The sequence below is a fragment of the Alosa sapidissima genome, chromosome 5 (genome assembly GCF_018492685.1).
Source record: "Alosa sapidissima isolate fAloSap1 chromosome 5, fAloSap1.pri, whole genome shotgun sequence".
NCBI classification, from domain to species: domain Eukaryota; kingdom Metazoa; phylum Chordata; class Actinopteri; order Clupeiformes; family Clupeidae; genus Alosa; species Alosa sapidissima.
The window spans coordinates 15,508,401-15,580,489 of record NC_055961.1 but is presented as its reverse complement, the minus strand read 5'-3'; the positions used below and the strand labels follow the sequence as shown (position 1 = coordinate 15,580,489).

Below are 72,089 nucleotides of genomic sequence, written 5' to 3'. Positions count from 1 at the left end.
ACACAGGGTGCCTCAGTTTAATTGGTACTTCTGCCTTTTATCAAAGTACAGCTACAGAAAACTAAGGGCATCAGACTTGTCACCTGATTTACTTGATTTGTGATGGTCTCTGCATCTAGGAAAACAGTGTCCTCAGTTTGAAAACTCAATCTCAGCCATCTCAACTCTTAATCTCAGTCATAGTTCTATTACACACACACACACACACACACACACACACACACACACACACAAATCTCCCCTTCAATGGACATTTGTGATGATTCTGCCACTCACAGCCACTGGAGATTGTGAAGGTCACTGAATATGCCGGCCTTGAGTGTGGAGATCTGGTTCCAACTCAGATACCTAGGAAGCAACAAGACACCAAATCAAAGAGAGAGAGAGAGAGAGAGAGAGAGAGAGAGAGAGAGAGAGAGAGAGAGAGAGAGAGAGAGAGAGAGAAATTGAGAGAGCACAGAGAGGAAGGAGGGAGTGAGAGAAAGAAAAAGAGGGGGATCAACGCAGGGTAGATATCATTTTTTAAATTACTGTCTATATTACTGTGTGAGCGAGTAGATGTGTGAACAGGGCTGTTTATGCATATCTATGGGACAGGAGGGATTAGCGCTGCCAGGATGGGATAAGTGGAAGTGGCAGGACTGTGACAGGCAGTTGCCTGGACAACAATATTTTGCCAGGAAGGCCACAAAGGTGCAAAGAAGTCAAAGACTGGAAGTGACAAGTACAAAACAAAGATCAGCATCATAAATAGTACATAAGTCAAGTCAAGTCAAGTTTATTTATATAGCGCATTTCATTCACAGAGGTCATTCAATGTGCTTTACATAAACAAAACAAAACAATAATAACAAATAAAAAGCATAAAAAGGCAATATAGTCAAAGAATAGTTAAAAGGTAAAGATCATAATAAAAAGAAAACATAAAACACAAGGTAAAATAATTTAAAAATAAAGGATAATTAGTAAGCAAAAAACAAAGGCAAAAGTAGTAAAAAAAAGTAATAAAAGATAAAGTAGAATAATTATCAAGGCAGATTCAGAATTTGTAACTCGGCACAGTTAGCAGAAAGCACCTGAGAACAGTTTGGTCTTAAGTCTAGATTTAAAACTGGTTACAGTTGGGGCTTTTTTGATGTCATCCGAAAGTTGATTCCACAGCTGAGCCGCATAGCAGCTAAAAGCTGCTTCACCATGTTTAGTTCTAACAGTAGGTTTTACTAGCAGGTTTTTCACCTGGGACCTGAGAGGACGTGAAGGTGTGTACTGCTGAAGCATGTCTGACAGGTATTTAGGTCCTGCTCCATTTACTGATTTATAAACAAGCAATAGAGCTTTAAAGTCAATTCTGTGACTTACTGGAAGCCAGTGCAAGGACTTAAGAATTGGAGTAATGTGGTCAGTTCTTTTAGTTTTTGTTAGAATCCTAGCTGCTGCATTTTGTATCATCTGAAGCTGTTTAATAGTCTTTTTAGGAAGGCCTGTGAACAGTACATTGCAGTAATCAACCCTGCTGGAGATAAATGCATGAATGAGTTTTTCTAAGCCATATTTTGACATCAGCCCTCTGAGTCTGGCAATATTTTTGAGGTGGTAAAAAGCTGATTTAGTTGTCGCTTTCATGTGGCTGTTGAAATTTAGATCACTGTCAATTAATACACCAAGATTTTTAACTGTATCCTTTGCCTTCAACCCTTTTGTGTCAAGGAGACTGGCAACCCTAAGTCTTTCCTCCTTTTTACCAAATATAATTACTTCAGTTTTTTCTTTGTTCAGCTGAAGAAAATTTTGAGACATCCAGGTGTTGATTTGTTCTATACACTGACACATAGATTCAAGAGGACCATAGTCGTTTGGTGACAGAGCTAAGTAAATGTGTGTGTCATCTGCATAGCTATGATATGAAATCAAGTTATTTTGGATGATTTGTCCAAGTGGGAGCATATAGAGGTTGAATAATAGTGGCCCTAAGATCGACCCCTGGGGAACACCACAGGTCAAGGACGTTGGTGTTGAGGTACAGTTTCCAATGGCAACAAAGAAGCTCCTTTCTTGTAGATATGATTTTAGCCAGCTGATAACTATGCCTGTAAATCCAACCCAGTGTTCTAGTCTGTGTAGTAAAATATTGTGATCAACAGTGTCAAATGCTGCACTAAGGTCCAGTAGCACTAGGACTGATGTTTTACTTGAATCTGTGTTTAGGCATATGTCATTGGAAACTTTAATGAGAGCTGTTTCAGTGCTGTGATTTGCCCGAAAACCAGACTGAAAGTAATCAAAATACCCATTTGATGTTAGGAAGGTGGTTAATTGATTAAAGACTACTTTTTTAATAATTTTGCCAATAAAAGGTAGATTGGATATGGGCCTGTAATTGTTTAGCATGGAGGCATCCAGGTTATTCTTCTTGAGAAGTGGCTTTACAACAGCTGTTTTCAGTGACTTAGGAAAAGTGCCAGACAGCAGTGATACATTTACAATTTGAAGGACATCCGCCGCTATGAGATGAAAAACAGTTTTGAAGAAATTGGTAGGCAGAGTGTCTAAGACACATGTGGAAGAGCTGAGATTCTGTACCGTTTTTTTAAGTGTTTCGTAGTCTATCAAGCTGAACTCTGACATTAAGTTTAGTTTCCCTCTGTTTGTTGCTGGAAGTTCAGGTTGTTGAATTTGTAATTGAGCAGATATGTTGAGTCTGATTTTGTCAATTTTACCTTTAAAAAAAGATGAAAACTCATTGCATTTATTAGTTGAGAGAAGTTCAGGTGCTAATTTAGAGGGGGATTTGTTAATTTATCAACAGTTGAAAATAGAATATGAGTGTTATTTGAACTTCTATTGATAATGTTAGAAAAAAAGGACTGTCTTGCTTTGCATATTTCAGAGTTATATGTGCGGAGCATCTCTTTATGGATTTCATAGTGGATCTGAAGTTTGTATTTACGCCATTTTCTTTCAGTCTTCCTACACTCTCTTTTTAGAAGTTTAACTGCTGGATTTAGCCTCCATGGTGCTTTCTGTTTGTCCTTAACTTTCTTGAATTGTAATGGAGCAATGTCATCCATAATGTTTGCCATTTTTGCATTAAAGTGATCAAATAAGTCTTCTACAGAGTCTGACAGTTGACTTGACTTTAGTGAAAGTGCTTGCTCAAAGAGAGCACTTGTCTGATCATTTATGATTCTCCTTTTTACAATCATAGCTGTGTTTTGAGTGTGTGGGGACATAGACACATCAAAGAACACGCAGAAATGATCAGATAAGGCCAGGTCTTTAACAGCTGTAGAGACATCGAGACCCTTTGTGATAACAAGGTCGAGGGTATGGCCGAGAGAGTGTGTTGGCCCCTGTACATGCTGTGTTAGGGAGAAAGTATCGATTAGTGCAATGAATTCCTTGGCGTAATTGTTTTCAGGGTTATCCACATGCAAGTTTAGATCCCCTGATATAATAAGACAGTCAAACTCTATGCAAACGACTGATAGCAGTTCACCTAGCTCTTCAAGAAATATTTTTGCTGAATGTTTTGGAGGCCTGTAAATTGTCAGTAGTAAAATCTGAGGAGAAGACTTAATGCATGCACACAGATATTCAAATGAAGTAAAGTCACCGAATGACGACTGATTGCACTGAAAAGACGTCTTAAAAATTGTGGCTATCCCCCCACCTTTTTTATTTGCTCTGGTAGCACACAAAAAACTGAAATTTGGGGGAGCTGATTCAATGAGAGTAGCAGCACTGTTTGCTTGATCTAACCATGTCTCAGTTAAAAGTAAAAAATCAAGGTTGTGTGTGCAAATTAGATCATTAATTAAGAATGATTTGTTTGAAAGAGATCTGATATTCAGGAGTGCTAGTTTTGCTGTAAGTGGGGAAAAATGGTCCATGGGGGAAATCTGAGGTTGAATTGGTACGGGTAGGACTGGTTTACCCTATAAGCTCGATGCTTACAGGCAGCACGACTGTATGTGAACCAGTGTCACACACCCACAGACACACAATGCAGTAACCTCTCACACCCACACATACACTCACACACACACACACACACACACACACACACACACACACAGCAGAAAGACTGTAAGAAGCAGTGTCAGTGGTGTGGTGCATTTAGAGTTCTGACTGCCCAAGGGTAGAAGCTGTTCTTCAGTCTGTTCGCTTTGCCTCTGAGGGATCTGAACCTTTTCCCTGAGGGCAGCATGTTAAACAAGTGATGGTTGGGGTGATGGTGGTCTGTTATGATCGCCCTGGCTCTGTTGAGACACCCGGAGCTGGCGATGGAGTCCAGGGAGGGGAGTGGACAGCCAATCATCTTCTCAGCAGTTCTGGTGACCCTCTGTAATCTTCTCTGATCGGCCACAGACCAGCCAGCGTACCACACAGTGATAGTGTGCACCAGCACACTCTCAATTGCGGCTCGATAGAAGGAGATCAGCAGGTCGTTCTGCAGCCTATTTTTGGTGTTGAGTGTGAGGTTGTTGCTGACCACCAGTCGCCGGACCTCGTCTCTGTAGGTTGTATCATCATCCTTGGTGATGAGCCCTATGACAGTGGTGTCGTCTGCAAATTTAATCCTGCCAGACTGTGGGCGGTCGGTGAGGAAGTCTTTGATCCAAGCGCACGTGGCGGGGGGGGGGGGGAAGTCCAAGCTTGGTTATGAGGGTGTCCGGAATTATGGTATTGAAGGCCGAGCTGAAGTCGATGAAGGGCATCCTTACTAATGTCCCAGGATTCTCCAGGTGGTGCAGGGCAGTGTGAAGGGCAGTGGAGATGGCATCCCCTGTAGACCTGTTTGCCTTGTAGGCAAACTGGTGGGGGGCGAAGCTGGAGGGGAGGCAGTCCTTGATGGGTTTTAGGACCAGCTTCTCAAAGCATTTTGCCACCACAGGTGTTAGAGCAATGGGTCTGTAGTCTGTATGAGGAGAGAAACCTTCCTCCTGTTCCAGGAGAAAAGAGGTGGGATCTGCTAGAAATGTTAATATCTCTCACTTTCTCTCTCTCTCTGTCTCTCTCTCTCTCTCACACACACACACACACACACACACACATACACAAAGGCATACCCCTCCTCTGCCACACACACACACACACACACACTGTACAATACAAATCAAATTAGCATAGGAAAGAGCATGTGCAGTTACTCTGTAATGATGGAAATAAAACGTGCACACACACACACACACACACACACAAAACTGATTGCAACTGCAAGATCAGTCAGCCAAATACACCATCACATGCACAAACCGTACACATACGGTCACAATCTGAGATAGTGTATAGTATGACTGATTTTTAGAAAGTCTCTCTCTTACTCTGACACACACACACACACACACACACACCTGCAATGACTAACACTAGGTGAGCAAGGTTTATCTGATGGTGAAGGTTTATCTGATGGTGATGCCCTTTAAGGAACAGTGATGCAGGAGTCATGCAAAACATCTCAAGGAAGAGTACAGAATAAGACAGATCTCCTGCACAGATTATGCTGCTCGCTTTTCACCAGTGACTGAGAGAAGGAGGGTGGGTGTGTGTTTGAGTTCTCGTCTGTCGATGTGCATGCTCTTTGTAGCAAAAACTATCAGTCTATCACTCAACTATCATTTCATTGTTTTTATTTTAAAAAACAAGTGTCTGTGGAATATTGGAACTCTAATTCATTACATTTACAGTTTTGTAAACTGTTTACACATCCAATACAACAATCTTTACATGTCAGACAACATCTGAAACTGCCACTCACTGCAACTCGCAACCTTGCAACTAGCCTGGCTGAACCCAGACAAATATGAAATCTTTAATTTGCTCTACAGGTCTGTCTGGAGACCTACGAATCTTGGGGCCCTATCGTGCACCCGGTGCAAGGTGGCGCTCCACTGTTATTACTGTAAACCATGCGCCCAGGGGTGTGGCAATTAACGACATAAGGTGTGGTCTGGCGCGTGATCCAAAAATCGCTATCTTACACCCTCTAAAAATCATTACGCCACTGACCAAGAAAAATCTGGTCTATATGGACGCACTGTCACGAGATGTAAGCAGCAACTCCTCTGCATGACCCTTAGGATTTTTATTCAGTCATTCGAACATTATCATTTACTATTATTTGTCAGTCAATAGTGAAAGTAATTAACTGTGTGGAGCTGTTTTGTCGTTGATTATGAGACCACAGTGAAGTAAGATTCACTTTGCTTATGAAAGCAAATAATAGGCGAGTGCAGATGCATGTAGGCTATACTCTGCTAGTCACAAACAATACTGATGTGCTGTTTGAAGTTGCGCTGCTTGCTGTCAAAGGGAATGACAGATGTCATGCCCATGACTGATTAAGAAACATAAGAACAACCATTTTGCGTCCAGCACCCAATGATTGATCACAAAATCACACCATTAAATTAGTGATTGTGGACTGGCCACGCATTTAATGTCTATACACTTTGACCTTTGACCATCCATTTCAAAATATGGCCTTTGGCGTCTTACAGTTTTTCTCGATCGCTTTAATGCTTGCGTCAACTCTGACATTATGTTTTCAAAACAATTAACACACAGGTCTAAACAGCGCTCTGGCCTAAATACCACATTTTACTTACTTGACTCTAACACTCTCAAACATGCAGCAAAAGGTTAATTTTGCCTTCCAACAACACATCTTGTAGTCAAATCACTGTGTGATTTCAATCAATCATCACACACTGGACAACAAAATGCAAAACTAGTTCTCCAAATAAGGAGTGTCAGTCTTCATCTTAGTGTGACAGGGCCCTCAGGTTTATCCAACTAAATGGATGAGGACAGAGGCAGTAGTATAGACCCTTTCAACAAGGTAAACAAAAACAATGCTTGAACGTTCTATTTGGGCCCCAATCTACTTCCTCTGCATTAAGATAACATATGGAATGTTAAAAAGGAAGTCTTGTGGGGCCAACTATGATGCTGATAATGGAACTCTCTTGAAAGGGTCCATAAACAATGTTGTATTTATTATTTATTTTCTTTGTTTAAAACAGATGGCAGGTAGCCTGGCTAGCGCCACCACTTCTCAATGAGACGTGGTCTGGGAACCAAACGTTCATTTTCTCGTATTTGAAAAAAAAATGCCCAGATCCGTTTATTGGGTGCCACGGATGTCTATCAAATGCATCTGTGCATAGCTCATCATCGTCTTGCTTTCCCCCCTGTTCTGTGATTGGTTCCCTATCTCAGGCAAAAATTTGCTCCATGGTCTCCAGGCTGCCTTAGCAGCGTGAATCAAATCGCGCGCAAGGCAGCATGGGAACACCCAGGCTAGATGGCAGGGGTGTACAGTAGGTAAATCAGATAGAAACAAAATCACAATACACAACACGAAATAATCAAAGAAAACAAAATGTAATACACATAACCATAAATTAAATGCCCAGTGGATTGGTGGCTGCTACACGGCCTGAATTAACACAGGTACAGTAACCCTCGAATGGCTGCCCTATTCAGCGCCAGTGGAGTGCTACCGATACAGCTACAATGAATAGCAGAAGCTGTAATGAACTAATACTACCTGGGACATAGACCCCTATGGCCCAAGAGTAACAGTCTACTGTGTGGAGAAACTAGGTTGGGAGTCACAAAGAACTCAATATGAACTAATACCACCTGGGGCATAGATAGACCCCTATGCCCCAGGAGTAACAGTCTCCCATGTGGATAAGCTAAGTCAGGGGTTACAAGAACCCATTAAGAACTAATACTGCCGGGGGGAGGGATAAGTCTCAATAGCCTCGGAGTAACAGTCTACCGTATGAAATCGCTAACTGGCTGCTAATATGAGCTCAGGGATGGCAACAGCACTACACCTTGTCGAGTAACAGACTCTAGCAAACAGTGTAAATGCACCAGTGTATCACACTCAGACAAGCATACAAAACAAAGAAAATAAGCCAACACAAACAAGCATACCGTACATCCAACTTTGACTTTGAAGTGCTGTTAGTTTAACACTGACTAATACCAAAAGAAACTCTAATGGGGGAAAACAGTGGTCAAACTGTGATAGACAGCCAGCTGTGATCTCCGCCTTTTCCACAATGCGAGCTAGCCCAGGGGAACAGGAGCAGAGGAGGGAAGTGTGTCAGCTCCACGTTCAGCATTCGCATTGGTAGTCACAGGGAAACAGGAGTAGGAAGGAGACGACAGTCCAGACCACAGCGAGGGAGTTGTTCGCAACCAAAACCCAGCATGAAGTGCACGGTTTGTACCGACCAGCGACGAGCAACTTGCGTACCAAACAATTTGGGAGAGCTTCTTTTGTGTTTGTCGGGAAGGAAGTTACGTACCCGTGACCCCCAGCCCGCACACCCAGGTGATTGCAATTAGTCGTGATCCTGACCTGATCACATAAGCTATGTCTGTGCCATAGTGCCACAAAACTATAAAAAGACTAAGGGCCCTATCATGACATTCTAAAGTGCATCGTCACTCGTCAAAAGTCTATTCAAATTTAGTAGGATGTCCAGTTCACAGTGGGAGGGGTTTCGTTATCAAACGTCTGTCATTCCCTTTAACGGCGCAACGCGCGATATGTCAAATAAATGCATCGGTATTTTGGCATTCAAAGGCGCATTTGAAGGAGGCTGCTTGCGAGACCGTATGGAATAGTCATTCTTAAACCATGCTTTACTAAAACCTAGCATAGCCTTCACGCATTTGCACTCGTCTATTATTTGAACTCATTGGTAAAGTGAAACTAACTTCACCAAGGAGTCAGTCAACGACAAGACAGTTATATGCATTTACTTTCACTATTGACTGACAAATCTAAAATGGGGTGGTCTCTCTGAAGTAGCTACATTAATCATGGGTGTGGTTTGGGCGTAACGTGCAATAAACCAATCAGGGCGTCATCTCACATTCGCTTTAACAACAGGCACGCACGCTTGTTCCATAGCTGATTGCTATTATGGTGGCGTATTTGCAAGGCGCAGCCAGGAGCGTTCACAGCGTCACACATAATCACGAGATTATGAATGCATGGTAATATTTTTGCTATGTACAATGTAATCTAACATTACCTCTCTATAGACAATGCATATCTTCTGTCAGTTAATCTCTTCTCTCCCGTGCTGCCGCTGGGGCATTTGGGTTAAATAGCATCAGCATGCAATTCAACATCAAGTCTCCTTAAGTCATCTAATATTTCCTAATTTATGTCATCAATACATCCGTGATTCGTGAAAATGTGTACACTAGATTTATGCCTATTTTTTCACATCTTAATGGACACCACACTGATTTCCCTCAAGTGGTAATATTTTTCTTTGAAATTATGTATGGTTTACCGAAATGGGAACTACGTTGTATAGATGAGTGGAGCAAAGTGTGCGTTGCGCAGCACAGGCGGCCTGTGAGAACCCGTTTCCAAGTTGACCTAACTTTCAACTCTGCACAGTATATCCCATTAACTGCACGACAGTAGGCTATTTACGATATTTTCTGTTAAGTAGAGTTTGTAAACACTTTATCATCAACTTAATGCACGCACAACATTCGTTTGAGCAGGAGAGAGAATGAATGGGTGCAGCAACTACAGAAATTGTAGCCATACTTGCTGCTTTCTTGCAGCTCATAAAAGCTGATTTAAGCTAATTCACTAACTCAAGACTTTAAGGCCATCATGGATATAAAACGTTTTTTGAAAATAACGAAAGGATGGAGGGAACATAACAAAGCTTGGAGTTATTTCAGATGGGCTACAACAAGGTAGGCAAAATTGTGGTGCTTAAAACCTTGAATAACCTGGAATAATGCTTAGGCTGATGTTAAAGCGCACGCGATGTTTAAAGCCATACACAACGGTAAATTGGTAGGGCTGTATAAAGTTGTCCAAATTAATAGGTCATAATTAGGCGTCGTTGTAAATATATTGCATGTAGATGTTGTAGGCTACTATTTTTTTAGGTCACCAATGCATGGACAAATATTATCAAGGCTTTGAATGTTTCCGTCTGTGCACGGGGGTGTCTGTAGATTGGTGTGCAAGGCATTCATTCATGCAGGCCCCTTAAAATAGCATCTGCATTTGCGCCACAGACTTTAGACCAGGGAGTTCCTGGGGGGTAGGCTATTCCATCAACCTCGCTAATAAAGGCTGCGCTTAACAGAGAAATAGCCTGGCTTGAGCTTGGTGCACTGTCGGAAAAACATTTCTATAGGCCAAGGCTACTTCTATTTTTTAAGTTGTAGGCTACAGGTGAGGAGAGCACAGGTTGACGGAACCATCTTTTTGGACTCTTTTTCCGACAGATTGTTTTTTTTTTTGCAACACAGCTTAATTTAGCTTGAAAGTTAACCTGCTACGGAGCAGGTTAGTTCTGTGGCATAAATTCCCATGGTTACCAAGCTGGGATTCACGTTAACCTCGTTAATGGAACGGAATTCTCACTAAAATTAGCGAGACTTATCTAAATAAGCCAGGTTTGGCCCCCTGGGTATTCCATCAACCTCGCTAATGAAGGCGGCGCTTAACAGAAATAGCCTGGCTTGAACTAGCGTAGACTTTCACTTGGGGCTGAAGCCGTTCCATTAACTCAAGTTAGCGGCATCTTGGCCTCGTTTATTCAAGCGAGGTTTAGTTCAGCTTCATCTCTGCTCGTGCACGAGGTAGAAAAGTAGACCAAAACAGTAGATTGACGAAAAGACGATATATGTCGTAAAATTAAGACAATACTAGATGATTTCTGTTCGATAGGCAAGCGCTATCTACAGGATTTTCATCAAAAGTCATCAAATTTAACATCGAGAGAAAAAAATAGATTGCCTACAGAAATTGGAGAATAATGAAAGCATACATTTAAAACAACAATGCTAATGGTTTGAAATCAATTGCGAGTTTGATTGGCTTCACTCTTGAACACATAGTAGCTATAGCCTACAGTCTATGCTTGAACAAAACGAGTGAATGAATAAATGGTATAAACTCAGAAACAACTTTGCCATATATTCATAACTATCTATAGACTACGTTCTTATATTAAAAGAGTTCACTCCAAATTATTGTCTAGGTGTAGGTGGTCATAAAATAAATTAGTATCGACATAATAGCCTATTGTCTTCCATAAGTCCCAAAGTGTTTGAAATAAAATTATCTGAAATGCAATGGCTTTCAATTCAATTTATGCCTAGTTTTTGATCTGTGTAGCACACAGTTGATTTGACATTCATGAACAATCGTCGACACATGAAGCAGTTTTAATTATTAGCTGCCTAGGCTACAGAATAATTGTCCTTTGGCTTGCATCAGATATAATATAGCCCACTGGCAAAGCTGTCACTGAACAGCCTACCAAATGTGCATGACCCTTTATCAGCAGTAGACATATGTCTTTCATCAAAAATTATAACTAAATATAGCTGCAAGCATCAATGAGGGGGCCAAGCAGAATAGGCCGGAGTAGCCACGGCGACAAGATAGAACTCAGCAGACACTCGCGATCAACACTTTCAACAAGTGTCACATCAAACATAACTGATTTTGTAGGGCTGAAACAGGGCTGAGTATTGCCACCGCCTCCGCCAGCCAGCCCCCCCTAATCACCCCTGCCCGTCCCACCCCGTCCCGCCCCGCCCTACCACGCAGGCATTAGAATGAACTGGATGGAACATGTTGTCATCAGTTTCACATCCAAAAATAAAAGCTCGATAAAACACATCGCAACTACAGATCAAAATGCAATATTGCTAATTGCAGCACCCCCTACAGGTCAAAGGTCAACACATTTTTTGAGCGTCCTCATAATGGGGTCCTGAACCTATGTAGTAAGTTTGGTTATGATACATGGCAGGGTTGCTGAGATATGAGCTCACTTCCTGTTTGGCGGCTTCGCCGCAAGTTTCGATTGACTTCCAAAGACGAAAAGTGATAACCTTTGTGAGGTTTGGTCTGAAGATGATCTGTGTAAAATCTGGTGGGAATCAGAGAAAGTATGTGACCCCTGATACATTTTAAGTGTTTTTGATGAAATCCAAAATGGCGGAAAATCCATCATGGCATCATTGTTTAAAAAATAAACTTTGCGCGGGTGGAAAACGAGTTTTACGCCATGCGCCAGTGTGCAAAATACAGCCCATAGTCTCCATTCGGGCACCACTGCTCTATTGGGCTTGTCTGAAGCTCCATTCAGGTTCATTTACAGTACGCTCTAACTCGGGACTATATGGCTGTATTTGGGAATTTCGTGACCTAAAGGAATATATAGTATGTGTGCGCACACAATAATGGCTACTTTCAAGAATCTCCATTTTTAAAAAGTGATGCTGTTCACTGGGTGTTTGACTAAGGATCAATTTTAAATTTGTTTTTCAATTATTCAGCCTTGCACCTTCTATGTTTTTTAATGATTCTATTTCATGTATTTTGCTTTTTCAACTATTTTGAACTATTGCCCTTCATTTACTATTATTCTTGGCTTTTGTTTATGTAAAGCACATTGAATTACCCTGTGTATGAAATGCGCTATAAATAAAATTGCCTTGCCACTGAAGCTTCACCACATGAAACACTTTTTGCAAAATAAAGTCATGATGATCAGACCTTGACCATTTGTGTTTCTTTTTCAGGCACTGTCTTTCAAATGCAAAATTGGACAAGTCTTTGACCATATGAATAGTTGTGTTTACCTTTGTTTACCTTTAGTTTGTTTTATTTGAAACAAGAATTAGGTTTTGATTAGGGATTATTCAGTGTTTTACTTTATAGCTTATTGTGAAGACTTGCTTTTTGTCTGTGCAGTTCTGTAAATTGTGTGAAGTGTTTATGTGTAAGCAGTTGAAAAAAACATGACATTTCCCATGTCTGCCACTTGAAAAATGTCTTGACTTGGTTAATCATTAATCTATGCCATATCGGTGACTTTTATTATGTATAAAACATCACAGATAATTCCCTGTCAACTCAACAACTGATTGATGCAACTGGTGATGTTTTTACAATGAGAATGCATGGGTTTTGTGACTGAATCCCACACTTTGTAGTTATTTTGCTGTCTTAGTGGGGGAGTATTTCCAAAATCCCTCACAATAAGATTATATCAAGAAAACCAACTTTTGAGATATTTCCCATAGGTTTTCATATACTTTAATGGCACAACAGAACAAATACTTCTTTGAAATACAAGACTATTAGGCAAAAAAGTTAATTTAATATATTTTCAAGGGGGCCATCATTTCAGACCCTGTTGTCAGCAAAGAGCTCTTTCTGCTTGTGCATATGAGTTATGAGAGTGATCCGATTCATATTTTATTAGCTGCCAAAATAAGGTCCAGCCAAGAAGAGGAAAATATACTTGTTTTAATAAAGTAAATTGGGCAGGGGAACACTAAAAGGAAACTCCTGTCTTTCAGCGTATGATGTTCAGTCCTGTCTTTCAGCATATGATGTTTAGGAGGCCCATTTGTCCTTCCAAATTACATCAACTCAGGGGAGCTGTGGCGTAAGAGGCAGCATCTCTACAATGTATGGCCCCAAGTGCGCACAGGGACCCAGGTTGGACTATAACCCACTATCATTCTCTCTCTCTTTCTCTCTCTCTTTTTCTCTCTCTCAAAAACCCCCAAAATAAACTAAGATAGAACAGACTAACAATGTAAACGATGATTATGTGTCTCAAATATTTCCATTGTGCATCATCCATTTTGCATCAAGTCAGAATAGAAATAGAAGCATCATAAATTATTAAATGCTGCGGAACACCTGTACTTTCAAGGCTTTTTTGATGACCCATGATATCCCCACTGGAAAACCTCACTGAAACTGAGTACTGTGCTTATAATACACGTGAACTGCTGAACTACTGCAGATCACAGCCTGCACAGCTGTGAGGGGAAAGCTCAAACAAGCCAGGAGAGTCTGAGCACTCTACGTCAAAGACGATTACCTTACCATCGCAAGACTGTTTACACAAATCAGAGGTGTTTGACCAGGGAAATGAAGGCTGTGCACCACTTCAAAGCATGTTTGCCACAGCCAACAGCTAACAGTCCTGACACCAAAGCAACGGTACAGGTGCATTCAACATACAAAGAATAAAGGTTAGCTATACCTAAGGCATTAGTCAATAATGTAGCAGTGACCTTGGGAGCAAGATACCAAGCAGACATAAAGGTTACCAGTGACCTGGTAGCATACACAGATATGCATGTGCTGTCTCTCCTGTCACTATGGGCAACATGGTGCAGTATAATTCCAGTCTGTGAGTTACAGTCATTCCATTACAAGCAAATTATTATTTTCACACATTTAGAAATTATGAAATACAGTTAAATGACCTATCCAGTGCCACCTATCTCAGTTTGAACCAACTCAATGAAAAACACAAAATCAAACTTGTGTTTTTGTCCAGCATGTTCCTAAAAGCTACCTGACTATTTGAGGTGACATTGACATGATGAATTACTAAGTACATTCAGCAGATTAAAAATAACTGCCAGAAAACTACACCTCAGCATGGTCTATAAATGTGTCTTGCTTCTTTAAGACTGCATCTCTCTTTCTCTCACACTCTCTCTCTCTCTCACACACACACACACACACACACACACACACACACACACACACGCAAGCACAGACACACACAAACACATACCCGCACACATACCCTCTATCTCTGTCTCTCTCTCTCTCTCTCTCTCATCCCCCAATTCTCACCCTCGGTCTCACTCTCAGCTGGTGACCCCATGCTCCATACTGACATATGTGAAGAGGCATTGGTGAGGGTTTGGGGAGAAAGGGTCAGAGTCGTGGCCTCTACTCACAGTTGGCGTAGTGAGAACAAGCCAGAGAACGCTCTTCTGGAGATGACCTCAATACTGTTGTTCTGCATGTGCCTGTGAGAGACAAAATTCAATGGGAGACAACTGACGGCTCAGGAAAAAAAAGCACCACTGACCTATAAACACATCCATTTTCATAAATGAGAGAGAGAGAGAGAGATGCAAAGTGGGAGACACAGAAAAAGTGAAGGTGTTGACAATATGGATGCTGGATGGGTAATGAACTGATGTGGATGGGGATCACAAATCTCTGATAATTCATCCAACTACGGCTGTTAAGCCTCAACAACTAACAATGCCATTTCCCTCTTCCATCCAATCCTGAGGCCGGCGGGATACCACTGAATTTGCTATCGGCAAACACAGCTGGGTGGCACATTTGCTCAAACAAATTAAGTGGATTCTGAAAGCTCAAACTCTTCATCAACATCACTCTAGCATATCAATTCTTCTTCCTGCCTTATAATTCTCTCCTTCTCTTCTCCCCAATCCCAGAGCACAGCTGAGCTGCTTCTGAGGTGTCGTCAGTCCCCTCTACCATCAAAAGTACCCCAAAAACGTCATCAGAGATTCAGTTCCTGTGTAACCGCCAAGGGAATGATTATTGCCTTTTTATTCAAAGGTTTTTCTGAAATGAAAGGGGAGCCATTTTCTTGTTTTTGTTGAGGGAACAGAGTTTGGGAGAGGAAATAAAAAACAACTAGATGTACCACAGAGCGGTACAAAATATGACCGCCGCCCAGTCCAGCACATGTTTTCCACAAAAATAAGTCACGCTGAAAGGCATATATGATTCTAACTGTCTCACTGAATTGCATTATGCACACTCAATTCTCACTGGTATCTGCTAGACAACAAGTACCAAAACATGATTAGTTCATATATTTCACATGTAATATACATTTTATACAACCCCACCCCCATCTTGCCTGTTTATAATTCTGAGAAATTCTTGAATTGTGTGCATGTGTGCGTGTACATGTTTATGTTTATGTGTGTGTGGGTGTGTGTGTGTGCGTGCATGTGTGTGTTTGCCTGTTTATGTGCCTGTGTGTGTGCATGTGTATGCATGCGTATATGTCTACTGTGTGAGTATGTGTCATACGTAGGATTACTGTGAATGTATGTGTGTGCGTGTGTATCTGTTTATGCACATGTGTGCATATGGAATGGGTTTACATGACCCCTGGAGGCAAAACATACGCAAAAAATTGGTCATCCTAGGCCCTACAGTTCTCAAGATGGGGGGTCCAGTCCAGTGGGGGGGGCTACAGATCAAAACGAAAAGCGATGGTTCCATGCTATCCATGTGGGGTTACATGCCCACCAAGTTTTGTGTACCCCAGTCTTTCAGTGTCCCGGGAATCCTTGTTGGTGTACGTCACTAAATGTACACATAAATTATTTTATTGTAAGGCCCCCCATGAACGAAAGTCCACGAAACCTGGCATGCATTTGGAGGGTGTCATAATGATCCTACACTTTCAATTTTGTGCAGTTTTGACCATGTCAGCCAGAGATATTGTGATGAAAACACCTAATGTTTTGCTTTTTAATTTTTAACTAGGTGGCGCTATACATGAAATAAGTGGTAATGGGATAGGTTGACATGCCCCCTTAAGACCAACATTCAAAAAAAAGGTGGACCTCCTAGGCCCTACGGTTCTCGAGATATTCACAGAAAACTGTCTCCGGCCACCTACTGGCCAGTTGGTGTATAGTAACATAAATTAGTTTATTGTGTGGGCCCCCCATGAACGGAATTCCACGAAACTTGGCGTGCATTCAGAGGGTGTCATAATGATCCTACACTTCCAATTTCGTGAAGTTTTGACTATGTTAGGTCACAGATACCTGCGATTACAACGCCTCATTTTTACTTTTTTGTGTTTAACTAGGTGGCGCTATACATGAAATGAGTGGTTATGGAATGGGTTGACATGGCCCTTTCAGATCAACATACAAAAAAAAAAGGTCCTCCTAAACCCTACGGTTCTCGAGATATTCACAGAAAACTGTGGGGGGCTACAGATCAAAACGAAAACAGGAGGTTCCATGCTATCCATGTGGGGTTACATGCCCACCAAGTTTCGTGTACCCCGGTCTTACAGTGTCCAGGGAATCCTTGACGGAAATTTGGACATGCGAAAAAAAAAAATCTGACTAAACCTTCGCTGCGCAGCGGTCATAATAATGGGTGAAAGTCAGTCGAGGAGGAAACAATATAATGACAGGACAACAAAGTGATGCCACCCCCCGCAGAGTGCTTAATTTAAAACTGTTTAAACTATGTGCTAGCTTTATGTGTAGAATGAACACATTCTGAAAGCATTCTGCATTCATAGCATGCATTTATTACAAAACCATGCAATGTCACAATGCCCTTGGACCATGAAAAACACAAATGCCGCAGCATTGTGGCAAAAAAACAAGAAAAAATGGATGATTCACTGAACTTTCTAGAAGCGGCAATGAAAATAACAGAAAGTATAAAAACAATGTTGGCCTAGATAATTATTACGTGGACACATTGAATGTCATCTACAAAATTACTTTATTACTCTAAACCACAAAAAGATATTAGGCCTACGGTGTTACCTGACCTCATAATAAACACATGCATGTTGTAGCACAGAATTGCATACATCTTAGATCTGTTGCACTTGGTACTCCATAAGGAATTGGGGGATTGGAAGAGTATGTGGATACTTGAGCTGATAGAAAAATTTCAGTGCATTCTCACTCAGTCCATCAGTCAATGACCGTCCTACATGAACAAGCAGCCAGGCCAGACAGACAGAGAGACAGAGAGACAGACAGACAGACAGACAGACACACATGTACAAAAAGCAGACAGACACATGGCCTGTGTCCGAAACAGAAGACAGCTGCCGGTTGCCTTGTTGCCCTCAACTGTCTAACGAGCCACTTGCCGTAGCAGGCATCAAGCTACCAGTTATGAACTTTGTCTCGGAAGGCCTAGCGAGATAGCAACACAGAATGCCGTTGCCTGGAGACTGACAGCTGACTTTATCGGTGGAAGTTAACAGAGACATTCTACGAATCTTTGGTTGAAGGCAGCATGAAGAATACATGAAGAGTTTATTCAGGTATCTTAGAATGCAGAATTTTATACAAATGTTTGATTCAGACAGACAGAAGACAGACAGACAGACAGAGGTTAAAAAAATGACCCTTACAGTTTTTCCAGGTGCCTGTAGCGGATGAACAAATCTGGGGGTAGAGAGGTAATCTGATTGCTGTTCAGCACGCTGAAAAGCAGAGATGAAAAAAAGAGCAGAGTGAGACAACTAAAGTCATTATTGCTCCTGTCCACTTACTGTATCTCATGGCATTCATTTATATATCGGGAGGTACTGTATGTAGGTGTATTTGTAGAAGGTTGCTGTGAATCAGAAGTCAGAAGAAGGTGAAAGCAGGCTGAAGGAACAGAGAGAGAGAGAGAGAGAGAGAGAGAGAGAGAGAAAGACAGACAGAGAAAAAAGAGAAAGGGAGAGAGATAGAAAAACAGAGAGGGAGAGAGAGAAAAAGAGGAAATGAGAGAGAGAAAGGGAGAGCAAAATAGATTTGATCAGCGCTGCATGAACTCACAGGGCAGTCACATTGGAGGACACGGCTGGTATGTGCAGGAGATTTCTGCTGTGGCAGTTCACCACCCGGCCCTCACACAGGCACTGGTCAGGATACACATCCAGCACTGCAGCACACACGGAAAACACACACATTATCAGCCACCCTCGGCTCTGTGATCCACTCCACTGGTCAGTGATGAGGGCTGTAATCTCTGTGGCTTTGGGAAAGTGATATGGATTATGCACTCCTTGCTCATTGCCTCTCCCAAAAGGATGTATTGATCCTATGTGTGTGTGTGTGTGTGTGTGTGTGTGTGTGTGTGTGTGTGTGTGTGTGTGTGTGTGTGTGCGTGCATACAGTACTTGTGTATATTCTGTATGTGGATGTGTGTTTCTCCAGAAAAACTGTGTGTTGAATAATTAAAGTACATTGGTTCCACATGAACCCTTTCAAATTACACAATTGATTTAGGTTCCTATGCAAAACAGACACAATTTAACCAAACTAATTTCAATGATAGTTTTTGAATAAATGTTACATTAAATAGATGCAATATATTTATTTGTATTTGTTGCAATGTCACTGCTACAACAAAAATATATATATTGCAAATCAGTTCAAGAAATTCTGAAGAAGCAGAACAAATTAATCGCTGAGATCTCGCCTGTTATTACAGTTTTTTTCAACTGCTTACACATTAAATCTTTGCTTGTCACACAATTTTCTAAACAGGTCTTCCAAACACCATAACCCCACAACAAATCTGCAAAACCAAACACTAATTATTGGTGTTTGACTCCATTTTCAATATCCTAAAACACATTTTGCAAAACACCACACACAATTTTCTACCTAACACACAAAAATCTAACAGGAAGTAACTTGATTTCGGTTTTTAAACACAACCTATCAAAATGCCACACCTATTCACCACTTATTCACTCTCAGTCCTCAATGTACACACACTCATTACTTTACTGAACACCATCCGATCATTGTTGTCTTAGTATAGGCCTATGAATAGATATATATTGAGCAATTGTGTGTTTTGTGTGTAGTGTTTTAAAAAATAGACATAGAGTTTTGAAAATGTGTGTAAACAGTTGTAAAAAACTAATATCTGACAAGTGAGTTTATGGCACATGTGAATGTGAAATATGTCGGCACAATTCATATCCCAATTTCTACTGGTAAGAACAAGTTACAGTGACAAACACAAATGAAATGTGTTTCCAACCACAATTTCAATACTCTGACAAAGGCTCATGGGAATTCATTTAGTTTTTTACAAGTCAAATCTACAACACATAATCTCCTAACTTGTCAGAGAGTGTGTGTGTGTGTGTGTGTGTGTGTGTGTGTGTGTGTGTCTGTGTGTTTGATGCTTAAAACAGATTGACTAAGTACTTCTAATGAATTCCATCACTTTCATCAATATATAGCTCATATGATGAAACTACATTACAGTATTCTCTGATGGGCACTAAGAGCATACTGTACGTTTCATCCTCCATGACAGACTCTCCCTTTGCACGCTCCACCATTAAGCCTCATTTACGGGCCCTCTGTGCTTTCCACAGTTGTGCACTCCTCTATCACAGTTGTGCACTCCTCTATCACAGTTCATTAGTTGTCTCCTCCACACACTCAACCGGAGCAGTAAGCCACTGACAAAGAGTATAACACACAAGGGGATGCGCATCAAATAGCCATTAAATACGCAAATGAGAGTCTTGCTTTTTTTTGTTCTAGTGTGAGCGATCTCTGTACACTAGGGTTTGGGACTGGATCGTTTGGAGTGGAGGGCGAGAGTGAAATCCTTTTGAAGTTAGGATATGTGTATGTGGGGTGATATTTAATTTTGTAAAGAAAAAGGGAAAGGTGATTTTAAAAATGTCTCAACCGACAACCAATAGAGAGAAGTGCAATTGTAACTGTCTGATTTTCCATGTATTTTTATGTGCTTTGCATTTCCCACAGGACAGGAGTGCTTTAATGTAAAGTCTAGCACACTGAAAGGAGTCTGTTTGTGTGTGATGTCAGAGACTATGTAGCACAATGGAAATTGAAAGTGCTGCCCTTGATGTATATAAAATTGCCACCTCTCACTGTCTCCTTAAGGCATTCTCAGAAACTCAGAAACGATTACCTTTCTGTGTAGTCCAGTTCTTTTTGCTCTTTCATATCTGTCCACATGTTGCCATCAAGCCTATTCTAAATTTGGTCTTAACCCTTGTAAGGTGTTCATATTTTTGTTACACAGCCAATGTTCCCGGGTCTGACGGACCCACCACATTATTAGGCTTTTAAATCAATACAAGCATAACAATTTATGTAAAAATACTTAACAGATGTTTACTTTAGCTCAATTACCAATGATAGACATTATTTATCGTTCATATTTGCCATTTACCCCTGTGAGATCACATTTATGACCATATACAGTATGATCATTTTCGATTTTTGTGAGAAAACAAGGAAATTCAATTATAAAAAAGGTAAAAAAAAAATAGAAACAAGATTTGATCATTATTGGTGCTTATTTCTTAGAACTTACAGTTTTTTCTGAATGCTTAAACACATTCGTGATTCTTATAGCACAATTTCTAAAACTATTAATACTTACTGAAAACCACTCACTGAGTTTGCAAAACTAAAAGCACAAACACTGCTTTGCACTCAGTTTGCAATTTTGTAACACACACTTTGCACAACTGTAGGCACAATTCACTGCACAGCACTCTTTTTGCAGAACTGTAAACACAACTCATGCTTTACACTCAATTTCCAAATGATCAACACACTCCTAGCAAATCTATACACATGTATGGCTATTATTTTCACTATTTTGCCAACTCTCTGGCACACCTTCTCATGTGAAAACTGTTTTAGATAATTAGTTCACTTTGCAATCAGCCTAAACACTATAAATAAGCTACAGGTAATGTACAATGGGTACAATGGAGGGAGCAGGAAGAGTGAGAAGAGTAAGAATTAGAGGAGGCTGAAGAATAGGACGTGGAGGTGAAGAAGTAGGAGGAAGAAGAGGAGGAAGAGGATGCAGAGGTGAAGAAGTGAGAGGGAGAGGATGACAAGGACAAGGAGGTGAAGTTAGAGGACAAGGAGGAGCAAGAGAAGGACGAGGAGGGGAAGAGGAAGGGTAAGAAAAGAACTCTGAAATGTTGAGTACACCAAAGTTTTATGATGGAAATATATAGTATGGGTTCCCAGCATGCAGAAACTGCCGGATGCTAATTTGCATATGTTGGGCAATTTGTGTAATTTGACTAATTAGCATAAATTAGCATAATCACCTATATTGATCATATTATAAGAGCTGCTTGGCCAAAATGGACCATGTTAGTATGTTTTTAGGGGTTACTGGAGATGCTGAGTCCATATCTGACATTTTCAAGTCATTTACAAGATTCAAAATCACTATTTAAACTTGGTTTGGTCACGTTTTTGGGGGCGATATAGACAGATTTTTGGAGGATAAAAATGTTCAGTATTTAGGAATAATTTGTAATTCATTTGCAATAAAAAGTTATTTCTGAATTCCACAATCATTTTGGAAATAGCTATTCACTGGCCCTCTGCTGTGACTCACAATTGAGTAACAAAGGGAAGAACTAGCCTCTACTACTCCTCACTGTACTCATCCGTTGTCCTGTCGCCATCTTCTCCAGACTCTTCATCCTTACCCTTCTGCTGTTTTTACTGTGTAAATATAGTGCCACATGTAACATCACTGCCTTTGCAGAAACAATAATTAGTACAAGCCAGGCCTGCAGCTGCACAGCTGCACTTTCCAGATACATATATACACAGTTTTAACCCAGCTTTGCAGTTACAGCTGATAACATCTAACAAATCAGGAGGAGCAACAGGACAGGGCAGAATCAAGGGTGGGCAAATTCCTCTCCTTTCTTCATACCGTGACATACTGACAGTATAGAATGCATAAAAAAACACCGGGAAAAACAGTGTTCAGTCCACCAAGTCATAAGCTATCGGCGCTGCGCAGCATCAGTTGTGATATTTATCTTAACGGAGTGTAATCGTAGGTAATGTCATGTATGAAAACTAGTATTGTTAGGCAATACTATAAGTGTGTCATCATCATCGATACGCAAGCAGGATGTGCGGTTTCGCTGTCTAAACGAACTCAAACGGGCTACGGTTTCAGATTTCTCCACCAGGTTTCAGAAAAGGGCGGTTTCGGGCAGTGCGTTTACAGGATTCGTTTGGACGCTCGGCCAATACGAAGCAAAACCTCTGCATTTAACCTAAAAAGCGTCTCCGTGTGGACAGGCCCTAAGACTAGCCTTTTGCATCCCTTTTGCATTCATAAAGAAAATGGTTACAGAACGTCCTTTGAAGCCAAGATTCCTGTTTTCACTTGATTGTGACTATTGTGTTAGCCAACATTTGTCAGGAAACTCCTAGCCCTGACCATACCCCCTGCTATGCTTGTCCATTGCCTGTCTCCACTCGGTCTGGAAGACACTTGAACTCAACCACTAGAAACTGAAATGCAACGGGCAAATGACAAATGATGATGTATTTGTGTTTGGTATCATTTTTAATGTCTCAGTGCGAGAAGTAAGAGGGTCTCAATTGTACAAATGTAAAATAAGTGTATATCTGTTTTCTGTAATCTGGGAGAAAATGGTCCATCTTCTGATGGAAAAATCCCACCACCTTTTGGTGGTCTGATAAGGATACCCTGCTGAGACTGGGGTCTCCAGGTTTGAATACTGTCTATATGTTAATTCTTGCTTTGTAATGTAATGTAAGATGCCCCTGTTCTAGTTTCTAATGTTTGAAAAGGTTGGGGTCAATCATTAACACACCTAGTTTGTTGGTTTGGCTTAATGTCACAATAGGAAGGCATTGCGTTCAAAACATTTATTTTGACCACACAGAATCAACAACGATAAGACGTGATGAAAACCCTATTCTAGGAGTTTGCCTGCTTCTCAGGACTCCCACCTTATGTGTAGCTGAGTTTGATAGGAAGCCTTCTGCTTCTCAGGACTCCCACCTTATGTGTAGCTGAATTTGATAGGAAGCCTTCTGCTTCTCAGAGCATTCAATCGTAGTTGAAAATCTTTGCCAGGTATGTTATATTTTGACTCTAGGTTTATTCTAAATTGATTGTTACAGTGCCTTGAGGTGATCATTTATTGTGTTTTTATATTGGTTAATTGTAGTGTATGATTATTCCTAATACTACAATAAATTGTTATATTGATTAACAATTTGTAACGGTCTCTCTAGTGGTTACGGTAAGGAATTTATGATAAACAGTATTTGGTGAAGAGATAATCCTTTGAGAATAGCCTACATATTACGGATTGGTGATTGATACAACCGATAGTGAATATGTGACTAATATTTAAGATATAAATGGAGTCAGATGGTCAACTAATAATTAATAGTTCAACTAAATCTCATTGAAGCACCGGATAAGACAGAACACGTATTTTCTGGGAATTGTGTTACAATTTCCCGGCTTTCACAAATAATTCAAAAGTCGCAGTACTGATGTGATGGGTCAAGTGTCGTATCGTTGACTAAAACACATATTTGCGATGTGGTAATGGTAATTTATCAATTAACGTATCAAACCGTGGGTCAAAAATCGTGATACGAATCGAATTGTTAGGTTGGTGTATCGTTACAGCCCTACTGTATATCGCTACAGCCCTATCCTCCAAAAATCTGTCTAAATTGTACCAAAAAACTCAGCTCAAAAATCAGCTTAAATAGAGTAAAATGTGACCAAACCAAGTTTAAATAGTGATTTTGAATCTTGAAAAATGTCAGATATGGACTCAGCATCTCCAGTAACCCCTAAAAACATACTAACATATCAGCACCCTTCGCTATATGGGCATTGAAAAAGTGGAACGGCCACCTAGGGGTGGTGACCATGAACGTCTGCTTTTACAGCGTGAAACATATTATATACATGCTCTCAATACCATGGCTCCATTTGGACATTGGAAACTTTTCAATTTCAACTTTTCCCTTTTTTTCTTATGTTTCTTTTTTTCTCCTTTTTTTTCTAGTAATGTGTGGCACTTGTACAGATGTGAGGGATTGGGTGTGTTTTTCAGTCTGATGTATAATGACCTATACAAAGGATTGAACTGATGCAACTGTAACACTTGGTGGGCTGATGTAGGCCATATAGGCCATTTGCTTACAATTGTCTGATGCATTAATGGATAGGACAGACTGATTGGTGGACATGGGGCATTACCCACTACTTTGTCTATTTATATCTCCACCCACCCGCTCATCTTCTTGATACCTGATGAAGACCTCTGGTCGAAACGTTGTGTTAATAAACCACTCTGGGAGCTTATAGAAACAGTGTGCGGGTATCTTTTTATTTTTCCATTGTCGGCTAAGCCTTTTACCCAGCACCTGTTTAAATTTGGAGATGTGCGTGCACTGCACTCTTTGACTTCACAGAAAATGTGCCATAGCCAATGAGTTTGAGTTAGAAGAAATAATAAATAGCATATTTTTTCTTTTAGCAAACATTGAAAACAGGTCCCAAACACCCGTGGCCGGTTGCACAAAGCACCTTAAGTTTTTTCCCTTAAGTATGACCCTTAAGACTTAATTTCTCCTTAGGTAAGGGATTTACTTAAGGGTGTTGCACAGAATACCTTAAAAAGTTTCCTTAGTTAAAGAGAAACGTCAAGGGATTTACGGCACTGAAAGGGATTTTCCGGCACGAAAATTCTATAGTTTCCACCAAAGATTCTAGAGCGGAGGAATTGTTAACGTTAGCCTACGTAAACCACACAATAACAATACGGCATGTTTCTGATAGGCCTATTTGACAGGAAGCATATTAACAGAGAGGTTTTATTTTTAATTGTCAAAAGTAGTTAATAAACTTCATTTATCAGCATCAATTCAGTTAATAATATGGTTAAGGTAGAGTCAGATGTCCCTTAGGTTTTTCCCCTTAGTTAGACTACTAAGGTCGTTTGTGCAACAGTTTAAGGGATTTCTTACCAGATAAGGACAAACCCTTAAATACTAAGGGAAAATGTTAAGGAAACCTTAAGGAGAAAACTTAAGGGTGTTTGTGCAACCCTTAAATCAGATTTTAAGGGAAAAACTTCACTTAAGGTGCTTTGTGCAACCGGCCACCGGACACCTTACAAGGGTTAAAGATGGGGACAGATTCATGTCTCCTCAGTCCATCTGCACAGCATTCTGAACTCTGGAAGCCAGCAAGTTTTTTGGCTGAAAATGTTCTAGCCTCAACTCTTTTCTTCAGTGCTGCACATCCACTTTCCGTTTTTAACCTCAGTTACTCCTATCACTGTTATAGTTAGAATATGCTTTCAGAGTTTAATGACTTTAATGTAGTCTTGAGACGGTGGATTACACCGGTGTATGACAAAGCCAAGCTTGCTGAATACCCCCCATGAAAAATCACCTCAAAACACCCAGGCCTCCCAAAGACATGATGAACTAATTCTGACAGTGACATTTCTTTTTATTTATTTTTTGTCTAGCTAGCCCAGAAGCCATCTGCTGGCATCAATTGGCAACTTGGCATATAACAGACCATTCAGTTGAGACAGTTTAATTAGAGTAGTATTGTTGCCGGTGCCCTTTTATTGGAGGGTCTCAAAAAGAACAAAAGTGAACCAATGACAGCACATTAATTGAGAGGGGCCAGGGTCTGACCTATCTGCCAGGGAAACACAATCAAATTGAAGTAAGAATTGAACAAGGCCTTTGCTTATCTATTTGATTACTGAGCATTTATTTTTTGACAGATGTTGTCATAAATGTATACAGCTGACAGATGTAACTCCTGATTACTTTAATACACATCAGCCTTGTGCATGCTTGTTTCTACTCTGTTTGTTTTGTTACTTTTCTCAAGTTCAATCTAATGAATATATTTGCATATATTGATCAAAAAGAAAATAGATCCTTAATCATATTTCTCTGACAATGTCTGTCTTCAAAACTAGCAATAAGCATACATATTAAGCTGAAGGCTTATTAAGCTGGAGGATTCCTATCACCTTGAGAAAAATAGCAATTAGTTGCAAAGTTTTCTTTTGCGAAAAGCTGCAGCAAAAAGTACAATTCTGTGGCTGTATTCTCTCTTTCACGCCCCAGAGGTTTTAGGTCACAGGGTACAGGTTGGCGGGAGAGAGTCCTCTGATGTTAAGGAAGAGATATAGAAGATTGGGGATCCACTGATGCCTTAGCGGAGGGCTCGGCAGGACGGTGGAGCGCAAATCCATCTGACCACCGGCCAGCGAGAACAGCCAAGACAGATGGGTCACACTCAATTGAACAGCCAACCAAATCCATGGTGATTGGAGAGGCTGGGCAGAGCTTATCTTCCAGAGCACTGGCCTACAGCGTAATGCCAAGCTTCACAGCGAGAGAGCATGTCAGTCAAGCCTGGGTGCATCCTGCACGAGCCCAGAAGCATGTTCTTATGGGGTGTCAGCTAGGAAGAAAGCTGGTTTAAATGCAATATAGGAAAATACATTGCAAATTGGTATGGGTTCTGGGAAATTTAGCGAGTCTGTCTTACAGCATCATGATAAAGAAAGGTCCTTTGGGTAAGAAAAGAAATGTGTCCTACCTGCATATGCATTTAACCATGTTTTCCCCAAACTGATTTATCTTTGCTGGAAAAAAATACACTCAATGGAACAGAATGACTGACAACAAGCCATTCAAATGTCTGGTATGGGTGAAAACTATGTAGACATGAAACGGATCATTGTTAATGCTGCTCAGTTTCTTTTGTCATTGTTACAAAAGAAAAATCCTTTGGTGTATTCTGTCTATATTCATGTATTTCTTTACTTTGTTTATATTCATTTCCAAATTCCATGGCGGTTAAAAACCCTGGAACCGTGATAATGGCCTTCAAACAAACAAAAAACAGCCAGGCTCTGCCCTTGCCTCTGCTTTCTGTTTGGTCAAATGAGGCTACTCTTTGTAGCTCAGTGGCTGCATTAAACAGCCCTCTTTCTGCAATTAATGCATCCAGAATCCCACCTCTCTATCTCCTCCCTGATAAGACTGACCCTCAGAAATCAAATGTGTTTTAAACATGGCCATCCATGAATCGCAACTCACAAAGGCACAATGACCCAGAGTATGCACAAGAAAGTAAGCTGAAGGTCACATAGAGACATGGGCCATTTTAAAGACAAATAAGTGCTTGGATGTTGCTTATATTTTCAAAAGGAATATTTGCACATATTCACTGATATGCAAGGTCTGCAAACTAAACCACAAAGAACAGAATAGAACAGAAGTTTGATTTAACTGAGAAATACTTGACCAACTAACAACAAATATAACGCCATACAGTACCAACCTTCAACCAAAATACCAAAGTTCTACTTAAGCTCAAGCGAAATTACATAAAAATGCTTTGAGAAATGACAGCAAGTGCAAGTGACGTTTACTTCAGTGACCTTTACCTCGCTGCCTGTCTTCTCCATCAGTATAGCAAGACACCAGTCCACACAATAAACTGGGGAGGATGACTTTATCTTGGGCACTAGGGAGTCTGAAAATGATGTACTGTACAGCTCCATGAAAAAAAACCATGAAAAAGAACCATGCGTTCTAGCCTTTCACTGTGGAGTTCAGGTCTCTCCAGTGCTGACGGGATGGAACTCTGATTTGCCAGGTGTTGTTTTAACAATGTCCTACCCTGTCATTTCATCACCCTGTAGCCTGAGCATTCCAGTTGCCAGCGCTCGGCCATGATTGTTTCCTTTGATCGAATTCAGTCACGTCTAAATGCGCTGACTCAATCGAATGTGTCTTGTCCGGCATTGCAGGCCGGATTTAAGTATCTCAGAGGAGCGTGGCTGACGGTGATCGTGTCTGGCAAGGTGAACATTTAACAGACGGGGAGAATCTTTCAACAGTTGGACTGCCTGATTTATGCCTCTCTCTCCGTGCAAATTCGATTGGCATCTGAACTGGGGAAAGTGTGACTAACGGGACGATTGGCAAAAATAGCCTGCCGACATCTGCTTCGAACCCGCCTCATCTCTCAAGCCCACTCGTCTCCTGCTCTACTCTCTTGACAAGATCAATATCATGTGTGGCTAGACACACACAAGACCCACCCAAAGTTTATCATAAGAACTATAACAACAAAATGCTTCGTCAATTTCTCAATGTCTCCACAACAAATGACAGTCACAGTTAGGAGAGTGAAACTTTTGACAAAAAAAAATAATACTTGGCTTTGTAGTGCCAACTCAACTCTTTTATTATTATTGTTTATAAAAGAACTCCCATATCTGCTCCTTTACATCCAGTCATTTGCTGAACAGAAGCAGAAGAATGTCTTCTGAAAGAGGGAAATGTAACTTTTTCTTGGGTAAAGGCTTGGTTAATGGAGGTGTGTAACACTCACAGCATTCCTCTTCCTCCTGGATGGTCTTCTTCATGAAGGCATCGAACAGCTGGGGCCAGCCACTGTTGTCCACTGTTTATCAAATGCAAAAATAAAACACCGATGACAATTCCACTATGTGTGCATTATTTGTAGTGGGTATGTCCGTATGTGTGGGGTTCTTAAAAAGAGAGGGTTTGTGTACATGAGTGTTTTGAGTTTGTATGCATTTTTTTTGTATTTATGCATGTGTGTGAGTGTTCATGGGTGTATGGGTGTGTGTGTGTGTGTGGTGCTGGGGGACCTACCACAGTTTTCCTCATCGGCACCATTAGGACAGTCCTGTAGGCCATTGCAATGTTGGGGCTGAGGCAAGCAAACTGACAGGTTGCCACAGGGGAACTGACCCAGAGGACACTCAACCTCAGCTCTGCAACCTACAAATGTGCTCACATACACACAGACACACACACATATGCATACACACACACACACACACACACACACACATTCAATAACACTTCATTTGTATGACTGCAGAATATCCATACATGGTGCATTTTGCGCAATATGCAAAATAACACCTCTGGGTCAAGGTGGCAATCTTGATCCCTGCTCTCTGGAAAGTGTCAAAATCAACACAAAAAGATGGAAGGCAAGCAGTAACTTAATTGCATAAAAATATGCATGTAAGCAAGTCTACCACCAGGCTGTGGAGATGAAATCCAGGGGAGATTCAATTCAGAGGCATCACTTAATGTTTGTTCCCTCACTGTTTTAATAAGACTAATCACACAAGTTCTCTCTAAGTAAACTGGTTTACATAGAGATAACTTCCAGGGGTGTTGCTTTGAGACCTTAGGTTCAGACAGATTTCAGTGCTTATTTTAACACAGTCATAACACTGTGTAAAGAAATAGACTGAAAAATTTACTGTGTAAAGAAATAGACTGAAAAATTCACTGTGTAAAGAAATAGACTAGAAAATGACCTGGAAAATTTTTATATTTCTGAAACACTGGGTTAAACTCTCCCAAATTGTCAGGCAACATGGTGTTTAACTGTCAAAGACCTTGAGGAGTGTTCTTGTCGGTATTAACACAATCAACATTTTGTATGTAATATATATTGATTATTCTGTTCGTTCATATTAACGTAATTTCTGAAATAATAGCTGAAGTCACCATTTGCATGTCAAATGACTGATAAAGAGGTGTGCAAAAATGAAATGAATATTATTATGAGTAGCCTAACATGTAAAGAAAACTGGGGTTAACAAAGAATGCCTATGGCCTTTAGAATTACTTACGCCAAGCAACGTGAACCAGACATGTGGACTCGAGTCACATGACTTGGACTCGAGTCAGACTCGAGTCATGATTTTAATGACTTCAGACTTGACTTGATAAAATTCGGCATGACTTGCGACTCGACTTGGACTTGAATACTATTCACTCAAGACTTGACTCGGACTTTGCCTCTTTGACTTGTGATGACTTGACATGTCTCGAATCAAAAACTAAATTTCCTGATCGTGTACCAGTCAACCCAGAGACGCTTTCCCGCTACTAAAAAAAATAAAAAAATAGCGGAGACAAGCGGCCAGAGCACAGTTCAGTAGCCTACTGCCACTACCCCCACACGCGTTACGCACTGTGTGTAGGGCACCAAGAGACAGAGGAAGGACCAACATTTAGCCAATCACTAGTAGCTTTACTGCAAACTGATTTGCACTCTTGTTAGAGAACGTTTGTCAAAAAGCACCAACAGCATGTTACATAAAGATGATACTTTTCGAGTCCTCTCCATTAAGATCCAACTTAAACTTATGCTAAGCTACTGCATTTAATTGAGAACACATCTAAGCACGCACGAGAGGGAGAGAAAACGAGTAGGTTCCAGCTGGCTTGTCATTGTTGATGATGATTGATATCTTCTTTTAAATATAAGAAACATATAAAAAGAAATCGTGGAGGCAAAAAAATACGAGATTAGAGGAGATTGTGAATTTATCCGTTTCTCATTAGCCTACTATACTGTTATAAACTATGAGATCCAGGTCACTATGACATAGCTGCACTCACTGTGATTTGGAAAGTGGACAAGAATATTATGAAGAGTTGTCTTTGCCTTGTGTAATGGAACTGGTGAGTCTTGAAGTATTCAATAATTTATTTACATGAAGCACATGATATGCCGATTGAAACGCATTCCACTCAGCTACTGTAGCTAGGTGGCTACTGGCTACCAGGCTCATAATTCACTTTTAATTGCAAACAGAAAATGTCAAGCAAGCATCATGTCATACATGCTTCTCTTTCCAAAGGAATGAAAGCTGTTTAGCGCAGGCCTAGCGCAGTGAAATACCATCAGTCAAATTATTACTCATCCTTACAGTGGGCTCCGCAATTTGGAAAAACATTATATATATTTGCAGCTGTGCTGAGTGTCATGTAGCTATCCATTTTGTAGAGATTACTCAGGTATGCACATGTGTATATTACACAGGTATGCACATGCATATGTCGTAAAAGATTACAAGACAGAAACATTGAACATATTTTAATCTGTATTTATAAAAATACTGTGGATTAGATGGAAGTGCTAAAATTATGAGCGATAGTCTAATAATGGCATTATTAAGTGAAGAGTACCTGATGACTTGTTCAGGACTTGAAAAAGATTGGGACTTGGACTTGGACTCGACTTGGCTTTGATGTGACTTGGACTTGGACTCGACTTGCCCTTCTCTGTATTTACTTGGGACTTGACTTGGACTTGACTGCTAAGACTTGGGACTTACTTGTGACTTGCCAAACAGTGACTTGGTCCCACCTCTGACGTGAACCTCCCGCATCCCCCCCCCAATATAAACCCCAAAATAAATACCTGCAAAACACCTTTTAAAATTAAATACAGGCAAGTAAACACACTTCTGCATTATGCCAGCAAGTGCAATATCATAGCACTTGTTGGAAGAGATAATGTTGACAAGACACGGTGAAGTGACGCAGTAGGGGTGTTCTTGACATATTGGAAGCTCATGCAGGGCAGTGAGTAACTATCTGTCACTGTCAGGTCCCACTTACTGAGCTGAGCGCACACATTTATGATGCATTAATGATATCAACGCTAACGACCCTGAAAAAAGCAGGGTCTTCGAACACTTGGATTCACATGGCTCTCAGAACATGGTTTTCTTCCCAGTAATGTAAACTATTACGTGCACAGAATGTTTGGTGCTTTCCAGCCCACCTGTATAACCCTCTCGAAAAGTCTGTAAAGAAAAATCTATTAGGTTGCCCAAAAGCTTTTGCCAAGAAATAAATGAAAGAGGTTGCGGGGTCGACAGTGTAGGTGTGTGCCTACTAATAGGCAATTCATGTAGGTGGTGGCAGCAGTAATGCAAGTTAATGGCAAAGACTTCATCTGGTTGCTGGTTTTTGTTTACCAGCATATGTGTGTGTGTGCATTGGTCTGTATAATTCTTAACACAAATAACATGCTATGTATTTCGAACCAGAAAAATTGTGGAAAATCTGTAAAATATGCAGAAAATCCATGCAAGTTGACATGGACTGCAGAGCCAATGACACGCAATACCAAAACAAAGTGAAACCATATTCCATGCAGCATCTGCATTCAGATCCAGACCCATATGATCATACAGGAAGTCCAAGGTATGGTGACCGCTTCCTTGTATAAACATTTGAAGTACATTGAACCAGTGCTTTTTAAGTTGAGAGCAGACAGACTGAGCGGTGGACGAGGGTAATAATCACTTCAATATTGCACAAAAGGTTTTCACTGATAATGAGATCTAAATAATTACCATAATAGCATGATGGCTATTCATACACACTATACATGCATATACACATACATTTCTCCAAATAAAATTGGCCAAAAGCCAAAGGGAAGTGTGGTTGCCATGATGTTAATGCCATCATGGTATTGTCACCGTGTCCGTATCCATGATGTTTGCATTCATGATGCTGTTAGGTCACATGACTGATGGAAGTTGTCTGTTCCAAACGTGCCATCCCTGCCACCACTCGTGTGACCTCACAGCCTCAAGACGTTATGTCCTTTCAGCGTCACTTCCTGCGCCATGTCACGTCACCATGACATCATGTTGACAGGGAACATTAAATACTCTGGCATCAAAGTTAATAATGTCCTCCAAAGCCTTTGTGTGCTCTATCTCCTAGCCACCGTATAGCCTGTTCTCGAATATAAACATTCTGTGAGACTATCCATTGACACAGTGCCAATTATGATGGAGGCTTGGTCCATATCAATCATCTTCAATGAGCATCAGCACAACAGATTACAAAGGGTCACCCTCATGCCTGTTCTTAGACAATAGGCAATTAATATCATGGGTTTGTAAAGATTCTCTCTCTCTTTCTCACTCACTCACTAACACTCTCTCTCTCTCTTTCTCTCTCCATCTCTCTCTCTCACACACACACACACACACACACACACACACACACACACACACACACACGCACAGCTAAACACAATCACCCATAATCACACTATGGGTACAGCACACTTAGTGTATTTCACCATCATCATTGGCAGATCACGATTTTACCCCCCATCACCATTTCTCTTACACATGTGCTATGTCACAGAGAAAATAATATATAATTTTGCCTGCAATATATCCATATTATACTGTCTATATATAATCCTACTCACCACCCCCCACACACACCCATAAATTGTAAGGTATAGACACTATCAAGCATACATACAGAAAGTCATTTACGTAACAGAAACCATCAGAGATTCACCAAAGAATAAATAGTTTTTTGATACATGAAGGCTTTTTAAAGTGAATTACACTGTGATGAAAACAATATGTATTTAAATCACCTGCTGAACAAAAACAACTTCTGGCCAGAGAAGAATTTTCAAACCGAGCATTGCCTGAACCATGCAGCAGTTCTCCTCCTTCAGAACATGAATTATGTAAACTCTCACTAGATACAGTATATCTTGATACAGTACGTTAGTACAATCCCAACTATAAACTCACGTATGCCTTATGACATAATGAGAAACAACAACAACAAAAACAACAACAAACATAAAAACATGTCAGTGATGTTTTTTTATAATGCTGTCTGAATTGTTCATGACTTAGAACCATCATTTAAGAAAATATCTCGATTCTGGCGTGGAATAATCTCAGACTTAACAATCAATCTGAGGCGTCCTCACAACTCTCCAAGGCATTTATCATATTGTCACAGTCGAGACTCCACCAGCTTCTCCCCTGCCCCGGCATACTCCCATTCATTAATCTGCCCCCATTCACAACCTGAGAACCAGTATTCCCATTACACAACATACACATGTGAGCTAGAGAGACAGAGAGAGAGAGAGAGGTAAAGAGACAGAGTATCAGAGACTGCCAGAGTATCAGAAACACTTAAGGAGGGAGAGAGAGAGAGAGAGAGAGAGAGAGAAATAAAAACAGAAACACATGAGAAAAACTGGAGACAAAAAGCTTACCTTTAAAAGCACAGAGCGACAGGGAAAAAAGTAAAAAGGGGTGAACCATAGTGTGTACCGTGAGTGCAAAAGTATGTGTGCGCCTCCTCGTCTCGGTAAGTCCTACTCAGAGTGACGAGGAGCTGCACCTTCCCAACCTACCAGCTTTCGACTGTCAGACCGGCACACGCGCACGCACAGCGCACACAGGCACACAGAGACACACGCACACACACACACACGCACACACACACTTGTGCGGCTCCAGACCCTCTGAGGCACATCAAACACGAGCGCATCAGTGCTGGAGAGGACAGATCTTTGTGCTGGACTGACACAGCATGCTCCTATATGCAGGTCCTCAATCTACTCTCCCAAGTGTGCACAGCAGTCTGCTCATTACTCTCAAACTGCTATATATAAGGCGCCTGGACCTGGACATCTGAAAGTCACCTGACTGTATGGAAATTAATAATTTGACCTCTCTTATGTCTGTGAAACACACATGCACACTATTACTCTCTCGCACCGACATCACTTACATCATCTCAGTATATTATTTAAGACATCCAGTGGCTGTTGGTTCCATATTCCAATTATGCTCTCAATTATATATTCTCTCTCTCTCTCTCTCTCTCTCTTCCCTCTCTGAGTGTATGAAGGGCTTCAGCTGCTTCATCTTCTTCTGTGCAGTCTTTTTTGCATTCATTTCAAGGGTACGCAGGTCACAGAACAGCATTTTGCAGTTGCTAGTAAAAAATGTATAGCCTATACCCTACGAATAAATTGATTGCATTAATATAGGCCTATGAAGTAGGCTATGGGCCATATATTTCCTATAGGCTATCCTTCAGGACTGGGTTATTCTTAACGTTGAAAAGGCTATACTGCACCTTCATTAGAGTTATTTATTTCAGCAGAGATGTTAACACTGATGGTGAAATCTCAAGCAAAGATCTTTGACAGGCTTTATACAGCATTAATCAGTGTTGCAAATGTTGACTCTTCATCACAGACTTTAGACCTATGTAGCCTAATTGGTAGTTTTTTGGTCACTGAGAGTCTAACCTCCCCATTTTGATTGTCTTGATTGTATTGGGGACATTAGGAACCTTAAGGAATTTTATTATTAGGCTATTCATTAGGCCTATTATATTTTATTTTATTTTTTATTTTAGGAGGGGGTGGGCTAGGCTACTATTCTCCTATTGTTGTGGATGATAAATGGAAAAGAAATACTTGCAAAAGAAAATGGAAAAGAAATACTTGCCTCAGTAGCCTAGCTTTCGACATTCTACCAGCTCCAGTTTCTCCCCTCCTTCCCCCAGCCGACATGACAGCCGAATTAAGTGGGTTTGACTACCCAAACGTTCGTCCATTTCTGCATATATTATTACTTGGCATAGATCTATGATTACTTGGCCTGGGCAGGAAAGAGCGTCGGTGTGGTCCATAAAGTGAGAACGAGAAGGTCCGTGGGGCTTCTGTGATTTCTCTCACAACATCGCCACCTGGCGAGAACATTAGAAAAATCCGATGTCGTCATTTGTATTGGACGACTACGTAGTTTTTGAGCGACGCGACGAATGGACGATGCTAACATAACAATCTTTGCTAACATGGTTTAGTTTTTTGTCGTAGCCTAAACTATTATAGGTTTTGAAAACGAATTCACTTGTATTTGTGTAAAAACGTTTAGAACAACATGCCTAAAGTTGTTTCGCGGAGTGTGGTGTGCTCTGACACGCGGGACCGTGAAGAATATGACGACGGAGAGAAACCCCTTCATGTTTACTACTGTTTATGCGGCCAAATGGTTCTTGTACTTGGTAAGTTAATGCTGCGTATGCGAGCCAGCTGATCAAATGGTCCCTCATGGAGAGGCATTGTTCAATAATTCACAAAGAGAAATAAGTCAGATGCTGTAAAATTCCCTTTGGGGTTAGCCTCTGAATATAACTAGGTGTGTGGACAAAACTTTCAAAATGGATAGATGCCTAAAATCCTATACATAGTTCAGATAAGTTTAAAACGATAGATCAACGATAGATTTACGTTTAGTGTGATTGCTAATCGGGGGTTGATCTGTTTGATATTGTGACATTAATCCGATAGAATCCACAGAATTCCGCGAAATGTTGACTTTATGTCTCTAAGTGGAGTAGAAAACGACGCTTTGTATTCGCAACAAATCTAGCCGGATTTGCCATTAAAGGCATCCCATGTCCGCTCACGTTTGTCTGACCATTCAAGCGGGGCTTATATATATATATATATATATATATATATATATAAAATGTCATACTTGAGGATCAACACACACCACACAGTCGATATGTCATAGGCCTACATGGAAAAGCACTTAGCCCAGAGCTTTTCGCATACTGTATCCCCATTTAACATGTCGGTTTTCGTTACGTGGGCTATGTAGGCGTGTAATCCTTTAAATGTCACTCCTACTCTAAATATTGATGCTCTGTCATAGATTACCTGCTCTATGCTATCGATATCTGAGTTGATGTGAGAGCAAATCAGATTAAGCCCGTTAATTACATTTTGAATAGGATGTTTGTTATTTGTAACTTTGAAATATCTTGTATCCCAACAGTAATTTCACTAATTCATATTGAGCAAACATTAACAAGCCATTTAATACTGTTTCTGAGTTTCCAATATCCCGATTAAATTCAATGTTGCCATAATATCTATCAAACCTAGAATGAGACATCTCATTCAGTCATTCACATCTAGAGGAGGGCTATTTTGGACTTTGGATATAATTCCGGTGAGTTCTCACATAGATCCCCATGTTCATGGCCCCAGAGTGTAGCACTGTAGCTGCCTGGCAGCTCTAGCTGTTGGCTGCAGCAACTTGAGCTAGGTAGAACCGATTGTTTTGTTTTTCGTACCACATACTCGGTGACCTTGAGAAACAGAGATCTATGTGAAAAATAGCCGGAATTCTCCTTTAAGCCCTAAACTTGGCAAAAAACAAAACAAAAAAAACCCCAAGCTTGGTAAGTATAAGCAGGAAAGGGTAATATTAGCTTGATACTGCTTAATATTCAAGAGACGTCTGACTTTGAGATCATGATGTCCTCTAATTTTCAAGTTAAGGCGTATCCTAGATATGAAACATTTAAAGAATGTGTTGCCTAGACTCCATTTTCTACCCACTGCCAGCCAATGTAGTCTAATTATGCAAATAAGAATCCTAAATTCACAACCACTTCAACCATAATTAAAACCTTTGTGAATCCAGCCCCAGAAGCTAATGTAGTTCATTGTTGTAAATATAATTTTGTCCTTTTTTTAATTTAAGTAGCCTTTCCACACATAATTAATTAATTATAATGCATTTGCTCTCTTTTGTCTAAGGGAAAGGACATTACACTGACCATAGCTGATTGTTTATTTGGCTGACAAATGTGAAATATGTAACTTTTTTGGCTGAAGGATTCAGACTGAAGCAACACATTGACCTAACTTGTTTACCTAGGCACACACACCATTGGGGACATCACTATAAAATTGATTTAGCTGTTTTTGCCAGGAAACAGTTTTGTGTTTTAATCCTGTTTATTTACTGGAATACGCTTGAGGCACCCCTGCAGCTGATTATTCATCAAAATAATTTATTGCAAGAGGTTTGCCTTTGGACTAATTAAAAACTAAAAAAACAAAGCTGCTGATTAGGTACTGATTGGTAAGCACCCTTACATAAACATAAACAAAACTAAAAAAGCTGTGATTTGGTTGTGTAACAGGTAATTACTTGAATTTGGCAGTCCCTCATAATAACAGTGCCCTCCACTAATCTGGATGGGACCCCATACAGAGTGGCAGCTCACTGTGAAGTGTTTGTGAAGGAGATACCAGTTAAACTAAGCATATACTGTAATGGACACATTTTATGAAATAATGTTGCATGTTACTTTTGTTCACTCATTACTCAGGCCTGTTTGAATCTGATGTTTCCTGCATAACTTTTATTGCTTATGCTGAAGATTGTGGGCCCTATTTTAGCAATCTAAAACGCATGGTCACTAGTGAATAGCTCAATTAAATTTATTGGGTTGTCCAGTCCACATTGGGCGTGGTTTTGTTATCAAACGTTGTGTGGATGGCACAACTATGCATTCCTATGTTTCTTAATCAGCCATGGGTGTATTTTAGGCGTAACATAATTTAAACCAATGTCATTCGCTTTAACAGCAAGCAGCACAACTTCGCAAAAAAAAAGCGCATCGGTATTTTGATAGTCAGTCGCGCATTTGAAGGAATCTGCTTGCACACGAGACTGTATGGAACAGGTGTTCTATATTCTATAAATAAAAAATAAATTCCGTGGTGTAGTCAAAGACCATAGTCAAAGACAAAACAGTTATACACAGTTAATTACTTTCACTATTGACTGACAATGAGTTACCATTGAACACATAGCCTGAAAAAAGCCAGACTTACCCCAATAATGTTTGAATGACTGAATAAAAAGCCTAAGGACATTTATCCTGCAGAGGAGTTGCTGCTTACATCTCGTGACAGTGCGTCTATTTCTTGGTCAGTGGCGTAATGCTTTTTAGATGGTGTAAGATAGCGATTTTTAGATAATGTGCCAGACCCCACCTTAGGTCGTTAATTACCACACCCCTGGGCGTAAAGCTTAATAAAAGTGAAGTGCATGGTGCAAAACTGCATCACGAAAATAGGGCCCTGTGTATCAGAGCTCTAACAAACATATAACAGTTCTGCATATTGCATGAGCAAAGTCTTCATTCTTATTCATCGGCAGTCTGAATCTGGCCCTGGCTGTTTCTTTGCATGTACGCTCAGTGAAATATACTAACTGATTGGATTAATTTTGGACACAATACCCTTGCTTCTGTAGATTGCCAAATTGAGAAGTTACCCATGAGGCCGAGGGACAAGTCCAGGGTTATAGATGCTGCCAAACATGCCCACAAGTTCTGTAACGTGGAAGATGACGAGTGTGTGTACCTGAAAAGGTAAGCTATCAGTATGGCTTGGAAGTACAATGACAGCAGTGCGACATCTCCTATGTTTTCAGTGTGACATCTCCTATGTTTTCAGTGCGACATCTCCTATGTTTTCAGTGCGACATCTCCTATGTTTTCAGTGCGACATCTCCTATGTTTTCAGTAATTGACCCTTTCTTCCTTTTTTCTCTTTTCAGGCCAGAAGGCATCGAGAGGCAGTATAGAAAGAAATGTGGCAAGTGAGTGTTAAGACTTAAACCTGATCAGTTTAAAGCATCATCTTCATGTCTGAGTGAACTGCAAGTTTTGCGTTGTACCTAATCTTCCCTTTTTCAGCTTTTGAATCACTCATCAGCAGTTTGTTATGGGTCTGACTCCCTGAAAAGGTGAAAGAAAAGTACCTGGAGCGATTGCTTTGATTTTCAACAACGTTACCTGATCTCACACTCTGTCATGGATATGAACTTACTGCTGTATACTTGTTGTATTTTTTTCTCATCACCAGCCAGTATACAATACAGCTAGTATTGTATACAATACAGCCATATATTGTATCATACCAGCCAGTATACATACAATATTTGTAAATTGCGGTTTATTTTCTGCTGGAGAATTCAGCCTTGGTTGATAACTTTCAAATTTAGATGGTTATCATCCACTAGACACGTATTTCTGAAGTGGACAGTTTATGCTCAGAGAAGTTTGTGAAAGTTGGAAAAGGATTTATCTCACTTGAAATTGAACTGATGGGTGATGGGTGACGTTTTGGGGGCATTTGTTTTCCTCGTCACCATATATCTCCCGCTGCTTATTGGTTCCATGTGCAGTTTTGAATCTTAAGCCTGCTGCGCCTGAAATGTTTGTGTTTTTCTCCCAGGTGTGGTTTACTGCTCTTCTATCACCACCAGATCAAGAACGCTACAGCAACCTTCATCGTTGATGCTTCCGTGGTGAAGTTTGGCCAAGGCTTTGGGAACACAAGTGTGTACAGTCAGAAACAGGAGGCTCCTAAGAAAGTCAGGGTATGGGACACTCTTTATTGGTTACAGAGGTCTTATTCTGGTGTGAGATATGAGAAGATGCAGAGTATAAATTAATTTCCCAATGGTTTTTGAGAAATTGTAAATGCCTCAACATTGCTAATATAGTGTCCTATCTTTTCCTTTGATGGGTGGACATTTCACAGCTGTTACAGTGTTTGCTACTTTGCAGCCACACACATGGGGGCATGAAGAATAAACAAATGTGCATAAAGTATGCTAGAGATCACGTTAATGGGAGTGCATATCAAGCTGTTTGCCGTCTGTCTATGTTTCACATGCGGCCTCCCACCAGGTGATGATGACCAAACGAACCAAAGACATGGGCAAGTTCAGCTCTGTTACTGTGTCAACCATAGATGAAGAGGAGGAAGAGATTGAGGCGGTGAGTACACACACACACACACACACACACACTCTTTGGATGAGCCAGTGAATGATCGGGGCCATCATCAGTGCAGCAGTGGCTAGCCAGTGAGAGGCCATGGGGATGGAACACTCAACACACTCAAACCTGCCTTTGTTTTCTTTACATTACATTTTGCAGATGATCTTACCTCTGCATTGTGTTTTTTGCACACCAGGATGTAGATGGTCTTAATTCATACAAAATATCATAGACAAATATAAGATTTTTTTTTTTGACAGATTGGAATGCGTCACAGATTAGCTGATATGCGTATAGACTTATATTCAGACAGGAGATGTTTTCAATTAAAGATGATTTTACACTTTCAATAACCCTCAAATTAAATGTGGCACAGATTAATTATCAGCAATCCAAAATGAGACTTTCCAACTATTAACCAAAAAATAGCCCAATATTTAAAAATGTGAAAATCTGAGCACAGCAAGTGACAAATCAATCAGAACTTTTAAAAGCATATCATTTGAAGAGTTTGTTCCAAAATAAGTCCAAACAAGCATTTTCACAAGAGCAGCAATTTATATGAGCAGACATGGCAGTTATGGATGGTGACACATATTTGTATGCCTTTATAGGACTTCTATTTAACAAAAATGAATAGTTGCAGACAGACGTTGCGGAGAAGTAGGCGGTCATAGTCCAGCGCCAGTGGCAATAGAACATGTACTGTCTAAAACAACTTGCACATTAATGTTGCATCTCACAGTGAAACTAAAGTAAACAGACACACATCATAACCATGGCAACACACAACAGAACTCAAACTCCTGTAGAACTTTGAGATGTTAGTTAACCACTTTGAGTATGCAACAATTAAGCAATATAGCAATAGCACGAGTGAGAGTGGGGTTGGTCATGGATATTCCCACGGGTGTTGTTCGGCCGTAGCCACGAGGCCGGAGGCCGAGTGGCGCAGGCAACAACAGCCGTGGTAATATCCATGACCAATCCCACGATCACGAGTGCTATATTGCTTTTATACAACAATTCTACCACAAACTAAATAATCTGAAAACACCCCAATATTGTTTAAAATGTTTAATTTCGACATCGTTCTTACGCATCAAAAAAGTTCCCTTTTCAGTAGACAGCGTCTTGGTTGCTAGGTAACCAACATTCCAGATCCCTCTTTACGGGTCTTTGTGGTTTACGTGTCTTCTTGAAAGAAATGTTGAAAGTCGGGCTGAAATCACATTCATATCTAGCTTTGCTGCATGCATGTTACAAGGACACTGGGCCATGTTATGTAAGGGACATGGTACTGCAAAAAAACGGAAACATAGCCTACATTGCAGAACCACTCAACTTTATTAATTTATGGTGAATAAATGTTCACCATAAATTAATAAAGCTCACAGTGCACAGCTGTGCACAGCCCCATATGTTTTTCTGACACAATGCTAGCACGTTAGCAGCGGTTAGCTAACTATGCTAACGTTAGTTATCTACAAGTCTCCTCCAAGTGACAATTATAGGCCCTACACAATGCTGGCAATGCTGAGAACAATTAGCATCCTCTTTTATCTTACTTACATTGAGTTGACTGTGTAGCTTAATCCACAGATGTGGTGAAGCACTGTTTCGTTATGGTTTGCTAAGGAGTAACCCATTGCTTAAAATAGTGGAGAGCTGGGATGAGAACTTTGTGTCAAATCTTTGCATTGTATCGCGGAGTGATTTATTATTAGCTGTGCAAAGTCTGAGTTGAAATGTCCAGGGATATTCCAATTCATGGAACGTCTCTCGGCCAATCAGAAACAAATAAATAGTTCCATAGAACCCAATTGTTGTATAATGTCTGTCATTTAATGTCACATCTAGCAGACACACATGTCTCTTTTACATAATATTTTGTTAAGCAAAACTGAACCATATATTGGCCTTATGTCTGCCTACACAACGGCCCAGTTTGAAAACTGTAGTGTGATCAGTACAGAGAGGCATCTCAACATATTTGCTGTTGCATAACAGGGGGAACAACAACTCATTAGGGAAAATGGCATGCGCCGAGAAGAAAACACACTTACCTTCTCTTGCACCAGACTCCCTACACACACACACACACACACACACACACACACACACACACACACACACAAAAATACGGACTGACACATGCTTACAACCATTTCCATAATCACCTCCTAAAATGATCTGTTCTTTTTATGATTGAATATTTGATGCAGTAAGTCTTGAATTTTCCCTCTGAATCAAGTAGTCAAGTAGATAATCAAGTAGAAATTGGAGGCAGATACCAAATTAAGCTCCACGGTTTGACAGCATGGAGTGTCTTTTATTTTTTTTTACAGTTTGTCTTAATTTGAGCTGTTCTGTTGATTGCTTCCTCCTCCTCCCTCCCCTCACCTCTTCTCTCGGCATCTCTACCGTTCTTTCTTTTGAGTGTGTTTAAGTTTGCCACCATCTCCCCAGAAAGAGAGAGGAAGGCCCTCCAGGTCATCCCTGGGATGAGACTTCTTAACTCGCTTTCACAAACACGCAGTGTGTGCAGACTGAGTGGGGGTTGCTTCGCTCTCTCAGCGGCAACTCTATCATGAATACTTCATGAGTGTGTGTATTTCTTGTTCCTAGCTAACCCACTGTCAGTGAGGTCTGTCTTAAAATTACCTTGTGTAAGAGAGGCTGAAGTTTTTGTCAGCAGAACAAATGTTATGTATCCCTCTGGCTTACACACACACACACACACACACACACACACACACACACGTTCCCGCCTACACACATTGATTGTCTGGTAGTGTAAGCGAAGCTGTGGCGTATGTTTTGTGATGTGTGTAATCGGTGGTTGTATTGCAGAGGGAGGTTGCAGACTCCTATGCGCAAAACGCCAAGGTCATCGAGAAGCAACTGGAGAGGAAGGGCATGAGTAAGAGGAGACTGCAGGAGCTGGTGAGTGTATATACACACACAGACACACACAAACACACACACACACTGAGACTCATGTTTAGATCAATACTATTTGAAAACCCTGGGCATTTCAAGTATGTTTCTGACAAAATATTTGCCCGTCTGACTGCTATAGAAAATCGAAGGAGTCTCCTGCAGACTTGCAGATTGTTTATATACTCAGATAGTTATCTCATTGAAAATTGTGTTTTGATATATTTCTACTTTGTCCCACAACAATCTTCCAGAGGGCTGTTGTTGTAGCCTGGCACATCTTCTTTCAGGGAGATTTAGTCTGGAAACCCTTAGTTCATAATCATTTCCCTTAGACAAGAAAAATGTCAGGCCAATCAGCGACGAGAGGGAAGACGAAACTTATTGTACCATATTTTCCGGAGTATTTTTAGAGTAGAGAAAAAGACGGTTTTAAAAGGACGTGACCGAAGCTGAGGCAAGCCATAGGACCGATGGTAATTGTAAAGCAATTTACAAAAGATTCACTGAACAAAAATGCTGATGTGGTACATGAAAATTTAGCTAAAAATGTGGAGAATGCAATGCAATCAAGCATTTTGGACGATATATTGGCACAAGCTGGCAGCAGAACAAATGCTTGGCTGGCCACCTCCGAGAGAGTGAGAGAAAAAAAGATGCGCATTTAAAACCAGGGCCTAAATTTCAGCGCGGGATTGCGGGTATTGCGCATAAATTATTACTTAGTATTGAGCATAATAATAAAAGTCCCGCAACTCTAGCCATCATGATGCGAGAAATTCCCGCACATTTTACAGCGCTGTCTGATGTTAATCTAATAATGGAGTGGCCTGAATGCGGGACTATTGACTGGACGGACCAACTCTTGACTTCAATTGAACCCCATGCAGAGTCATACAGGCGCGCGCAGGACCACTTTGGGGCTCTCTCTCTCTCAGCAGGATTTGTCACCGCTGAAGTCAAATTATAACCTAGGTGCTTCTACATCAACCGCTATCGACAGGAAAGGAAAAATAAAGGTTTAGCGATCAGGAACCGTCAGGAATTTTGCAAACACAGACGCATGACAGCCTATAACGCAAGAGAACATGGATGTGTTCTCCATTTGAGGAACGTTATAATCGATTGCGGACATGAACAGACGGCTACAGACACGAAGCGCATAGTAGGCCTAAGCTATTTTCACTTTCTGTGCGTATTCATTACGTGAAAGATAATTAGTAGCAAAACAACGATCAAATTTGTTTTCAAATGTTTTCATGCATGTCTAGATAACGGGTGAGGAATGTTTAGGAGACAGACTATCGTAAATACTCAAATTATGGCTGGAGTCTTTTATTTAGGCTGCGTAAAGCACAGCACCTTTATTTGGGCCATGGCTTATATTCGAGTCAGCTATACATAGGCCTTTATTTCTTGCGTTTGTGAGACATAGGCCTACTTTTCGTTTGGAGCGGCATACCGGTAGGCTATCAAAAGCAGAAGATGTTCAATTTGAGATTTAATTTACGTTTGGGCTGTTTGATTAAATTGCTAAATATTGCGACTGATGACCACTGAAATCTGTGGGGTATATAATGGTTCACTATTAAGTATCATGTATGAAAGAGTGTTGGGATTTCCATCCACTTATTGCGAGATAAGGCATCCGCTTTCATTCATTCATGGAATGTGTGCTGTGCTGCAAGGGAAACCTTATTCCGTATAGCAAAGGAGGTCTAAGATAGCCTAAATTTAGTTATTTTTTAAATTAGGCATGATTACTTTTTTATTTCTAATTTTTAAAATTCGTAGGCTGATGCCTGGCAGCAACAATATGGCTTAAATGTAGGTTACTGCTTCAGCCTCTAGCTCGAAGGGGGCGGCATGCGACTGGTAGCTTGAGAGCAAAGTGTTGGAGACTCATGGTGTAGGACAATGACTTTTCATTGGCAACAATATTAAACCAACCAACAATATAAAATATTAAGAAGAGCTCTTTTATGAGTTAAATTGAAACAAAATTATACTGGCTTTTATTTGTCTGAATCTGAGGTCCGGCTATAAATAGAATCCCGGCCATAATTTGAGGATTTAGGTATGCACGTGTGTTTCAGGCATAGCGCAAGCACTATTCTCTGACTGAAAGTGCACAGGACTTGTGCATATGAGAGCGCTCTCTCGCGGCTGTAGACGGTAATGTTTCACGTAGGGTTAATGTCAGTTAATATAAATGAACATTTAAAAACATGTTCAATTATATATTTTTTCATATATAAGTCGCACCTGACTATAAGTCACAGGACCAGCCAAATTATGAAAAAAAAGTGTGACTTATAGTCCAAAAATACAGTAATAAACAGAAGCAGCAACACCTGCAAACATCAAAAGATTCGGTTGGAAAAATGTAGAAATTTATTTACAGCAAAGGTAGACCCATATACATTGTTTCCTGACTTTTGATGCTGTTTATTTTCAGTTTGTAAAGTTTAGGCGAAGTAGGAAGTATCGTTAGGAATCTCTGGTCAATGTGATTGGTAAGGTTGGACTAATGATTTCAAAGTTAGTGCTCGTCGCGTTGCAACTGTTGCAAAAGTTTCCCAATCAGGAGTTCCCAGACTATTCACTTCGTGAATGAGTCTGGATATTTCCAGGCTAGTTTTTTTGTCCCTTGACGTCTACATCAAAGCAGTGTTTTATGGCTTTATGGCTGTACCTATTACTTTTCTGGCCCTTAGTATATGTCCATTATGGTCATGATGTACTGCTACTGACTTGTAGAAAAGACTGCTGTCATTTTAACTGATCATGAGAAAGGATGATGGGGAGGTCATATTAACATCTTCTAACCTAATAGGCTAATACCAGCTGGAGCATAAATATACAGGAAGACCTTGCATTACGTCTGCGGTCATTTCACATCTGTAGATAGCTGTGAAATGGTAAGTTTTGAAGCTTGCCTCTTGGACTAATATAGCATGGATGTGTGCAGAAAGAGTGGAGGGCTACAGGATGTTGAGTAACTCGTCTCCAAAAAGAAGTAACTCGCTCCAGAGTTCACTGAATGTATTGGCATTGTGTTGGTTGTGCTTCCAAACTAGTCTTAAGTCCAGGCTAGTGTTCTCGTGGAAAACAAGCTGCCGTTAAAAGTGTAGGTGTATTAACTTTATAAACGTAACTTTCTATAGCGGCGTCAGACGAAAATTTGTCATATAGAGCAGGGGTTTTCAACTAATTGTGAACCAGGGACCACCAGCATTTAGCTCACCGCCCTTAGCTAATCCACTGTTTGCGATTTGGGGCTATAGCGTATATAGCGCAGGCTCTGTAGTGGTTGATCAACAACAAAAAATACTGTCTCCATGGCTTATTTGATGTCCTGGGATCAATTTTCATCAGAGTTTAACTTTAATAGGCAAAAAGCTTTTTTTTTTCACTGCATTGTGGTTTCAGTACATATTATTTGCTAAATTAGAATGGTTAGGTGAAATCATTAGTTTTTAGCTGTGGAATTTAAAAAAACAATATATCTATTTGATGTTGCAATAACAATAGCATATCTCAAACAGATACATTTGTTGTTCCACCCCTGGGACAAAGATCCTTGATTACTGACCGCTTAACCCTCTCTGGCTGGGAGGTAATTAGGGATTTTTTTTTTTTAGGAAAGTGTGTTCGTTTTCAAAGTTGTTCATCAGAACTCCCCGTTCTACAGCTTTGTTAAAAGCCAGTACTGCGTGGAGTTAGGAAAATATTGAGTTCATTCTTCCTTTGTCCGTATCTGCCTTGAGGAAGAAACTACAGCCAATTTTGTTCTCTCCTCTCATCTATTACTGGCCTCTCCATTCCTCATCTCTCCTCTTGCCAGAGGTACTTTTAAAAGTCTGCTGTACACACAGAGCGGCTGAGATTGTCTCTAGTCACATTATTCTTTCCATTTGTTTCCACAGGCTGAGCTGGAAGCAAAGAAGGCCAAAATGAAGGGCACACTCATTGACAACCAGTTTAAGTAGAGTGTGTGTGTGTGTGTGTGTGTGTGTGTGCGCACACGTGCGTGTGTTTGCACATTTATGTGTTTGAATGGAATGGGTTATCAGGCTGTCATCAAATGTGCCTGTAAATAACATGATAGAAAATGGAAAGTCAATAGCATGATTGGTACATTATGTGAAGTAAATACAGCGTTTTCTTTTATTCTGACGGGCTTTTCTATGAAGATGTAGAAAACTGGATTTTTTTTACTGAAGAATCTACAATTATTTCTGCATTATTTGTCTGTGTCCTGTTTCGTTATTAAAATTCCTTTAGTCAAGTTGTGTTTGTCCCTTATTCAACAGTGAAAAGGGTCTGCTGAGCAGCTCTGCCTTTAGTATGAAAGGAAGGAAAGGAAGTGGCCTGGTATTTCACTAGCTCATCGGGATGTGTGGTTATGAAGGCTATTAAGTATGTTTGGTTTGTTAGCTACATCAGTATGCATGACACAAGGCAGGTTGAAATCTATCAGAATGTAGAAGTGGGCTAAGGAACAGCTGTTTATCATCCCAAAGAGCATCCCTGAAAATTCCAACGTCACCAAAATCAAATGTGGGTTTGAGTTGCATTTGCATGAAAAAGGACATGCTGTGTCTGTATCTACGTTTTTGACATTCTGATTCGTGGCAGGTGCAGAGGAGGTTGCAATGAGGGGACTCATCAATGGCACTCTAATCTGCATTCTTTGCTCCCAAGCCTTTAAGACGGACTTATCTGAAGGTGCTTCACACCTGACTGAAAGTATTTAGGAGAGAAGGATGGAAGCAGAAGTGTTTGGCCCTGTCTCGTTATTGCTTGCTTATCTTTGGTAATGATTATATAATGCTTCCTCAGATGTTGCATAGAGAAATGAGCTTAGCTGAAAAAAAAAAATCAGGTAAATTGCCAAAAAGTGCTACCTGCAGTAGGCTAATTGAATACCAATGCTTGTGTAGTTGTTGACACCATAAAGATGCTAGCCTGGGTTTTCCCATGCTGCCTTACGCGCACAATTTTATTCACGCTGCTAGGCAGCCTGGATTCCATGGAATTGGTTTTACCTCAATGAAGGAACCAATCACAGAACGGAGGGGGGACAGCAAGACGACACACCGAAGCGGTTATGAGCTACGTACCGACGCATTTCATAGACATTCGTAGCGCCCAATAAATGGCTCTGGGCATTCGTAAACAACGTCTCAAATACGAGAAAATGAATGTGTAGTTCCCAGACCCCATCTCAATGAGATGAGGTTTGGCGTTAGCCAGGCTATAAAGATGCCCCCCATTCAGGTTAAAGGTCAGGCAGTTGGTGCAGGGTCCAGGGAGGCCGTTCACCCTAACTGTGCCCACAATCACTAACTAAAGCAAGGTGTGTGCTACATGATCTCAGGAGATAGAGAAGTCGTTCAACGTAACCAGGAAGGAACTGTGCATATAGGCGATTGGAAACTTACTAATTAGAACTTGGCTCCTCATGACCAAGCAAAAATGTCCTTGAGCACAACACTGAGCATCCAACTGCTGCCAATGGGCAGAGTTGTGCCTTGCATGGCAACCTTTGTCATCAGTGAGTAAGTGTGTGTATGTTTAGCTCTAAAACGAATCGTTCCGGTCCTTGATTGTGATTGGCTGAATCACGTTTGATGCCGTTGTAAAATGCAGCATAAACATACACCTTGACCACATTTCGTTCTATATTATTGCGCTACTATGGACCCTTTCAAGAGAGTTCCATTATCAGCATCATAGTTGGCCCCACAAGACTTCCTTTTTAACATTCCATATGTTATCTTAATGTAGAGGAAGTAAACGTTCAAGCGTTGTTTTTGTTGTTATTGTTGAAAGGGTCTATGGACCCTTTCAAGAGAGTTCCATTATCAGCATCATAGTTGGCCCCACAAGACTTCCTTTTTAACATTCCATATGTTATCTTAATGGAGAGGAAGTAGATTGGGGCCCAAATAGAACGTTCAAGCATTGTTTTTGTTTACCTTGTTGAAAGGGTCTATAACTTGATACAAAAGTTAAAGTAGCTGTGTCTTGATGTTGCTTGGCAACCATTCAGATAGAGGAAATATATTTCTTGGCGGAAGAGTGATTATATATGAATAAATCGGTTCCATTTCTAGTTGCTGTGCCTTTACTTTATGAAACTTTGCCAGGTATTTACAGCGGGGAAAAAAATGATTGAACATGTCAACATTTTTTTGAGTAAGTAAGTATACTTCCAATGAGGCTATGAAATTGCATGAAATTTTCACCAGACATTAGTATTGACTCAGATAATCCACCCATATAAAAAAATCCAAACATTAAAGTCCATAGGTAGAGTTATGTGTAATAAAGTGGACTGACACAGGAAAAAAAGTATTGAACACGCCTGCTGAAATTTCTTAAATACTTTGTGAAAAAGCCTTTATTCGTAATGACAGCTTCAAGGCATTTCCTGTATGACGAAACTAATCAGTATTCTAGTGTGATTTTGGCCCATTCATTTAAACAGATAGTCCTTTAATATTGAAGATTCTAGGGGTCCCTTTTGTGAATCCTGATATTTAGTTAACTTCAAAAACTGTTCAATTGGATTGAAGTCAGGGCCTTGATTTCCTTTCTCTGAAACCAATTGAGAGTTTCCTTTGCTGAATGATTTGGATCATTGTCCTGCTGGAAGGTCTAGCCATGTCTTATCCTCATCATCCTGGTGGATGTAAAGATTCTCCAGGAATAAAATGACTCCATTCATCATTCCTTCAACTGTATGAAGTCTGCCAGTACCATGAGATGAAAAACAGCCCACACCATGATGCCACCACCTCCAAACCTCACTGTTGGTATTTTTAGAGTGATGCACAGTGCCATTTCTCCTCCAAATATGGTTTGTAGTATCAGTATGACATCCGAAAAGTTCAATTTTGCTTATGCCTGACCAGAATACATTCTCTCAGTATTTCATAGGATTGTCCAAATGTTGTAGCCTGGAAAATCCAGACCCTGGTAATCTAGAAAGATTAAGGGTCTGGCCATGAACAATGTTATGGCCCAACTCCAGGGGCGGCACCAAGCATGCATTTGAAAATCTCACTGCACGCAATTGGATAACACTACGACCAATGTTTACTGACTTCCAACGTTGCAGCACTGTCGTCATCAGTTTAGCTCGCCTCTGGCCTGCATATATCAGATACGCCGATTTGATTGGTTCCCCGGGATACAAGGGGTAAAAGTAACGTGCATCACTGCTCATTGCCAGAGTGTCTCGCAGAGACAATTCCATTGTGCTCTCGCGAGAACTCTGGATTTCCAGGGTACAAATGTTGTGTACTATAGCAAACTTTCAACGAGCTTTGACATGTTTTTCTTCAGCAATAGAGTCATGCGGGATGAGCGTGCATAGAGGCCATGGCTGTGGAGTGCATTGGCTATGATTATCTCTGTAACAATTGTACCTGCTGCCTCCAAGTCTTTCTGGAGCTTTCTCCGAGTGGTCCTTGGCTCTTGGGCTACTCTTCTGACTATCCTTCTGACTTCCTGGTCAGAAATCTTGCAAGGAGATCCTGTGCATGGCCAATTGATGATGCAGTGATGTTCCTTCCACTTGCAGATAATGGCTCCAATACTGCTTGCTGGATGATTCTGAAGTTTTGAAGTGCATCTGTAACCAGTTCCATTGATATGTTTTGCAACAATAAGGTTGCAAAGGTCTTGGGAGAGCTCTTTGCTTTTACCCATCATGAAATGTTTCTTGTGTGACACCTTGGTAACAAAAAACCTTTTTATAGCCCACCAGTATGTACTAACCCAGCTTATATCAATTTGCACTTTCACTGCTCTAATACTAATGCTATGTAAATGCAGTCCATTCTCTGGAAACAAAGATTTTGCATACTTCCAGACGAAATAGGAATGGCCACCAAATTTGAGTCTGGCCTATTCACACACAATGAGTACATTTCCTCAAAGGTAAGTGTGTTAAAAGACAATTACTGCTCTGTTGACTTTTCAGACCCAAATTGGTCATGATCTTATGCTAGGTGAAATGCACAGAAGAAGACCCAGGAATATGGATCATCTGGAGATTCTGTAGAGAGCAAGTCTCAAATCCCTTGTTTTGTATTCTGTAACTTTATTGAATGTTGTAAGACTAAGAGCTGTTTTGTCTATCTATAAATTTGCTTCCCTTCAAGATTGGATTTGTTTTCATTGTGAGATTTATATATTTTTACTCAACTTTATTTATTATAATTATTATTAATTGTGGAGGATGCACTGCTGTATATGTTTGCTCAACAACAACAAGACAGAGCTCATGGTGGTGGCCCCTCCGTCTCTGTCCAAGAAAGTTGGGGACGTCTTATTGAACATAGATGGCTTTACCATCAGGCCCTCCCAAGAAGTGCGTAACTTGGGTGTGACTCTGGACTGCAACCTCTCACTCCAAGCTCACATCAGTAACATCACCAAATCCGCCTTCTTCCACCTCAAAAACATCTGCAGACTCCGGCCCTCACTGTCAGACACTGTTGCGGAGACTCTGACACATGCCTTCATCGCCTCCCGTCTGGACTACTGTAACGGTGTCCTTTATGGTCTTCCCACATCAAAGTACTGGACAAGCTACAGCGTGTCCAAAACTCGGCTGCCAGGATCCTCACACACACAAAGCGATGGCAACACATTACCCCCACACTCTTCACTGGCTCCCGGTGAAGTCACGCATCACCTACAAAATCTTACTCCTTACATACAAATCCCTCAATGCTCTTGCTCCCCAGTACCTCTCCGATCTCATCCAGCATCACTCCCAGCCAAGGTCCCTGAGGTCCTCTGGCAAGGACCCGCTTGTCATCCCCCGTTCCAGGCTACAGACTTTTGGTGACAGAGCCTTCTGTGTTCCTGCCCCCACCCTTTGGAACAGTCTACCTCTCCATATCCGCCAAGCCCCCACACTGGCTACGTCCAAAAAGCACCTAAAATCACATTTATTCACTGAGGCCTATGGTCCTTAACCACCCTGCCCCCCAACCCCACTTCTACCTGCTCCTCTCTTCTCCCCTCTATTCCCCTGCCCTATCTCCTTTTGTAAAGCGACCTTGGGTTACTTGAAAGGCGCTATATAAAACCAAGTTATTATTATTATTATTATTATTATTATTATTGGTACAGTCTCTTTACTCAAATGTAACATAAGATAATAGAGGAACAACACAATGCCTTATAAATTAAATGAAATTCAATACATTTATTGTAAACACAAATGTTTCTGCAATGTTAGGTAGGCTATCTATCCATTTAATTATTTATTGAATTCCCTCTTTGGCCTATATGTAGTAAGGCCCCTTCTCTTGACAAATATGTGCAGAATTGTCCTCTTCTCTTCAATTGAATCATGTCTCTCTCTTCACGGGTTTCAGCCGTGCGTCACACAGCAGGCTGTGGTGTGGGCTTCTCTTCCTCAGTGGTCAATTGTGGCCTATGTTGTTGCACTCTGGGTAGTATTGCCCCTCCTCTCAAAAAATCTGTGCATGATTTTCCTCCTGTCTTCCTCCATCACGTCTCTCTTCTCAGAGGTGTCAGACGTGCACCAGGCACCGGCCTGTGCTGTCCTCTTTGCTGAACTCTTGATCACCATCTCCATCAACATGCAGCGGAGATGGGCTACTACCGGCCCCCTCGTCCAGCTGAGGTGTCCCGTGGTCATCAGATGACTCTTTTGGGTCTGTGAACAGAGATTAATGTAGGTGTCCATTTCTATTCCTTTAGGCTATTCCACTATCTGAAAATGTTATATTTACTGCAGTCCTCTCTGCTGGTCAGGCTCACTGATGTTCTCTTTCTCGTCTCTTGGGCGAGACACAGGCCTAGCATTAGCCATCTCAGCATGGTGGATAGCGATCACTGCATTTTCACCTTCAAGTCTCTCTGCAGGCCCACCCTTCACCTCATCCAGAGACACTACTACAGTCTCCACACTCTGCACCTTGGAGATGTCCATCTCAAGGGCCTCCTTTCTCCTTCTGTCTGCCATCTCCTTCTTGAGGCGCTTAGCCTCCTTTCTTTTCTTCTTCTTGCTGGTGTCAACCCTCTCATTCCTGTGCTTCTTCTTTCGGACCGGTAGACAGCAGCTGAAAAGTTGACCGAGCTTAATTTTTCTCACCTGTTCACTTTGAAGTGGTTCTGTCAAGAGCAACGATCTAATATACCCTGCACTGTATTCTTGAGATAGGACAGGACTGGTACAGTTTTATTAGCAAAATGAGGCTTTACAAAGTATGACATGGAGGGATGCCAATAATTGTGGAAAAATGTATTAGATGAGGTAGTTTCCAGTTAGTTTGGATTTTTCCTCATTGTTTTCATTGTGAAAGTACTGTAAGATAAACTACCAGAAGATTATTTTTTTACAAGGAGTGCCAATAGTTGTGGAGGGCACTGTATATGATCTCTTGGTACAGTCAATATCAGATGAGACAAGAACAACAGGATGCCTTAAAATGAAAGACATTTGTTATCAATTAATACAAATGTTTCTGCAATGTTATGTAGGCTATCTATCCATTTAATTGTTTATTGAATTTCCTCCTTGGCCTACATGCAGTAAGGCCCTTCTCTTTACAAATCCGTGCAGAATTTTCCTCTTCTCTTCGTCTCTCTCTTCAGGGATTTTAGTGTGCCACACAGCAGACTGTGGTGTGGGCTTTTCTTCCTCAGTGGTCAATGTGGCCTGTGTGGTTGCATTCTGGGTAGTATTGCCCCTCCTCTCAAAAAATCCATGCAGGATTTTCACCCTCTCTTCCTCCATCATGTCTCTCTTCTCAGGGGTGTCAGCCGTGCGCCATGCACCAGCCTGTGCTGTGGGCTTCCCGACTGTAAGCTGGTATTTGTGCCAGTTCAGTTTCAGACGAGGCACAAGTCTCGCTCCGTCTCCACCACCATGCAGTGGGGTTGGGTTCTTACCATCCCCCTCGTCCAGCTGAGGTGTCCCGTAGTCAACAGATGACTTTTTTGGGTCTGTGGAGAGAGATTACATAATGATTGGAATTAGAAAATCTTACAACATTAAAATGTAGTTACAGTATCCATTTCAACTCTATTTAACCATCTGAAAATGTGATACTTACTGCACTCAGTTTCAGGAATAATGGGACAACATTTCATTCTCAAAACTAGTAAATAGTCTCCTCAGTTCCTAAACATTTACAGAATTTTGTTAAATGAAGAGGTGAAGCAGAACAGTGGTAAAGATTCTCATGCCCATCTTTTTTTTTTAAACATGTTGCTGGCATCAAATTCAAAATGAACATACATTTTCCATGAAATAGTCCAAATTTTCATTTTCAACATTGATATGTTGTCTATGTCCTTATTGCTGTTAATATTGGTTTATGAGACTTGTATATTATCACATTCTGTTTTTATTTTCATTTTACACAACGTCCCAACTTTTTCTGTTTTGGGGTTGTATGTCAGTGTGAAAACCAAGCCACGAGGTTGAGAGAATTGTCTGTAGACCTGCGAGACAGGGTTGTGTGAAGACACAGATCTGGGGAAGGATACAATAACATTTCTGCAGCATTGAAAGTGCCCAAGAGCACGGTAGCCTCAATCATTCTCAAATGGAAAAGTTTGGAACAACCAGCAGTCTTCCTAGATCTGGCCAAACTGAGTAATCCGGGACAAAGGGCCTTGGTCAGACAGGTAACCAATGGTCACTATGAATGAAATCCAGCATTACTCTGAGAGGATGAGAGAAGCGTAAAGAAGGACAAACATCAGTGCAGCACTCCACCAATCAGGCCTTTATGGTAAAGTGGACAAATGGAAGCCATTTTTTGCCGGGAGTTTCCCAAAAAGCACCTTAACGACTCTCAGACCATGAGAAGTAAATCATCTGGTCTGATTAAAACGAAGACTGAACTATTTGGCCACAATTCCCAACGGTGTGTGTGGAAGAAACCAGGCACTGAGCTGCACTGTCTTAACTCTCCTTCACCCTCCTCTCCTCAGCCTCCCTCTGCAGCTTCATATCCTCCCGTATGAGGTCCACAAGTTCATCTCCCTTTTTCCCCCTCTCCTCTCTCCTGCATGGCCTGGCCTCCTCCTCCATTTGGACACCCACTGCTCCTCTTGGCCCTAGTGTGTCCTCAGGGATTGAGGTGAATAGGACAGGAGGCTGAATTGATGGCCTCTGTCCTAAAACCTTATCCATAAGGACAAACCAGGGACAAGTCTCCACAGTGGGTTTCCCACCGACTCCCGCACCAGTCCCTGGGTACTTGCAATCCTACCGTAGAAGTCAAGCATGGCATTCAACAACAGCAAAACAAATTCCAGCAAATATGTGTTTATTTTCAATTTGAAAACATTAAAACATTTAAAGACCTATTGTAAATACCAGTGTGAAAAAATACTATCCAATCCTGCATGACAACTCTACTAGCTACAGAAAACCGACCTATTCAGCAGACACTTAAATGGCCATTAGCAGTGTTTTCCTACAGTAGCCTATATTACAAGCCACAGTGTGTATCTCGCACAGTTTCATCTCACACCTCAACATCGTATAGCGTCGGTGTGTTCCGGACTGTTGCTAACTGTCACCCAGAATGCTATGCGGGGATATTAATGTGGTGGTGATGTGACATCTTTAGTCATGTTTTAGGTTTTATTTACAGATTTATCATGTCGGGTATTAGTCAGTGTGTAGTCCTTATTTGGTTGTGCCTCCTGTGTTATCCTCATGTTGGTGTGTGTGATTACCCTGATTGTGTATTGCATGTGTGTTAGTGGCTACCCTTGTGTGTTCTCTGAAGCCTATAGGAGTGTGAGTCCTTCGCTTCCCCATGAAAAGCCATTGAACTGACTTGTGTAACGTTAATCGCTACAATATCGTATAACACCACATTGGTTTTGTCAGCCAAACAAAGAGTTGTATAGTGAGGTAGGCAACACATACATTATAAAGCTTTTCTGATATCTTCATTTTGCGGCTTTATTCTCTGAGAACAAATTGTCATTTCTATTCACGTTCACTCATTTCAATCTTCTTACATTCTGTGTGTCCTTTGTCTCGACTTTCTTTCAGGCAGTTTCCTCCTGTGCTTTGAAAACGTTGTGCTGATATGTTTGTATGTATCTGTGCATCACTCTGTTCACTCTGTATTATCTGGTTTATTCTTGCAGGTCTTGTTTATGCCATACCCTTTAATACATTAATACATCTACTCCCAAGAGTCCTTTGCACAGGTCGGAGAAACTTGTCTTTGTTGGTGTACAGCTTCAGCTATGCTCTGTGGTGCATTAGCATAGCGCTCGGCAGAGTTATTTATTAATGCACTTCATGTGGTGAGCGAAGGAGATCTTTCCCGTGGTGTCAGAAGATTACCTGTTTTGGGAAATATTTAATTAATAAGGTTATTTACATGCAATAGCAGCATTCTCTCCCTGGATCACTTATCTTCAGCTCAGTGTGTTTTATTTGATGAGCAGTCCCCACACACACACACACACACACACACACACACACACACACACACACACTTTGCATTTGTAATCTTGCCAATACAATGCTGGTGTTGCCTAACTGTGTGCACATGAAATTGGCATGAATTTTGGGTAACACTTTATTTTAATGTGTCGCTGTTACAGTGTACCTACCTAATTAGGTACAGTGGTACAACCTGTGTAACAACATGTACTATCAGGTACTATCATTGTACTTGCATTATGTATTTGTGGGTACCTACATATAGTTGTTACATTGTAATACTGAGTGCTTTTACAAAACTTTGCCAATTTGCCTAAATTTTCATCAGAGGCAAAGAGCTGACCTGAGACCTGCTGGATGGGGTAAATCTGGTTATGATAGATTTGATATACAAAGCATTCTTAGCTCCAGTCAAGGCCTCATTGTCTTCAGTGTACATGTAACAGCTGTGCTGCTACAACCTTGTTACTCTTTGATACAATGGAATAAACCTATTAAGTGTACCAGTTAATTACTTACATGTACATATGACATGTATGTTATGTCTTCGATGTCTTGGAACAGGTCTACTAATTCACTACAGTTGATATATGTATAGTACATATATCAACTGTGTTGGTACACACGTATTGCTCTTTGATACAGTGGCATAAACCCATTAAAATGAAGTGTACCAGTTAAGTACTTACAATTACATACAGTATTACATGTATGTTGTGTCATTGGTGTCTTGGAACATGTCTGCCATTACCCTACATACTGTAGTACATGTATCAACTGTGTTGGTACACATGTATTACTCTTTTGGTACAGTGGAATAAACCCATTAAAATAAAGTGTACCAGTTAAGTACTTACATCTACATATATACATCCTGTCAATGATGTTATGCATCCTGTCATTGATGTGTTGAAACGTGTCTGCTGTTACACCACACAGTACATGTGAATTAGTAGACCTGTTCCAAGACAAGACCTGTTCCAGTTTATTCCACTGTATCAAAGAGTAACAAGGTTGTAGCAGCACAGCTGTTACATGTACACTGAAGACAATGAGGCCTTGACTGGAGCTAAGCATGCTTTGTATATCAAATCGATCATGACCCGATTTACCCCATCCAGCAGGTCTCAGGTCAGCTCTTTGCCTCTGATGAAAATTTAGGCAAATTGGCAAAGTTTTGTAAAAGCACTCAGTATTACAATGTAACAACTATATGTAGGTACCCACAAATACATTATGCAAGTACAATGATAGTACCTGATAGTACATGTTGTTACACAGGTTGTACCACTGTACCTAATTAGGTAAGTACACTGTAACAGCGACACATTAAAATAAAGTGTTACCGAATTTTGTTTGTTTACCTGCATGTGGGTGAACATGCCTATACTCAATCTTCTTCTGTCTATTCCATAGATTATCTTTTTTACCGGTTCAAGGTTTAATGTATTCAATCGAATGTCTTGTTGTATTCAATCGAATGTCTTGTTGTTTGCCAGTATATAGACACACACACACACACACACACACACACACACACACACACACTTACACAGACCAACACAAACTCCTTCCCAAACACAAATAAGTGTCCTTGCTGTGCTTATAAATATCATCCCCTTTATTTCCCTGTCTGGGTAGCAGCAGTATAAATATAACATGTCCTCCCGGTTGGAGAGATGAGGAGGGGAAGCACAGGTAAACCTCTCACTGCTCTCTCCCCCTGGGGTCATGGCTTCACCTTGCAGCCTTCCTCTGCGCCCTAAGATGCAGAATTACAGTATTCAGTTGGTGGTGCTAAGACTCAGTGATCCCTCATTATCTTAGCGGGCAGATGAGACTTTGCATAATAATTAGAGTCATTTGTCACTTGTTGCACAGGGTTCAGGGTAAATTAATTACTTACGCACTTACATGTAGTGGCACTAGGTGAGGGAAATTTGGTCTCTGCATTTATCCCAATCCGTGAATTAGTGAAACACACTGCACACAGTGACCACACAGTGAGGTGAAGCACACACTAATCCCGGCGCAGTGAGCTGCCTGCAACAACAGCGGCGCTCGGGGAGCAGTGCCGTGCCTACTGGTCGGGGTTCGAACCGGCAACCCTCCGGTTACAAGTCCGAAGCGCTAACCAGTAGGCCATGGCTGCCCACTTCTGATTAGTCTCGCCTCCCGCCATGCATTTCTGCATCATCAGAATCATTGCATCATTTCTGCACCTCGTCAAGCAAGTGGGCACATGTGTAATTGTGAAAAAGGAGTCCTCTCTTTTTCCCCCACGACAAACTTTTGCAAAACTGCCTTGTGTCACACTTGCATGAACTGCAGTCAAACACTCATCTGCACTTTATTCCAGGTTTATGGCTGTGTATGGGTTTATGTTGTATGTATGTGTCTGTATTAAGGTGTTGATTTTAACTGTGATAAGGTTAATGGTACAGACCACCACCCCCCACATTCCCTATAATGGTTTAGCCCAGACCTAATTGGGTAATTGCCTAGCCTATTTAAAGGCAGGCTTATTTCACATGGGAGAGAGATACAGTAGACTGGAAACACAGGAGAACCAGGCAGACATGCGGAAGAGCTTGAGGTCCAGAAATCAGGGAAGGCATGGAGTTTGTTTGTTTAATATTAAGTTAACCTTGCTTGTTGTGAGGCAAGGTTGGAGTGTGAGGTCCAGAGTTATGCAAGGTCGCCTTGTTTGGACAGGGAGCCTAAAAAAGAGTAGGTTCCAGGTGCCTAGTTAATGGCACGGTACGTGTTTGTTTGTCGACTGAAGAACCCTGTGTTTCATGTTTTGGACCCCTATTGTGCTCCTGGATCTGCCTGTTGGTTTATGGACTAAATAAATTATATTTCTGTATGGAACTGCTGTCTCCTGCCATCTCCTTCCCTCAGCACCACCTAATCCAGTGGCGCACCTCCCTAAACGTGGGGTGGTCGCCTCGGTGCCTCACAGTAATGCATATTTCATCTACAATGTGAGTGACAATGGACATTGTTTGGAAGTTTCAGCTCTCTGTCCTGCAAGTTGCACGCCCCCCTTTCTTTTTCCGTATTCAGTTCAACGCACCTCCAACTAATTAGCCCCAATCAGCCACAGACTTTATTAGACGGTACCTGTGCCCACAGCCCTTTTCTTTTGTTCAAGCCACATTGAGTAATTCTGATGTACGTTGCTGCTGGCAATACCGTTTCTCCCGCCTCGTGCATGTTTTTGAGCTATTTAAATTTCATACGTCTACTTTTATGGGTGTTGCTAATTTGATTATTTATGCATTTGTTTTATTGATATTGAACATTACAAGCTTGACTCAACCTTTACATGTAAACAGGTCAATGTCTGGCCCGAGGAACAGTCCTTGTCCTCTGGAGAAAAGAATGTTTGCAAAGCTATTTGAAAAAAAGAGGCTCTATCAACGTGTTTAAGTTGCAAACCAGAAGTAGTTTTGTGGGGGGAAATGTTGACAGCAGTTCTGAACTGGTCAGCAGGAAACTCTTCTACCCTATGGGCATTCTGCATGCTATTGCCCCAGCCCAGCCTGTACGTATCAGTTCTCCACCAAACCATGCACTCCATGGGGCCACACAACCATTCAAAGGTACACTGTTCAATAATAATCGCTGCACCATAAGTCAAACGGCCTATCTGCTAAATTTATGCTAAAATCCGCTAATTTTCTGGCGCTAGACATTTCAGTCACACACTCTGCACCTCTTCATACGAGCCTCTATTCACCAGCTGGTATCCATGTTGTTATGAATAGCTTCAGACATGCTCCACAGGACTCCTTCAATTAGTCACACAAAACAGTTCATCATGAAATAATTGCAGCAGATTATAGTTCATCTAATTATAGTTAATATGGATAAATAATAACAAACAAACTTATTTATGAACACAAACATGGCAATGAGTCGAATGAGATTTTGCGAAGACTTGGAGCTTGGTTTAGCTGCAGTAGTCCATTGCTACAAAGGAGTTTTACAATATGTTAATGTGAAAAATGACTAAAGAATAACACAGATCAAGTTTGACCCATGCAATGTACTGCAAAAAGTAAAATCAAACCAAGTGTTATTAATTATAGTGGGTGGAATCCACTATCTTGAAATATCCTGGCTTATTATAACCTTTTCTTTTGACCTTTTCAAGAATGAATGCGACTCTAACCGCTTAACAGTACAGACATGTTGAAATAACCATTCTGAAGGTCTGTAGGGGGGCAAGAGAGTTATTATTTCACATTTTTTAAAAAGTTTATACTTTTTGAGAAATAGGGGATTAAAAATTATGTTATAAAGGCCTAAAGCCAGCTGCGCTCGTTAAGCTCCCAGAGTAGTTCCTGGGCTAATCAGAACACTGCACAGGTGTCACCTGTGAATCCAACTGTCTCCACTTCTAATGCATACAATCTGGCGCTCCCTAAAACTACACATCCGGTTTAACCTGTTGAGGAGTACGATCACAAATATGTGATTAGAATGTTCTTTCCGCATTATGATGCAACAATTACCCTCAGAGATTTTCCCGGGCTAATCAGAACACTGGCACAGGTGTCACCTGTGAATCCAACTGTCTCAGCTTCTAATGCATACAATCTGGCGCTCCCTAAAACTACACATCCTGTTGAAGTGTTTTCCGTGAGTCAAAATAAAAGTCACAGCCATATCTCATGCTTTGCACATTATATCTCCAGAACGGCTTGATGCACATGCTTCAAATTTGGTACGAGTGTTTGTATGGACTCAAAGATGAAGTGAGTTGATTTTGGAGGTCAAAGGTCAAGTCCATGAATATTCTGAGCGCGATATCTCAAGAATGCCTTGACATACATGCCTGAAATTTGGTATGAGTGTTTGTATGGACCTAAAGAGGAAGTGAATTGATGTTGGAGGTCAAAGGTCAAATGTCAAGGTCAAAAACACCTTGAGTGTTATATCTCAAGAACGCCTTGACACGTAAGGTTTTTTAGGTACGAGGGTCTGTATGAACTCAAAGATTAAGTGATTCAATGTTGTTTCCAGGAATCTCCCCACCAACATTAAGCCAGCAGCTTTCTTTCCATCCACTACTGTAATTCCTCTGGCATTATATTTCTAGTCTTATATTAATGGTGCTTTCCAGTTGTCTCGTAAATCATTGTACACCCACCCGTACAACATGTACGAATAAGTTGGTTTAGGAACGCCTTTCTCTCTCGAGGGGCATTAGCAGGAGGCTAGTCATTGTTATTGTTTTGTGCTACATGTAGCCTCTAGCTAAATGGCTGGAAAACAAATTGTTACATCAAAGATGGTTGATTACGAAGATACTTCATGAGAGGCCATTTCCTGTCCCTGGAAATGTATGCAAATAGGGTAGCAGTACACGCCCCCGCACATTTAGGCAGTGATCGGGCTCTCTTTTTAACATTGAGGTCTATGGCAGAATCCAAGAATTTCCCAGAATTTGTCCAAGCCTTATTTTTCTGAGCAATGGATGCACATTTCGGACACGGTATCATGATCTCCAAACCCTCCTCCCTATTTCAGTAGAATGTCGTGATAGTATGACCCTCCAGTCGAGAGAAAATCAACATTAATGAAGGTGTACACCAAGTTTATTTTGTACTCCGGCTTGTCTGGCGTGGAACCGAGGCGTTTAAACGTAAGTCATACGTCAGTGACACGCCCCTGTGCAGGCGGGAACTGAACCAGAGCCCGTCTCTGACTGAACTCCACTTTGCCCTCATAGACATGAACTAGGACGACCCATCTTGCTACGCATTCATTATCTTTGGTTACATTGTATTGCAGGCACAGCCAAACCGCAATGCATGAATTGGTGACCGGATTGAAGCAGCAATGTCTATCTCTCTCTCTATCTCACTATATCTATCAATCTAGTGTAGTGTGTAAGAGCATTACATCAACATTAACATGACCAACACAGTACATATGCAAAAAATACATGTCATCTCATCTCAACTATGGGCGCAGCCATGTTTGTTGTAAGGTCGTATGTCCACCTCGGGATACCCTCAAGTACTCCGAGGTAAAGTGGGCGTGCCTGCCCAAAATGCCGCAAGAAAGCTGGGTAATTTACACTTTCCAACTCGGGCGGGGGATTTACGAGACAACCGGAAAGCCCCATAAGATCAAAAATATATTTGGTATTGTTTTTAGTATGAAGAGACTTACCTAGTGCACTCTCCAAAGATCATTTTGACTTAATTTAAGACTTTGACTTATTTTAAAGAGTCTTTAACTTATTTTAAAGAGTCTTATCAAGTTTGACTTTGACTTATTTTAAAGAGTCTTATCAAGACTAATTTACTTAATGCACTGGCAGCCAAATTTTCTTTTTTGGGACAAATGTGCTTGTTTTCATGATGAAACATCTGAAAATAAAACAAACTCTTCTTAAATTAAGTCAACTGAAAGCGCTAGGTAAGTCTCAAGTACACTCTCAAGGATTCGGATATGGTGACCCAGTGTAATTCATTTTAATAAGTGCTCCTACAGTTTCCTAGCCTGACAGTCATACTCAATTCTAGTCAGAATATGAGTCTGATACTGCTCCATTGGGACGTAATTATGGGCCGTGTTTCAACCGATACAGGGGGGGAATGCCTCTACACTTGGATAGACCTAACCAATCAGAGCAACAAAATAGCTTACCATGAGGTGTAGGAAGAAAACACATGAACCATCCTTCTTCTCCTATATCCCCTCCGTTTTTAAAAATAATTCTGTTGAACAGTGATATGCTATAAACATGTTAAACAGCTGGGAAAGGCTGTCGCAAATCCCTCAAACAGGTGGTCAATCAGAGATTTCAAATGAACATGTTGCAATGCAACAGCGCTGTTTTCCCTTGATGAAAGTGAAACCACGAGTTTTTCCCACATCTCAACTTTGACCAAAGTTTTCAGAAATAATCGTTTTCAGTGATACAACCTCATTAAATAATATGAATTTTCCATATGGGGTCTTAAAAGCCATGTATCCTTCTAGCCACAGCGTTTTTGTTTCAAAACTTAAAAATAAGCCTAATCAAAGTGTGCTCAGATGACGTGATAGACCAGGCGCTGTTGCTCACCTGTCCATCATCGTAAAGCCTGATTTGATTGGTCCGCCCGATATAGGGCGAGCATACTTCCACCACAATGGAACAATGCCAGACCGAACTTCCCGACCTCAAATGTTGTGGGCGGGACTAAGTTCGGAATGGCACCCAGGCTAACAGTTTCCAGTAGGTGGTAGCTGTGTATACAAACAACATTCAAAAACAAACCTGCCCAGTCTAGGTCACTTGATTGGTAAACAAAACATTTCCAAGTATCATGTCATTGCAGATTTGTTTTGTAGATTCCATGTAACTAAAAGTAGCTGTTTAATAAAGATGGTGTTATTCGAGGGCAGCAGACTATGATGTCTGTTCTTCTTTTATCTTTTTTTCTTTGTATCTACAGTAGTCTTATGACCTCATTCGACAATATACTGAGTACACATTCAGTAAAACTTGCATTGAAATATTCCACAGTGAGACTAGACATTGCAGTAAAATAAAACAGATAGCAGAGAGATGGAATATGCTCATGAGTTTATTTAAGCCACTAAAGCTCTTTTCAAACGTCAATAAATATGCAGAGATACCCTTGACAAGAAAGATCTTTCTGACTGCACTGTTGTTGGATATTTAACTGGATATTTACCTTTTCTGTTTGTCTGATTTCATTATATAAACAAGGACACCTACAGAATACTGATGCAGTATAGAGGAGACTGTAGAGAGGAAGTAGTATATTGTAATGTATAGTAATCCTATAGGCCTAGTAATACTGTATGTATAGTAATCAGAAGACTACTATTTCTAAGAAAATACTATTTCTGTATTGAAAATATACAAGTTCATACGCTGATACGGAAGTTTAGAGGGACTTTAATGCTTTCTTTTATGAACCACAAAACTTTTTGTCAGCTGGAGTTTCTCTTGGTGGGGCATTTAAAAGAGTCTTTTCAGTTGGTAACACAGCATGTTTGGGGCGCTAGCTCACAGCAGTTGATCTGCACATTCACATTGTTACAGATAACAGCTGTTAGTCAAAGTCAGGACAAAAATACAGGCATTTTGCCAAAATGTCCTCTCACAATCTGCCATCACTTTATGAGCAAATACATAAAACAACACATTTGTTAGTGGACATGAGTTTATTTTGTCAGACCACAGAGCTAGCCTGGGTGTTCCCATGCTGCCTTGCGCGCGATTTGATTCACGCTGCTAAGGCAGCCTGGAAACCATGGAGCAAATTTTCGCCTGAGATAGGGAACCAATCACAGAACAGGGGGGAAAGCAAGACGATGATGAGCTATGCACAGACGCATTTGATAGACATCCGTGGCACCCAATAAACGGATCTGAGCATTTTTTTCAAATACGAGAAAATGAACGTTTGGTTCCCAGACCACGTCTCATTGAGAAGTGGTGGCGCTAGCCAGGCTACCACAGAGCCATTGTAATAAACCCTTTGTGCTATTAATCATCATCTCTTGGCCCCTTATTAGTTGAGCGCAATTCATATTTTAACACTTTCAATAACCTTTGGACACATGGACAGATGTAAAGTAATCCCTGCTCATTGTGAGTGATGTAAAATCATTAGGAAGGGAAAAGAAAATAGACTGTCATTAATCAGCCTTTTTTTCTCGACCATCTTTTGAGAGCTCAGTTTTATTTCATTGTCTGAAATGACATGGGACCATCTATGGGGGACCTCAGTGAGACACAGCCCTTTCATACAAAGGAAAATAATCATGAGCTGATATGAGGTAATGAGTTTGTTTCTCAAGAGAATAAAGGGGGGGGGGGGGGTGTGAAAAAGAATAAAGTATATGCCCCCATCATGAACCTCATCTGCAGTCTGCACTCCTCTCCACTCCAGAGACCTGAGTTAAAAAGGGTGCTCATTTCTTAATGGAACAATTTCTGCCTAATTAAAACCTGAACAGATGTGAGGCAGCCTTTTGCTTTGAGTTCAAATCACAGGAAATTACAGGCATGGTTCTACAACTTACATTTACAAAACACTTCAAACACCTGCTTTTTTGTGGAGTATTAGAGTATTGTGTGTAGATTGATTAGACAAAAAATGACCTGAATCCATTTTAAGATGAGACTGAAACACAAAAAAATGTGGAAAACTTCAAAGGGTCTGAAAACCTTCCGGTAGCACTTTATTCTGTATTTCATATGTGAGGTAACAGCCTGAATGCTCCTGATGCACACCCACCCATGTGTCTTATCTCGTGTGGATGCCCGTGATAGTGAGGTACGAGGCTGCCCTCGTATGACTTCAGTCGACCTTCTGACAAGGAACTGTGCGTTCCACCCTGATTGTATCTCTTTCTGACCTGGAAGTGATTGCCCACTCATGCTCGTGCGTATGTGTGTGTGTGTGGTGTGTGTGATGTGTCTGACTCTGACTGTGCCCAATGTGTCGTACTATATGTGTGTGTGTGCGTGCTTGTGTGTGTGTGTGCATGCGCCGAAACTCCCATCTCGTGTTTGTCTTTGACAAACAAACTGAGAGTGGCCTACTCAGACTTTTACCTAATCCCCTCCATCACCCCATAATTCAGAGAGTTGCCCTCATTCACAAGTGTTTTTGCTTAAAAATCTAGTGGTGCTGTGTTAGCACTCCCACTAGAGCGAGCATCTCAGACGTGCGGCGGTACTTAATGAAACATGACAGAAATATAATGAATAAATTTAAAGGTCCCTGGTGGCTCACTTGGGAACAGAGCGTGAGAGGAGTTTGCTTAAAACCCACATCTCTGAATTACTCTCTTGGGTTTGTGCCGCATCTTTAGGTCGACCAGCCAGGCTCAACTGAAGTTGTCATTCAAAGGGATCAGGAAACTTCAAAGGCTCTCACAAAGATGCTGGTACATTACTGCCATCTAGTGGCGGACTTATGCCATTGCACTGTCACAGAGCTAAAAATAATATTTGCACTGAACAGTCAGGTGAGATTAAATGAGGTAATTACATTACTTACATTATTCATCAGTCATGAGTCTGGATCCCCGAATAGCAGGAAATTACTATCGGTGCATATATGAAATACCTAGATGAGGGTTATTACCAGGAAATTTCACTGATTCAGATGATTTTCACGAAAATGATGTTACGGTCGTTATGTTGAGAGAAAGGAGAGGGGAGGAAAGTAGGAACAAAGTGAGGAAAGAGAGAATGAGAGGGAAGCGCTAAAGCATCAGTGGCCTCTGAGAATGAGAGGGAAGCTCTGAAGCATCAGTGGCCTCTGAGAATGAGAGGGAAGCGCTAAAGCATCAGTGGCCTCTGAGAATGAGAGGGAAGCGCTAAAGCATCAGTGGCCTCTGAAGTCTTTTCAACAAAAGTTAAATTCATTGATTTGGGTCTGACACCAAATAGCAGTGTGTGTGTGTGTGTGTGGTATATGTATCAGGTCCATCAGTCAGACGTGTGTGTGTGTGTGTGTGTGTGTGTGTGTGTGTGTGTGCGTGTGTGTGTGATATGTACTAGATGGACTGGCCTCTTAGTGAACATAATGTGGCAGTGGATAACTCATGCATCTTTAATGCCGTGGGAGATCTCCACAGAAACCCTGCACTCCAGCTGTGAAGAAGACATCATCCATTATGAACACAAAAAAGATGGAGAGAGAAAGAGAAAGAGAGAGAAAGAAACAAAAGTCAGCATACAGTATGAGTATGGATATTCATTTTACACACACACACACACACACACACACACACACACACACACACACACACACACACACACACACACACACACACACACTATATCTCCTGCCATCTTCATAACATGAACAAGAGAGTATAGCTAAGTCCCCCCCCTTTCCCCTTCTCCTTAGCCAGGGATGCAGTGGAGGCTAAACGCAAGTAAACACAGTACCCTCCTCTGAAATTTCAGAAATAGAATTTATCCCTAGAGATTAGAGTTTATCCACCTCTCAAAAGAGTTTATTCACCAATTACAACTTTTAACATTTAAAAATCACACTGTATTATCCACATTCACAATATGTAAACTCATCAACACTCCAGGAGCCATTTAATACCACTGGTATTGTTATAAACATTGGACAATAACCTCTGCCATCACCAAACATGTTCTGAATGCCTTTTTAAAAAATCTGATACCGCATGGTGCAGTCCAGCTTACCGTGATCACAGAATTCATAGTTTACCCACCTTTTATTTTACCACTACACCCCTGTCCTTGTCCCCATGAAACTGAGTTGCAAGGGAAATGTTCGCTGGCAAAAAGGACAACCTTTATGTCTGTTCTTACGAGCTTTGGTAATGTAATCTACACCCAATTCTTTTCAAAATCATGTAGATAACAAAGATTCTAGAACAGAGCTCTGTTCTAGAATCTTTGGTAGATACTAATCTCATCCGTGTGGCGAAATCAGTAACAGACATTCTGTGGGCAGTTCAAAAGCTAGAAATATTACAAAGCAGCCACTAGATGGCAGCATTACTTCACATGTAAACTTCAAAGGCCCCTGTCATCAGAGAGAAATAAATGATCAAATCAGTGATACTTAAAACATTCAAATAAATAAGCTCATAGCATGATGAAATGCTACTGCAATGTGCACATAGTGAGCTGCTCAGATTAGAGGAGCGCATCGACAACTGCATTCCAAACACTTTGTCTGCTCCATTACACATAGGTTGATGTTTCCCATCACTGATGAAGCCACGTAACATGAACTAATGATGGTGGGAATGCCTGTAATTCCGCTCAAAGGAAGGAAAATGGAAGGCGAGTCACACTGTTGTCAGTCCCCATGAAACAAGAACAGGGGTACAATCAAGAGCCCAAAAACAAGATCTACCCGCAAATCATTCACTTTCATTACTGCGCGTGTGTGTGTGTGTGTGTGTGTGTGGGTGTGTGTGTGTGTGTGGGTATGTATGTGTAAACACCGTCTCTAGTCTTTAATTGTACTTGATTGAAGTCTAAGTCTAGTTTTCATAAACAGCTCCAAAGAGACGGGATATGTAGGTATGATTGGATGATTGGGAGCTTTGCCTTTTTGCAAACATAATCTCCCACGACCAGCGACATTTGAAAATCCTTGGAAAAACACAGTGACCTGTGTCTGCCGACTTGTTTAAAACATTTTCCAGTAATAATTTCAACAAAGAGATCTATTTTTACAAGAATACATTCCAAGGGGAAAAACAATCTATACTAAGAGATAAAGTCTATAAAATACAAAAGAGATGTACCTTTTTCTGTCCTTGCTCATGTCAATGACCTTTTCCTCCTTATCTCCTCCTCTCCCACCCTCAGGAAATCATCTTCCTTCTTGGCTTTTTTTGTATGTCATCAGTGTCTGACAATATGGGGGCAGATGTGACATTGATGTGAATAAATCTGATTGAGCTGTTTGTGCGTGCGCGTGTGTGTGTGTGTGTGTGTGTGCGCGCGCGCGCGCGCGCGTGTGTGCATATGAGTGTTTGTGTGTGTCTGTGTCCATCTGTGCTTGTCTTTGTGCATGTGCCTATCTGTCCACATTGCTGTCTGCACATAGCCAGTGTCTGAATATGTCTCTACCATGCACAGGATGTACCATGCACAGGATGCATCATTGATTTGGGGTGGTTGCACGTGTAAGGTGACACTACAGCCTTTCTGGCTGGTATTGGATGGGCTCTCATGTCCTACATGTCCGCCGCCTAAGCTGGGCTTTGATTACGTCCGAATTGACACATGATCCAGACCTGCATTACTAGATCAATGGAGCGCTAAAGCTATGGAGACAGATGAGCTGCCTTTTAATAACAGGGGATTTGGAGATTGTGAATTAAGCAGTGTCACTGTTAGCATCTTTTTTAAATGCCCCATGTCATTAAGAAAACAAAATGGTTTGTTGGTCTGGAGAGCTTAGTGCTATGCTTCATTGAGAGTTTAGTGGCTTTGTGGTCTGGTCATGTCAGATTCTTTTGCAGTGAAACACACCTTGTGTGTGTGTGTCTGTGTGTCTCTCTCTCTCTCTCTCTGTGTGTGTGTGTGTGTGTGTGTGTGTGTGTGTGTGTGTTTGAGTGTTCCAGTGACCCTTAAACTGGCCCATAATCAGATCATTATGATGATGTCTCCATGGAGTCTGTGTCGCTGCAATGAGCTGATTAACAACGGCTTTAATTGTGTTTCAAAACAAGGTGCCCTCCCTCTACACACACACACACAGAGACAGAGAGACAGACTCACACAGGCATACACACACACATACACACACAGACACACGCACACATACACACAAAATAAATGAGGGAGAAAAAGAAGGAGGGAGAGACAGACACAGACAGAGGGTGGCATCTCATGGCGCCATGATGGTTCACTGGCGCTGAAATGCCAATGTGCCAGTCTGGTGTCCATCTGCATTTATCAGACCACAGGGCACGCAACGTGCACAAGTACACACACATACACACACACACACACACACACACACACACACACACACACACACTACTATGTCATGGCATTTTAGGTTCATATCCAAATTAATGAACTAAAAGTCTTGAGCTCTTGTTTTATTGGAGCGGCTGCCATAGGACTCTGGGCATCCGTGCATATGTCAGTTCATCCCACTCACACCTTCTCATCCTTTCAGTTCCTCCATCCATCTTAGTCCTCGTCCTGTTAACCCTTAAAGGAGTACCGTCACACCGGTGTGACGGGAATGTTGAGAAATGAACGTTCTAAAGAATATCTGGGTTCATTGAATTCAACATAGAATTTTACAACCTTCAATTGTTGCGGAACTTAGAATGTTCAAAAACCTACACCTTTCATTAGGGACACAACCGAGGGACAAAACTGAGGTCGCATCAAGGACATGGCAGGGAACCGGGCAATCCCATAGTCCAAATGGCATTACACAATATTCGGTCCTGTCCAGGGCTGAGTTCCCTGCTTAATTCTGTCATCTTAACCATCATTAAAACCCCATTGGAAACACTGATGAAAGCTACTTATGGAGCCCAATGCCCGGAGAGAATGTAAAGCTTCCGTGAACATGTGCCTGAAAAGAGCCGTTCAGTAGTTAGCGACATTGTGAAGCTAACATTTTTGTCCTGAAGGGAGTATAACCTATATATGAGTGGGGGAGGTTTCCTAGAGACTTTAAATAATCCTAAATGCTCTCCTGAACTCTGTCCACACGGAGACAAGCAGCGCCGTCACGTGGCCCCTGGAGTTTAGCTCCACACTGATAAATAGTTGTCTTTTCTTATGGGGCGAAACACCACACAGCCTGACCTTTAAATCACACAAGTCATAAGAATGGAGTGATTTATGACCAGCCCCATGTACTCTGTCATTATTGCCATGAGAGAAAAAGCAGAGGGATGCCGTGGTTCTCTGAAAGAATGTCAGTCAGGTATTAAAGATGAAGACACTGTCATCATGAAATCATTCATAACATAACATGACTCACGTAGTAGCTGCCTCTCGCTCTATCTCTCTCTCTCACACACACACACACACACACACACACACACACACACACACACACACACACACACACACACACACCTACACACACACACACACACACACACAAATCAGTGTGAATGTTCTTATCCTCTTCCGCTTGTTCCAGTCATGTCGATGTGATTCTCGTGCCGCTGTCCTCGTCAGTGTGATGATAATGAGATAATGACAAATGCTCAGTGGCTCTCTAATCAGCGTTTCACCTTAAATCACGGATGTCCTTAATCCCCACTGTGATGGATGGAGCGGAAAGTTTGTTTGCTAGCTGCTCCCCCCCCCCCCCCCCCCCCCCAACCCCCGCCCCTGCCAACGACAAGGCCACCGATGTGA

General features: G+C 41.1%; 2 protein-coding genes across 3 annotated transcripts in view; one reads left to right on the top strand and one right to left on the bottom strand.

Moving 5' to 3' along the window:
• The window catches only part of rxfp2l (relaxin family peptide receptor 2, like), a 49,158-nt gene extending 14,696 nt beyond the window's left edge, over nucleotides 1–34,462 (bottom strand). For both annotated transcript variants that reach the window (XR_006032054.1, XM_042093573.1), the window contains exons 1-7: nucleotides 34,373–34,462; nucleotides 29,152–29,280; nucleotides 28,865–28,936; nucleotides 18,430–18,535; nucleotides 18,018–18,089; nucleotides 14,800–14,871; nucleotides 277–348 (exon numbers count right to left, since the gene is read on the bottom strand). Coding sequence is in view for 1 of the 2 variants with exons in the window: in XM_042093573.1 (XP_041949507.1) it covers nucleotides 277–348; nucleotides 14,800–14,871; nucleotides 18,018–18,089; nucleotides 18,430–18,535; nucleotides 28,865–28,936; nucleotides 29,152–29,280; nucleotides 34,373–34,421 (572 nt within the window). In the remaining variant the exon portion in view is untranslated. The remainder of the gene's footprint in view (nucleotides 1–276; nucleotides 349–14,799; nucleotides 14,872–18,017; nucleotides 18,090–18,429; nucleotides 18,536–28,864; nucleotides 28,937–29,151; nucleotides 29,281–34,372) is intronic.
• Nucleotides 34,463–35,908: 1,446 nt separating this feature from the next.
• steep1 (STING1 ER exit protein 1) lies at nucleotides 35,909–48,007 on the top strand. The gene is made up of 7 exons (XM_042093626.1): nucleotides 35,909–36,180; nucleotides 39,240–39,357; nucleotides 39,546–39,587; nucleotides 40,226–40,370; nucleotides 40,684–40,773; nucleotides 43,630–43,722; nucleotides 47,646–48,007. The coding sequence occupies exons 1-7, from the start codon at nucleotides 36,057–36,059 to the stop codon at nucleotides 47,706–47,708; spliced, it is 675 nt and encodes a 224-aa protein (XP_041949560.1). The 5' UTR covers nucleotides 35,909–36,056; the 3' UTR covers nucleotides 47,709–48,007.
• Nucleotides 48,008–72,089: the final 24,082 nt, after the last annotated feature.

What these genes read in the sequence shown, in the direction of transcription:
- steep1 (XM_042093626.1), top strand. Translation starts at nt 36,057, where the DNA reads ATGCCTAAAGTTGTTTCGCGGAGTGTGGTGTGCTCTGACACGCGGGAC. An exon ending in AGGCTCCTAAGAAAGTCAGG is followed by an intron (nt 40,371 to 40,683) that starts GTATGGGACACT and finishes GCCTCCCACCAG; the next exon opens with GTGATGATGACCAAACGAAC. An exon ending in AGAGGAGACTGCAGGAGCTG is followed by an intron (nt 43,723 to 47,645) that starts GTGAGTGTATAT and finishes TTGTTTCCACAG; the next exon opens with GCTGAGCTGGAAGCAAAGAA.